The following is a 72,089-nucleotide window of genomic DNA, read 5'->3' as shown; positions in this document are numbered from 1 at the left end:
GTGAAGTACACTGAGATGCACAGACAGATGGTGCTGTGGAACTGCACATTATTATTATTGATTGATTGCCCGTTGCCTCATTAGGTGACATGTTGTGAGTGGGCAACTTCGGGATGTGATGACAGGAAGTGGGGATCACAATTATTTTGTGACCCCTGGCAGCTCTGTTCAGTTACACGATGGTTCCCCCTCTTCTGAGCGCACATGGAAACCAGATGGTGAGAGCCAGGTGTTAGTTAGTGTCTCTTGCTGCGAAGGGTTTTGGGTGCTTTAAAATAAGCCAGAGAAAACTCCCAAATCTCTAGAGCATTCCTTCTGCCCCAGGAGTGAGAGAACTGGGGAATTTTCTGCAGAAGGGGAATTCACATGTTGTTTCAATGGTGTCGCACTTGTTGTATCCCATCTTATGATGTAGCTAATCAGCTAAGACGATGAAGTTCAGACCCAGGTGTTGTGAGTTTTACTTCCATATTGTAGTGGTTACTTTGGGCTGATAAATTGTGCAGTTCCAAGGTGGATTTGGACTGGATTCCCCGAAAGAGGGCAGAGACAGTAATGTCCTGCAAAGATCCCAGCTACATTCCTGGCCAGGCCATTGGAACAACCAAAAAAAATGTTGGCCCCCCAGTGAATCCTACCCAGGTTTTATAGAGAATCAGGTGCATGCTGGAAAGTACTTTAGTCTCTGCAGTGTGACTGCCCAAGCAATGCCAACATGATCAATAAGGCTTCTACTAACATACCTCACAATCAAGCCACAGTGCTTTGTTTTAAGGCACTCCCAGGGGACAGAAAGGAGTGGAGATTCTCCACTAAATATATGTGTGTATGAGCTCTGTTTAGAATCAGCCCAAAGTCAGCCCTGGCTTCTATACAGTACCTTATTAGGCCTCCTCAGTATAACATGTATGAAAAAGGACCAGTGCTGTCTGGTAGCTATAGCTGTGACCTGTGACGAGAGAATTCTGACCTACCCACCCTCAAGTCCCAGGGACAAGGTAAATTGGAGCTTGTATATTTGAAGGCTGAAGGTTCCAGTGCACCCCAAGTTGCTGTCCCTGTATCAACCACTTCCTTAATTCCACTGCAGTTTTTCCTTTCAGGGCTCTCCTGCGCTATTTTAGTTGAAGTACTTTGGCTCACAGCTGAAAAGCACTAAGATGCTGTTATTTATGCACTGATATTATGACTGTTAATGATATTCCTGCAGCTTGACAGCTGTAGTTTTATTAAATCATTTCTTCCATGGCCACGTCCGTGGCATCCTTCCCTCTGTTGGTCTGTCCTCGGTCTCCTGTCCTCTTGTCCGTCTCTACAGTTCTTTGGGATGTATTGTTGATAAGGTCACCACAGCACTGGTTCACATGGGAAAGACCCAATATTTAAGGCTTGTAGGGCTGCCAAAGTGTCATGAGATATTTTCCAAGCCAGCCCAATGTGACACCATTGTAACATTTATTCCCCTGTGCATACAGATGGCAGGATCACCAGTTGCAACACAAACAGATAGAACCCAGGACTGTCAGCTCTATCATTTGAGCAAAATTAGATTTTCTGTCAACTCACTAGTGGTAGTAGGGCTTTTCTATTCTGTATGGCCACTCATTAGACGGTAGTGGTGCACAAACAAATTGGAGTGTGGGCTACACTCTAAAGCAGTGGTTCTCAACCTAGCTACCATTGTGAGCTGCATATGCGGCCCAGAATGTGTTATGTGGGTTGCATCCAATATTACTTATATGGCCCCGAGGATGTCACATGGGCCGCAGCTCTGTACTGACGGGCCGCAGGTTGAGAACCACTGCTCTACAGGGCTGATCAAAGACTAGGCACTAAGACAAGTCATGAGTTCTCAGCCCATCTCTTCTGCTGAGTCCCTCTGTGGCTTTGGGTGAGTCACTTATCCTGCCTGGATCTCATTTCCTTTCCCATTTGTAAAATGAGGATAGTAGTACGTATTTCCCTATCTCACAAGGGTGTTGTGAGGGTTAATTAGTTAATGTCAGGAGATGCAAAGTGCTGTCAGTAGTCTGTACATTACTGGATCACTACATGATGATGATGCACCTTAATGTTACGACACCAAATGTCACAATGCCATCCTGGAACCAGGATGTCCTACTGGATAAAACCCGTTAAAAGCGCTAATCCTAAATTGTGCAGATGAAGAAAGGTGGTGGGAGAAGGCTTTTTACACAGTTTTGAAGCTCTGCTGTCATATCATACAAGAAAACGTCTGCCACTTTAATGAGCAATTAAGAGCTCCTGGCTGGAGAGCAATGAATATAGGGAATGTAACTAGGGACTTGGTCCTGCATCCATTGGAATTAATGGGAGTTCTGACACTGACTTCAGTAAATTCAGGATCAGATCCTTTGAATAATCAGTAAGGCCCAATCCAATTTCCACTGAATTCAACAGACTCCCATTGACTTCAATGGTAATTAAACTGGACCCATTTACGTTAGGATAGCTTTTTTAACTGCTGTGAGGCGTGTATGACTGGCAGCTTTGAAGCTGTTGAATCTGCAGCATATTCTCAGTGATATTTTGTGTGTTCCAAAGTGTATGACTGTTCTTAAACAGGATTGTGGGGTATTTTTTTCCATTTGTAGAAGTCAGAAAGGACAAAAATAATCAGTGGCAAAATGTACAGTGTGTGTCTTGTGGTGTCGCTGTTTGAGTTGGTTATTAATTTTTCAAATCACTGTGGACAACTAATCACTTAAGTTATTAATTTATTCATGGGTTTTTTTCTAAAAAAAGAATAACTTGAAACACTTATTTATCCTGTAAATTGCTCTTGAGCTTACCCTAGATAATATGTTTTTGCTGTTAATAAACATGGTACATGCCTGAAGCAAAGTTGATCTTGTTTTTAACTATTGTATCACAGCAGAGAAGCAGCAGGAAAATAAAAAAATAAAAAAATTGACAACCACAATTCCTGAGTTGCAATGTTATTTGAATCTGAGGGTAAAGACATCAGTTCGTGAACAAATGGACTCAGGCACCATCTTTGACCTTTCATAAAATCATTTGTGTTGGAAGAAGCCTCTTATGGGTTAGCCATAATTATGGATCGTTATGGGTTGTTTGCCAGAAGCTGGGAATGGGCGACAGGGGGTGGATCACTTGATGATTAGCTGTTCTGTATATTCTCTCTGGGGCACCTGGCATTGGCCACTGTCAGAAGACAGGCTACTGGGCTAGATGGACCTTTGGTCTGACCCAGTAGGGCCGTTCTTATGTATCCTGCACCATGGCAGGAATGAGACAGCATTGGCCTCTGGTGAGACACAACCAGCCAGTTCTCCAGCTGGAGTAAATTGGCATTGTCCTGTTTTAGTTCATGGCGATATGCTGATTTACACCAGCTCAAGAGCTGACCCAGGACTGGGTATAAAATGAGGCTCACACTTATCTCATGGTATGAGGTAAAGTGCATCACACTGGGAGCACAGGTTATTGTACAAAAGGATTCTCAACAGGGGAAAGGTGCAATGGGTCCCAACCTACCCTGCTTCCCAGCATGCCAAAACCCTGCCTGGTGCCGGCCACTGCATCCCATCTGGAAGGCTTAGCCTCAGTGTAATAAATAACATGGGACTGGCCATTGGCCTATGGGTTAATGTGCCTTTTCTTCACTCTCCTTCATGCTGCATTTTTAGAAGAGCTTGTCAGCATGTTAATCAGTTTCTCTCTCTGCCACAATCAGTTTTTCACACTTATTTACTCCTGTGGAGATTTTTCTCCTTCTCAGTTTGTTTGTGCTTTTCCCTGTCTCACTCTTACTAAACTGAGCTCAGCCCATGTCTCAACTATGGGGAGGGATATTTTGGCCCAACGCACCAGGGCAAACCCCTGTTCTTAGAAACAGAATAAAAGGGGAAATGGGGAGGCAGGCGCGGAGGTATTCTCCAAACCTCTGACTGCTTTTCATACCAAAATGAAACAGTGTTGCCAACTCTCATGATATTGTCATGAGTCTCATGATAATTAATGTTTTCCTTAAAGCCCCAGCTCCTGGAGTCAAGTGGCTATGTTATGGTTTCAGCTTTCATTCTTAAAGAAAAAGTAAGTTTCTAGCCCTAGTGGCTGTGGATAAAACTTCAAAATGAGACCCCCAGTGCATTCTAAAGGCTCAAAAAGCAGAAGGCAAATAAAAAGAACACCAAATCTATTATTTTTACATAATCTCATGATTTTAAAACCAATCTTGTGATTTTTGGCAAGCCTGATTCATGATTTTTGAACAGTTGGGGTTGGCACTATTGATGAAATGCCACTCACCGCAGACTAGTGCAGATCTTCATATTACAGTTGAGTTTAGTCTTTGGGGCAAGCTACCATGACTGCCAAATACCATTTGGATTGGGTAATATTTTATATTGACTTGGTACAAAGGTAAATAGAAACACAAGGTGCCAGGCAGTGCAGCGTCAAGGCCTACAGGTCCCACTGACTTCAATTGGAGTTGGGGTACTTGACACTTCTGAAAGTCAGGCCCTTTTATCTTTTTGTGGGAATGATCCTCTAAGCAGAATGGGACAGTGCAGAGAGAGAGAGAGAGAGCGAGATGCTATGTAAGAAACCCTTCCCATCACAAGCCTTGTCTTCACAACTAAAAAGGTGTGTTTTTTATGTGGTGGGTAGCTAACACAGGGGTAAAAACACAGTGAAGACAAGGCAGCCCTAGCCCCCTATTTGTGATTGACATCACCTAGTTACCTCACAGTAAAGCTGAAGTGTCTGGTCTTCTCTGTATTTTTACTTCAGAATAGCTCGGGCATGTTAGTTAGCTTGAGGTAAAAACGCAACTTTTTTAGTAGTGAAGACAAGGCCAGAGGGAGCTGGAACGAGGGTTGCCAGGCGTCCAGGTTTCGAATGGAATGCCTGGTTGAAAAGGGACACTGGCGACTCCGGTCAGTACCGCCAACCGGGCTGTTAAAAGTCTGGTTGGCAGCACAGCGGGGGTTTGGGGCTAAGGCAGGCTCCCTGCCTGCCTTGGCTCCGCACGGCTCCTGGAAGCGGCCGCCAGCTTCCTGCGGCCCCTAGGAGAATGGGCAGCCAGGGAGACTCCGCGCGCTGCCCGCGCCCTGAGTGCTGGCTCTGCAGCTCCCATTGGCTGGGAACCGCGACCACTAGAAGCTGCGGGGGGGGGGGCACCTGCAGATGCGAGGGCAGCACGCAGAGCATCCCTGGCCACCCATGCGCTTAGGGGCTGCAGGGACCTGGAGGCCGCTTCCTGGGAGCTGCGGTAAGTGCCACCGGGACCCCATATCCCAAATCCACTCCCATACCCCAACCTCCTGCCCCAGCCTGGAGTCCCATCCTTCACCCAAACTCCCTCCAGGAGCCTCCCACACACACCCCAACCCTCTGCCTCAGCCCGGACCCCCCTCCTGCAACCCAAACCCCTCATCCCCAGCCACACCCCAGAGCCCGCACCTCCAGCTGGAGCCCTCACCCTCCCCCCCCGCACCCCAGCCCCCTGCCCCAGCCCTGATTCCCCTCCCGCCTTCCGAATCCCTCGGTCCCAGCCTGGAGCCCCCTCCTGCAACCCAAACCTCTTATCCCCAGCCCCAACCCAGAGCCTGCACCCCCAGCCAGAGCCCTCACACACCTCCGCACCCCAACCCCCTGAGCCAGCCTGGTGAAAATGAGTGAGTGAGGGTGGGGAGAGCGAGGGACGGGGGGGGGTGGAGTGAGCAGGGGCAGGACCTTGGAGGAGGGGCAGGGCGGGTGGAGCAAGGGTGTTCGGATTTGTGCGAGTATAAAGTTGACAACCCTATCTCGTGCTACTACACCTATATATAAGGAATACTAAAGTTCCTTTAGGTTTACAATCACACGTGGAATGATTAAATCAAATATGAATAATTTCTTCTTTAGTCAGACACAAACAAGTGAAATGCAAGAACTTAGCAGATGCCTTGCAAATATTTAAACACACTACGCATACATCCTTGAGATACCTGTTTCAAATGGAGAGAGGTACATAGTGTGTCCCCCAGGGGTCTGTACTGGGCCCAGTCCTATTTAACATATTCATAAATGATCTGGAAAAAGGGGGAAATTGTGAGGTGGCAAAATGTGCACAGGATACAAAACTACTCAAGATAGTTAAGTTCCAGGCAGACTGCGAAGAGCTACAAAAGGATCTCTCAAAACTGGGTGACTGGGCAACAAAATGGCAGATGAAATTCAATGTTGATAAATGCAAAGTAAGGCACATTGGAAAACATAATCCCAACTATACATATAAAATGATGGGGGTTTAAATTAGCTGTTACCATCAAGAAAGAGATCTTGGAGTCATTGTGGATAGGTCGCTGAAAACATCCACTCAATGTGCAGCGACATTCAAAAAAGCGAACAGAATGTTGGGAATCATTAACAGAAAGATAGATAATAAGATAGAAAAGATCATCTCGCCTCAATATAAATCCATGGTATGCCCACATCTTGAATACTGTGTGCAGATGTGGTCGCCCCATCTCAAAAAAGATATATTGGAATTGGAAAGGGTTCAGAACAGGGCAACAAAAATGGTTAGGGCTGCCATATGAGGTGAGATTTATAAGACTGGGACTTTTCAGCTTGGAAGAGATGACTAAGGGGGGGTATGATAGAGGTCTATAAAATCATGACTGGTGTGGAGAAAGTAAATAAAGAAGTGTTATTTACTCCTCATAACACAAGAACTAGGGGCCACCAAATGAAATTAATAGGCAGCAGGTTTAAAACAAACAAAAGGAAGTATTTTTTCACATACAGCACAGCCAACCTGTGGAACTCTTTGCCAGAGGATGTTGTGAAGGCCAAGACTATAACAGGGTTCAAAAAAGAACTAGATAAGTTCATGGAGGATAGGTCCACCAATGGCTGTTAGCCAGGATGGGCAGGGATGGTGTCCTGAGCCTCTGTTTGCTAGAAGCTGGGACTGGGCGCCAGGAGATGGATCACTTGATGATTACCTGTTTTGTTCATTCCCTCTGGGGCATTGGTCACTGTCGGAAGACAGGTTGCTGGGTTAGATGGACCTTTGGTCTGACTCAGTGTGGCCGTTCTCATGTTCTTAAATAAAGGTGTAGGACTGTAGGGGTGCATAGGGTAGGTGGGGCTATGCCTCTGTGTATCAGAGGACAGAATCAAGACCAGGCGTCTTTCTCTTGTTAAAGTGAACTTAGTACTGGTGAAATATGTCCTGGAGATAAGCTGCAGAAAGCTTAACACATGGCCAGAGCCAGTGCAAAGTTCCTCGTGCTCTCCCACTGTGCATCAGCTTTTACCTTCAGGAACCACCTCTGGGGTAGCTCAGTCGCCATCCCAGACAGTCACTGACCCATCTCTTGAGACTGAAAACAAGGTGGTCATGGACAACTGGATTGAACCCAGCACGTTAGCAATAAATACAATGTATAAGGGCATCTTTTTTCCAAGATTGAAACCTCCTTTTCTATAGTAAGGGACATTTTAGAAGTTACTTCTCACCCACCTTTAGAGAGGCAGGATGACCTTATGGTTAAGGCTCTGTAGCAGGACTGCAGAGATCTGTGTTTAATTGCGAGGTGTGCCACAGATTTCCTTTTTGACCCTGGACAAGTCACTTAGGCTTGGTCTACACTAAAAAAATTAGGTTCGTTTGACTACATTGATCGGGGGGTGGGTGTGTGAGAAAAATCTGCACCCCTGAGCAGCATAGTTAAACTGATCTAAGTTTAACTATGTGTAGTCCATCAACCTAGCTACTGGCTCTCGGGGAGGTGGCGTATCTATATGTAACACCGACAGACCCCAGTCGTGGGCAGGCAGGCTCGAACCTAGGGCCTACGGAGCTTAGTGCATGAGCCTCTACTGCATGAGCTAAAAGCCAACTGGCTGTTAGCTAAGGCTGTAGAGCAGATGCAATCTCCCTCTCTAAGTGGTCTCAGTGCCACTAGATGGGACAGAACAGCGCACCCAGGAGGTGTGTGGGTTACATATACAGTGTGTCAGCACAGGTACTGTCTACACTGAAGCACTACAGAGGCGCAGCCGTGCCACAATAGCAGTTTTAAGTGTAAACAAGCCCTTAAACTCTGTCTCTGTTTCCCATCTGTTAATGGGGGTGATAATACTTCATTTCTTCCACCCTGTTGTCCCTCTTGTCTACTTAAATTGTAAGCTCTTCAAGGCAGAGACGGTCTCTTACAATGCGTATGTACAGCACCCAGCACAATGGAGGCCTGGATCTCTGATGACACCTCTAGTACCACTGTAAGACAAATAATAAAGCGAAGTTTCGTAGAAGTCAAACATTTGGAATCCCCCATGGACACAGGGTTACACAATATACTGGTAATAGTGGGTATCTCTGTATTTTTTAATTGTGTTACTTTTAAACTATATAATTACAGAGCTTGGGCCATATTCTGATCTCATTTGTAGTGGTGTAAATCTGGAGTAACTCCACTAAAATGACAGGTTTCAGAGTGGTAGCCGTGTTAGTCTGTATCAGCAAAAAGAACGAGGAGTACTTGTGGCACCTTAGAGACTAACAAATTTATTTGGGCATAAGCTACTGTACTTTCCTCTGCATGCATCCGATGAAGTGGGATTTAGCCCACGAAAGCTTATGTCCAAATAAATTTGTTAGTTTCTAAGGTGCCACAAGTATTCCTCGTTCTTTCCACTAAAATGGTTGTTCTTAGCTAGTGGCCTTAATGTGGCTATATGGTAGATTTACAACAGTGTAATTCAGAGCAGAATTTTTCTACTGGATTTAACATGGCGCAGCTAATAACTTAGTATGAATACAATTCTTATTTTTGCAAGTCCTTTATTTCTGTTATGATATATATAAAAGCAGGGGAACAGAGATCCTTTTTTCAACTTGTGTATCATTTAGTGCTGTTTATTTAAACCTCTTCCCCCGGAGCCCTATTCTTGCTATAAATAACCGTGAAGAGCAGGGGAAATTGTTAATTCCTTAAAATCACTCAATAGACATAGCTGTCTACATAATGATTTGAAAGAAATAGATGACACAGTCAAATAGCAGCAATAATCCCATCGAAATGATCTAGTGAGGCTGTAGCAGAATTGGGGAGATAGTGGTCACAGTCCTGCATTCTTTGTCATTTTTTGTTTTTTATCTATATTGATATAGATATACATAACAAGAAAAAAACTGACTGTAGATGCTCAGTATTTTACAGTACAGCCTGGGTTTAATAATGGTCTTTCCTTTGTGCCCTGGAGTTTCAAAGGATGAGACACATCTGTCCTCTGAAAACTGCCTTGAGTCATGTGCCATCTCTGTTTCTGCCCGCCCACCCGCCCGCCTTGTTGCTAATTGATCAAATGAGTGCCCAGAGCTGTTTTGGGAGTACAGCCCTCATTCATGGCTCCGATGCTATTGTAGCACAGCGTACGAGCAGGCCAGGGCAGGCTGATGAAGCGTTACTGGCAGGGAATTAAAAGCAGATTCAGATGAACTCTTAGGGCAGTGTAATCAGCTTGTTCTGCCCTGAGGTGCAGAATGCTAGTGTAGTGCAAGCCCTCAGACTCCCCCACTTCCTGTCCCTGCCCCAACAAAATGACACCTCCATAGACCCCCAACTGCCGTAAGTAGGCCCTGCTTCAGTGGGCAGAAACCACACTCCCAGCCCACAATACCCATCTCACACAGCCACTTATTGCACTGGCCTAATCAGTGATGATTATTCCCAGACTCTGGCCTGACACGGGTGTGAGGAGAATCAGGGGCCTTGTGTAGCCCCTGTGCAGAGTAGCTATGCCAACAGGAGGAGGTCTCCCATTGGCGTAGATAATCCATCTCCCCGAGAAGCGGTCGCTAAGTTGACGGAAGAAGTCTTCACTACAAAGTTAGGTCAACCCAGCTACATCACTCAGAGGTTTGAAAAACCACACCCCTGAGTGTTGTAGTTAAACCAATTTAACCACGGTGTAGACAGCGGTAGGTCAATGGAAGAATTATTCCGTCGACCCAGCTATCACCTCTTGGAAAGGTGGATTATCTATGCCAAGAGGAGAACCCCTCCTGTCAGCGTAGGTAGGATCTACACTGAAGCGCTCCAGTGGCTCAGTTGCAGCACTAAAAACACAAAATGATATAGTCATTTAGGAGCCTCATAACAGCGGCCATACTGGGTCAGACCAGAGGTTCCTCTAGCCCAGTATCCTGTCTTCTGACAGTGTCCAGTGCCAGGTGCTTCAGAGGGAATCAACAGAACAGGATAGTTATTGAGTGATCCACTCCCTGTCACCCGCTCCCAGATTCTGGCAGTCAGAGGCTAGGGACGCCCAGAGCATGGGGTTTGAACCCAAAACATAGGGTTTGAACTCTTTTTTGAACCCAGTTATAGTTTTGGCCTTCACAACATCCCCTGGTAATGAGTGCCACAGGCTGACTGTGTGTTGTGTAACGAAGCCTCATTGAAAGTCAACAGCTTAAATGGGACATGGGCTCCTAAGTCACCTACCGCTAGATTTACAAAGGGATTTAGGCATATAAAGATGCAGGCAGGCCCTAGAGTTAGTTCCACAAAGGGATTTAGGTGCATAACTGCCATTTAAGCATCTAAATCCAAAACTGAGATCCTCACAAGCCCTGCTCAGCTGCTGCCTAACTCTCTAGGCACCTACAATCTCTCTAGGTGCCTACAGTTCCGCTGGAAGGCACCCAAATGCCTAAAAAATCCACCTCTGGGCATGCAGCAATCTACCTGCCCGGGCACCAAGCTCACATCTAAGCTCCAACAGGGTTATTAAACTAGGCATGCCCCTGCCTAGCTCACCTTTGGGATGTGATCAGGTGGGCATGCTCAGAAGCCACCTGACTGGGCCCTATACAAAACAGTGCTAGAGCCCAGAGGTGGTGGGGTAGTCTGGGGGAAATCTCTCTCAATCTCTTCTGTTGAAGCTGCTCCACTGTGTATAACTAAACATCCATTGGAGCAGGGGTTTGGAATACAGGCCTCCCACAGGCGGGGTGAGTACTCAACAGTGGGCTGCACAGAGGGGCGGGGACCGCTACCACCACCTCCCGCTCCTCATATGAGGAAGGGCTTAGGAGCCTAGGCTGGTGGTTGGCTTTGTGGATTCCAGTCCTAGGTGCCTAACTCTCCCCACACATTGTATAGGGAGTCTGGGCTCCTAACAAAGGGCCACAGACTCCACTAGATGGCAGGGTTCTGTGATGGGGTGTGTAGCCCACACAAGCCTTGAGTGGGTTAACATGGGCCAGGAAGGGCCAGTTATCCTTAGATGCTGCACCTGGAGGGAAACCAGCCTAAGAAAGGCAGGGTAGGAAGAAGCCCAGGGAAACAGCAGCAAAGACCTTGGCTGCTGGTCACAGGGCCCCTGGGCTGGAACAAAGCATAGAGGGAGAACTGGCAAAGTGGCACAGGACCCGGAGATGTGGAACAGAGACCATCTGAGACAGCATCCAGGCAGCTTGCCCAGTGGGACTTTGTTACCCAGGAAGGGGAGGAACCATATAGTGATCTGGCTGAGTCACAAAGAGAGAGAGCACCTTGAGATGTGAAGAGAGAGATGAGCCACAGCGTGAGTAACCAACAGCAGGAGGAGCCAGATGGGGAGAGCGCTAATTTCCAGACCTTCCTCCAAGGAGGTGGACTCATGGCGAGTGGAACCCCCTTTAAAGGTACCTACAGGTTAGGTGTTGCGATGCTCAGTTTAAGTCCCTTTGTGGATCTAGCCCCTACTGGGAAATTCAAACCTGCCTGAACAAGTCAGCTAACTCCCAGTGATTGCAGACGCCACTTTTGAAAACTTTACCCCAAATCTAAGAGTTTCACGAGTCAAGCCTGATGATCTTCCCATTATTTCCTGCCATTACCTCCCAATACCATGAACTCTGATATAGTTAAATGGTGTAAAAGTCCTGAATGGTTTCTAAGAAGCTTGAGAGTTTCCTTCCATTTATCAGCCCATTTCACTGCTTCTCAAATATTTTCAAAAGTGGCGACTGGTTTTGGGTGTCTCCGTTTATTTAGGTGCCCATCTTAAAACCTGGTTATTTTTTAGAAGTGCTGAGCGCCTGCAGCTCCCATGGATTTCAGCTGGAGTTGTGCATACTCAGCACCTCTGAAAAGCAGGCCCACAGTTGGGCACCCAAAATGAAAATGGTGACCCTAGTTTTACTCAACTATAAGTTCCTTTCACTGAGGTCAAACACTCACTGAATGCGGCCTTCAGTGAGAGTTACCATCTCCACTCTTCCTCTCTTCAAGATGAACAAAGAAGTTGCCGCTAGGCCACTGAGGAAAGACGAAGGAGGAATTCTGGGTTCTCACTCTTCCAGACTGCGTAAAGAGGAGCCAGCTAAATCTTGCTACAGTTGCTCCCAGCTGGAAGTGAAGAGGAGCTGATCTTACTACAGCTTTCTCTTCCTGGGAATTAGCATATATAAAATATGGGGAGGGATTTCAGAGGCATCCTGCAGTTCCCAGAGCCCCCTTGCAACTGCAGAGCATGGAGCGGTCCTGCCACCGCTACACGAGGTGAAAGGGAGGAGAGACGTTGCCAGACAGACCCTCTTCTCGTGTAGTGCAATTCCCTCATGGTGGAACAAAGATGCGCACACTTCACTACAGAAAAGGTGCGACGCCCTAATTTTAATGGGAGTTTTGCCTGAATAAGAGCCCTGGAGTGGGACTCTGCATCTGCTGATCCTTCAGAAAAAACCTAACGGGGGCTAGAATGATTAGAAGTGAGAGGAAATTGTGCTAGTGCTGGGCAAACCTCAAAAGGGTTGGATAGTACTAATTAGAACTGAACAAATAACTCTCATTCCACAATTGATCTGTTGCATTTAGCCTCTCTAATAGACTTCCTGTTTTTGTCATTTGAATTTAATTCAGGATTTGGGGGGTTTTTTGTTCTATGGATACACAATATTCACACACGCACCACAGTCAGCAGTAGGAATTGAACCCAGCCCCTCTGGCATAAACAGCACAACTCCATCCTACTCACACCAGAGGAGTCAGCCCTGCAGGAAGTGAGTAAGCAGCAGACTATAAGAGTTGTTGGGGACCAGCCACTAGAGAGAGTCGTGATCACAGACACTAGGCCAGTGTATTATACTGGCATCCCATGCTCCATCTTGAATCAAGGAGCCTGGCTTCTAGGATTAAGATGGAGCTGTGGCTGCTGCACCCAGTGATCTCAACAAGGCGAGATTTCCAGAAGTGACTAGCAATTTTAAGGTGTCTCAGGTTTTGGGTGCCCAATATGGGATGCCTTAAAGGGGGCCTGATTTTCTGAGGGCAGATACTCAGCACTTTCTGAAAATCAGGCTCCTTTAAGGGGTATGGCAAGTTGGGCACCCAAAACCTGAGGCATCTGAAAATCACTAGGCCCTTCTGGAAGACGTTGGCCATAAATCCCATTTCCGTGTGGAAGATTTCGGCTGTGCATTTGGGTCACTGGCGCTGCACTTGGTCTCTTCCAAAAGAGTCCTGTTTCCCTGCCCCTCTCCCTGCCCCAGTCTTGATCGACGGTGTACCCAGCAGGCAAGATGATGCTACAGTTAAGAAAGTGGCACTTCCCTTAGTTATCAGTCGGTAGCTCGTCACCGCAGAGCTCAGCAGCTAGTAATATTATTTTAAGGCGTTCAGACCAAGTGCATAGAAAGCAACGGGAATCTCCATGTGCTAGTGATTTAACTCCAGCCAGCAATGTGTTCCCTGAATCGGCAGCGAGTCCTTCTACTTAGACAGGATTCAAACTCCTCTCCTTGGTAACGCTGACTTCAAAGGAGGTGAGAGGAGACTCTGGCCTCCGTGGGCCCCGCGGCTTGGTTAGAAGTGAAGTTGAAGCGGGGCTTCTTGCTTGTTGGTTATAGTTCGGGTTCGGGTTCAGTGGCGCCTTTAGAAGACTAGTCCATGAAACGAGCCCGAGCCTCCGCCTCCAGCAGCTGGACCGCAGCCCCCGGAGGAGCCTTCGTCATCCTTGTCCCTGTCAAAATCTCTCCACCACAGAGGGGATTTGGGCAAGGTGGAAATGTAGGCAGCTCTGTTCCTTGCTTCCTTTTCTTGCTCCTGGGAGAAAGGGGAAAAAAAACAAAACAAGCCAGGCCTGTTTATCTGAAGTCTAGTGATCCAGGCACATCAGAGGAAGGCATGTGAGAAAGCTGCTCCCAGATTCTCTCGAGGTAGAGAGGCTGGCTCCTGAGACTCAGCTGCTGGCCCTAAACCAAAAAGAACGTGTGGTCTAGTGGATAAGGCATGAAACATGGAAGTGGGACTCCTAGGTTCTGCGTGACGGGGGAAGCGACAGCTGATATTTCTAGTAGAAGCTCTGATTGAGGTGGCAAGGTGGTCCCGGCCACCATCAATGCCCATTACTGAATTCACGGTAGGCTGAAGAGAAACAAACACACACCCTCCCTGATCATGCAAGGCGCCAAGGTCCTCAAACACTTGTTTAAAGTCAGCAGGAGCTGAGGATGCTCGGTGTCTGGCAGGCGTGGGCCCTAGAAACCTGACTCTGCTTTAGAAGGCTGTAAAAGGTGTGAAGACCTTGGGGACATACCCCAACCAAGACCTCCTGTGGGTGAGTCTGCACCTCCGAGATACATAAGAAAGTTATGTCCTTTCTTCTGACTGTTCTAGGGATCACAGCTCAGCTATCTCGGTGCGTGAAGCACAGACAGCAGCGAGAGAGGGAAGAACCCAGACAGAGGAGCATAAATGAAAAGCAGTGACTATTTCATACCACAATAGCAGACAGAGAACAAGTAACAAGAGGGACAATTGCTAGCCAATGCCAACTGTCTAAGTGAGTAAAGGGAGGAATTCCCTTCCCATTGGGTTCTTCTCTTTGGAACAGGTCCTGTTACTTCTGATGGGATACCCCTGCTGCTTATGAAAGTTTAAACTCAAACTGTTAAGGAAGATTGTCCTGTTTCTATTCCGAGTTCACACATCTTCTTCCTGCTTTCCAGACTTCTTGGAGAACATGAGGGTCAGACCCTCAGTTGCTGTAAGTTGGCGCAGCTGATTTCAATTAAACTAACTGATCTGACACCAGCTGAGGAACTGGCCCTAACCGCATAAGCCCACTCTCCTGTTACATATTCTCAGTAAAGTGGCCACAGTTCCCTCGATAGGGCTAAATTTCTCTCTTTATGTCACACTACAAAGCAATCATGAAAAGCTGTTGCTGACCCTGGAGGAAGGATCATGCTCTGTACAGACCTGCCATTACACAGGAGTGGGCATGAATGACACATGGACATAGGGGATCAAACCTCACCCGGTCCTGGGTGGGTCATACCCACCTCTGACAGGCGACCCCCTTCTTTTGCCCTGTGGCAACCCTTGTCTGGCTTGCCCTGGCAGTAAAGTCTCATTGAATTGGTCTCTATAGACAAGGGCTCACCCGCCCCGCCCCCAACCACCATCACACTGCCTTTGTACAGGCAGTCACAGCAGAGAGCCCCTTGGAAGGAGGGTGACTGACCCCACCATAGTGCGGAGAGGTCCAGCATGCATCCCTGCCTACCTTTCAACCTTCCATAGGACCATTCCATCCGAGTGAGCCTGGAGACTGAGCTGCCCTCCCATCCTTAGCCTTGATCTGGAGGGATCGGCCCTGAGGCATTATTATTCTGGCAGGATGGGAGGAAGCTTTATGCTGCCGCTACTCTTGCTGTAGCCATTGCGTGTACGAGGGAGGCCTTCTGGCTCAAGGGCTGGCAGTGCAGCACCTCGTCTGAGGACTAAAGTCACTCAAACACCTAAACGAAGCCATGCCAAAACCTTCTGTACAATTCAGGCCAGGTCAATAGCACTCTAGGCAGTGCAGTGTTAGTCCCAGAAACCAGCTGAAGTCTGGCTACAAATGCACAGACCATGCTCACAGCAAGGCGGGCATGAGAGGGAGAAATGTACATGTTGCTGGTTGAGATGATTCTCCCCAAATAGCCATAGGGCTGTGGCCACACTAAGCCAATGCCCTTATGCCTATGGTCTGTCTGGTATAAAAAACACGACACACCCAACAGCAATGGGTGGAATGTACTTAAGGAATAAGACTAGGAGGCAGGAAATGGATGTTCTCTGCCACAGACATCTTGTGTGTGACCTTGGGCAAGTCACTTCGCCTCCCCGTGCCTCAGTTTCCCTATCTTTAAATGAGAATAATCCTTACGTTACTGGTGTGTTAAGGGGATTATTTCGCCGCTGTTGGCAATGCACTCAGATTTGATGGTAGTGAATGAAAATGCCTGTCAGCATACATGTATATAGCATCCTTCACAGCAGTCCCAGGTGCTTACTGTACCAAGACCAGTTGAAAGCAACACATAAGCTAGGACCCTAGGTTAGGATTTAGGAGATCTGGGTTCTAATCCTATCTCTGCCACCAACCTGCTGTGTGACCTTGGGCAAGTCGCTTCCCCCTCTGGGCCTATTTTCCCCCTCCCACCCTTTGACCTGTCTATTTAGACTGTACGCTCTTCAGGACAGGGAGTGTCTCCCTCTGTGTTTGTGCATTGCCTGGCGCAATGGGGCCCTGATCTCAGTTGGAGCTACTCTTAAACAAATCATAATGAAACTCTTTACATTTGGATTTAAAAGGGAGGTAAGATTCAGCTTTTGGGAGCCACGTGTGTAACCTACAGGCCTGCTCCCACTGAAGCCAAGAGAAAAGCTGACACTGATTTCGATGGAAGCAGAATCATTCCCCTAACCCATGGTGCTGAAGGTAAATGGAGTTACCTGCAAATACAGGATGTTATCTTTGGAAATGGCTTCCATCAAGTCTTTATTGGGAGAAGGTTCCCCGTGCAGCTGGACGGCATCTGAAACGGCCTCGTGCACAGCCCAGCTCTGCTTCCATGGCCGCTGCCTGTAGAAGAGCACGTAGGCCGTGTCTTTGGGGAAGAAAGAGGTCACGTTGCTGACCGATTCGAAGGAGGAAAAGGACACCCTGGTGTCGTTGAAGAGGTACCACTGGATTTCAAAGTCCAACTGCTTGTCTGACGTGCTTTTCTGCGCTCCGTCCCTTGGCTGACTGCTGGCACTAGTACTGGTACACTCTCTGGCATAACAATAGTAATGACCACTCTCTGAGGAGACTCCGGAATGGACCACCACGCTACAGAGATCATACACCACGGACACAAATCCATTGCATGAGGCAGCCCTATCATTCCTGTTCTGGCCTACTTCACCGGAGTCCTCCGAGGCAACCAGGACCGGCAGCTTCAGCACCAATGGAATTGAGACGTTATCCAGGATCTTCTTCCTCTTCATGGTCCTCAGGTCAAAGGAGAACCTCAGCAGGGTGAGGACGAGGTAGTGTGGCCCCTCCGTCAGCTCGGCCACTTTCTCCGCATCTTGCAGGGAAGCGCACTTCTCACAGTGATATTTATTCTCGGATGTCAGCACCTCTGGTGATAAGAAATAGTTGATCAAGTCCGGGACAGATCTGGAGTCCTCGGAGCCACAGGTCTGCTCTCCAAAAGCCAACAGTGGATCTTTCACTTTCTCCAAGCTGACGTGATCTCTGTCGGATCTCAAGATGAAAGGAGTCTCTTGTCCCTCTGCTTCCTGGAACCCTACTGTTTCTATTGGCAAGAGCTGGATGGGAGGTTCTCCAGACACGGGGTGCTTCCTTTGCCTCCTTGGAGATTCCGTTAGCTGACTCTGTGGTTTTATGGGTGGCTCAATAATCTGTGGGCCGATTTCTTCCACTGGTAAAACCGCTGTGTGGCTCTGCCGACGCACGTGTCTGTTGGACGGTGGGAAAGCCAAGGACAGGTCTGTGAAGGCTTCTTCTCGGGAGGAGACATTTAGACACTTGAGACAGCGGATTTTTGTCATCATCTTACCCCCGAACATTTTCTCAATTAATGTCTTGTTTAAGTAGTGGCGCTCCTCAGCCTGAGGCATCAAGTTGGACTCTTTAAGCTTTTGGTAAATTCTTTTCCCAGTTTTCTCTTCTTCATGTAGCCTTTGGCAGAGGAAAAAAACCTGCATTAGAAATAACACAACACACCAGTAACCTCCAACGTGTGGTCCCTCATCCATAGACCGCCTCTCACTACTTATTTTTTTCACACCCAACCCTCTAGGAGGTTGATGTACTTTCAGCTTCTCAACACTTTCGGCCAAAGACTTTCACTCTATGGAGTTTCGTCTCGTTAGGGCTCAGCACAGCCGGTGGCTCCCCACACTGTAAAGATTGGCAGCTCCATTCCGTGTGCGCATGGAGGAGCCTGCCTGCTGTGGTCTTTCTGCCTGAGTGGCGCTGAGGGGATGGGATTTGGGGTGTATACACTTTTCATGTGCCACACACCCCATTTCTGCCAGAGCTCCTTTGCCTGCCCACCTGCAGCTGGGAGGGATTTGAAGGGGATCTGTGGCTTTTGAGCTACAGAGAGAGAGAGAGAGAAATTTTAGACAAAAGTCAAAATTTCAAACAAGGGTGTTTTTTTTATGTAAATGTTTGTCATTCAAAAATAGTCAGATTTTCCCACACACTTGGCCGAGACAATCCCCTTTGCCTTCAAGGTGAATGTGGCAGTTTTCAGGCCAAACTGATTTTTCCAAGCCAAAGTTATACACAGGAGAGCCTAAAGTAGGGCTTTATAATTGAACCTGCGACTAGAACCCTTGTCCTTCAGCTCCAAACACACAGTGCTCCATCCTGTGAACTAAAGAACCCCCTTGGGCCCTAGCTGACATTACTAGCTTCCTTATCCCCTCAGTAGCCCAGCCATTTTAGGGTATCCTCACTCACTCAGACCCCCAGCACCAGTACATTACTCACCTGTGAGTCAATACAATGTTTAGAAAGCCTTGGAAATGATCACCGATATTAGTTGTCCAAAATCATTCATGAAAACCTTCCAACTTTCTCTCTAGGGAACAATCCCACATTGGCAGGGGATGAGCACGATGACCCAGACGAACAGCTGTTTGCATCTCTGTTATAATTTATCATGTTGTGTTTAGGAGGTCCTGCCTTGTACAAACCCAGAACAAAGAGACCTGCCTCTTGCCCCAAAGAGTTTACACTCTAAATGTGTACAAAGGCTGCCACTTACCGATCCAGCAGGTACTTCAGGTATTCGGAACAGTCCTGCTGAGCTCCGGGGCTAAACCAAGGAGGCCAGGAGGCCGAGAGGAAGCCTTCAGGTGAGATAGCAGGTCGCTGGCAGCAACAAAACGAGAGGAAGAGAAGCATTTAAGGCCAGATCCCACTCCCATTGGGCATCACTTTGCATTCACATCAATGAGAGTTGGGTCAGGCCCTTGCAGACAGTCAGTCAGTGAAACCTGTTGGGAGGCAGTGTAGCACTCATCAGCGAATGTCAGGGATAGAGGTACCTGTGCCTTGTCCCTTTAAGGATTGAAGGTCTGCCGCGGGGGCGAAAGGGGACAGCTCTGGTTACAGCAGAGTGGTGTGTGCTCTGAAAGGACTGAGCAGGGCTTGTGCAAACTGCGTTTGTTTTGCGGGAGGTGATACTAAGTTTAACAAAAACTCCAGTTTTAAAACTGTCCCTGGAGTGTAACATTAGCAGGACAATAAAAAGATTTCTTTAGAATGCCGGTACACTGCAAACTCCGGGAGTAGGGTGGCCGCTGACACATCCCCAGAATATAGGGCATCCCCACTCCCGCCGGCGTGACCCCACATGTGGAAATGTTAGCAAATAAAACCTGTACCAAAACATTGCCACATTCCGGTGTATTATCGTAAAAGACTAATTCTGATTTTTTTGGCAAGCTCGACAATGCAACAGCCTGCAAACCCTGCATTCAACTCTGTGTATGATTACACCAAACGGCATGAAAAATTACAATGTCACTCAAAACTTTCTCAATAAAAGACGGTGTTCGTTTGTGTGTAGGGAACAATGTGACAATGTAAAGACAGTTAGGCTTGCTAGCGAGAAGCAGATTGTGTGATGTGCCTAATTCACAGAATACCATAGCCCTTTATCGGTGCCCATCCCAGGCCTTCAGAAGTTCTTTGTTCTTGTTCAGCGTACATATTCTTGCATTCCTCTGTTGAATTGACACATATATGGCGCTCTGCTTTTATGACCTCTGCATCCTTTCATTTGTCCAACCTGTAGGGTGACCAGATGTCCCGGGATTTTATAGGGACAGTCCCGATTTTGGGGTCTTTTTCTTATATAGGCTCCTATTACTCCCCACCCCCATCCCGATTTTTCACACTTGCTGTCTGGTCACCCTACCAAGCTGTGATCATCAGAAAGAAAACCCTCTCCGTGTGAGCATTGCCACCTGGTACCGAAGAGATGTAACTGCTGATTTTCTTCAAGTTCTTGAAGTTGCCCTGTGCTTTGGTGAAATTTTCCGGGTACCTCTCTTCACGAGGCAGGCAATCCTTTCATGCAAGAGAAGAGATTACGCTTTCTATCGTGCCAAATTCTTCATTCTTTCACACTACAAGCGCAAACAGCTTCAGAAAAATTCTTCAAAGCTGATGGGTTTTTCAAGAGCTAACTTGGACACTTTGCTGTGAAGGCAAAATGAAGTCAAACCTGTCATGCAGATACTTCTTTGTTCTTTCATAAAGGTCGTGAAGCCCTTTTTACACCTTCCAAGGATATCTTGAGTAAGTCCCTGGAGCACAGAATTCACATGTATCCAAAGAACTTGTCCCTAATCCTTCCCTCCAGTTTCATATTCAGTCCCTTCGTAAGCTCATGCACCACTCTGAAAGAACACTAAAGCACTTGGCTTCTAAAGCCTCAATACAGCCCATGAATAGCTTCAGGGCATGGCTCACAAAGAGAAAATATAATTCAGCCACCTCACTGGTAGCCCCCTTGTTACCAAAGTATTTCCAGATTACTTTGGGACACTCCTCCTCTCCTAAACACTAGAAATCGCTAGGTAGTGGGTTTCAGCACTTCAGTAAACTATTGACTGCCAGCAAAAGAGACAGCCACCTGGTAACGTGTCTCAATAGATTGCACTCTTCCACCTAACGGTCACAAATCGCCTTTTATTGTTCTGTTCCAGTAGCAGAAACGCTGAAGTGGGAATAAACCTTTAGAATTAAATGTTCGACATGGACAACGTTTTTCTGCAGCGTACTCTGTTGTGCTATGAAGAATGTGTGCTAAGCAACTGGCTGCTATAGTATCCCGGTTGGCATTTTTCAGTTTCTGGTATGGGTGTCAAATGATTAAAAAAATTAAATCACAATTAATCGCAGTTTTAATCCCACTGTTAAACAATAATAGAATACCAATTTAAATTTATTGTAAATAGTTTTGGATGTTTTTCTACACTTTCAAATATATTGATTTCAGTTACAACACAGAATACAAAATGTAGAGTGCTCACTTTATATTATTATTTTTTATTACAAATAGTTTATACTTTATACTATTTATATTATTTTTATTACAAATATATTATTTGTATATTATATATACATACTTATATTATGTACATATGTATATTATATATACTATATATATTATTTTTATTACAAATATTTTATACTTTATACTATTTATCTTATTATTTTTTATTATAAATATTTGCACTGTAAAAAAAAGATAAGACTTGGAATCTACAAGTCAAAGCATGAAGGGGTATATGAATGTTCAGCCTATCTGGCACGTAAATACCTTGGAACGCTGACGACAACAGTGCCATACGAATGCCTGTTCTCACTTTCAGGTGACATTGTAAATAAGAAGCAGGCAGCATTATCTCCTGTAAATGTAAACAAACTTGTTTGTCTGAACGATTGGCTGCACAAGAAGTAGGACTGAGTGGACTTGTAGGCGCTAAAGTTTTACATTGTTTTGTTTTTGAATGCAGCTATGTAAAAAAAAAAATTCTACATTTGTTAGTTGCACTTTCATGATAAAGAGATTGCACTACAGTATTTGTCTGAGGTGAACTGACAAATACTAATTTTAGTTTATCTTTTTTACAGCGTAAATATTTGTAATAAAAAATAATAATATAAAGTGAGCACTCTACACTTTGTATTCGGTGTGGTAATTGAAATCAATACAGACCAGTTAGTTTAACTTCTGTGCCAGGGAAGATAATGGAGCAAGTAATTAAGGAAATCATCTGCAAACACTTGGAAGGTGGTAAGGTGATAGGGAACAGCCAGCATGGATTTGTAAAGAACAAATCATGTCAAACCAATCTGATAGCTTTCTTCGATAGGATAACGAGTCTTGTGGATAAGGGAGAAGCTGTGGATGTGGTATACCTAGACTTTAGTAAGGCATTTGATACGGTCTCGCATGATATTCTGATCGATAAACTAGGCAAATACAATTTAGATGGGGCTACTATAAGGTGGGTGCATAACTGGCTGGATAACCGTACTCAGAGAGTTGTTATTAATGGTTCCCAATCCTGCTGGAAAGGCATAACGAGTGGGGTTCCACAGGGGTCTGTTTTGGGACCGGCTCTGTTCAATATCTTCATTAACGACTTAGATATTGGCATAGAAAGTACGCTTATTAAGTTTGCGGATGATACCAAACTGGGAGGGATTGCAACTGCTTTGGAGGACAGGGTCATAATTCAAAATGATCTGGACAAATTGGAGAAATGGTCTGAGTTAAACAGGATGAAGTTTAACAAAGACAAATGCAAAGTGCTCCACTTAGGAAGAAAAAATCAGTTTCACACATACAGAATGGGAAGAGACTGTCTAGGAAAGAGTACGGCAGAAAGGGATCTAGGGGTTATAGTGGACCACAAGCTAAATATGAGTCAACAGTGTGATGCTGTTGCAAAAAAAGCAAACATGATTCTGGGATGTATTAACAGGTGTGTTGTGAGCAAGACACGAGAAGTCATTCTTCCGCTCTACTCAGGCCTCAGCTGGAGTATTGTGTCCAGTTCTGGGCACCGCATTTCAAGAAAGATGCGGAGAAATTGGAGAGGGTCCAGAGAAGAGTAACAAGAATGATTAAAGGTCTTGAGAACATGACCTATGAAGGAAGGCTGAAAGAATTGGGTTTGTTTAGTTTGGAAAAGAGAAGACTGAGAGGGGACATAATAGCAGTTTTCAGGTATCTAAAAGGGTGTCATAAGGAGGAGGGAGAAAACTTGTTCACCTTAGCCTCTAAGGATAGAACAAGAAGCAATGGGCTTAAACTGCAGCAAGGGAGGTCTAGGTTGGACATTAGGAAAAAGTTCCTAACTGTCAGGGTGGTTAAACACTGGAATAAATTGCCTAGGGAGGTTGTGGAATCTCCATCTCTGGAGATATTTAAGAGTAGGTTAGATAAATGTCTATCAGGGATGGTCTAGACAGTATTTGGTCCTGCCATGCGGGCAGGGGACTGGACTCGATGACCTCTCGAGGTCCCTTCCAGTCCTAGAATCTATGAATCTATGAATATATTTGAAAATGTAGAAAAACATCCAAAAATATTTATAATAAATGTAAATTGGTATTCTATTGTTGTTTAACAGTGCGATTAAAACTGCAATTAATCACAATTAATTTTTGTAATCAAGTTAATTTGTTTTGAGTTAATCGCTTGCGTTAACTGCGATTAATAGACAGCCCTAGTTTCGGGTAAACATTGTTATTATCTGCTGCATAGGCTGACAGCTTCTGCAAACTGAGGTCAAAAGCCTTGAGTTTTCCAAATGTTTCTGTGGCAAAGGCTTGCACAGTTTCCTGACTGTCACTGTTAAATCCAGGAGAATCCCTTTTTCAAAGCTGAAATACCTTAAGACTAAAGAAAAACACTTTGCTGCTCCCTTATTTAAAGAATCAGTGGTCAAATAGAAACATAGATCATTACTCTTAATATTTTCTAAATGCTTCTGAACTGAATATGGGGCTAAAATGTTCTTGCTCAATGCTTTTTGCCTTGCTTTTTCATCAAGTCAAGTCTTTAGCCACAGACAAGTCATGGTAAATAGTTTTATTAACTTTTACGCTACCGTTGATGCTTCATTAAAAATGGTGATGCATAACAGCATGGACCACTTTGCAAAGTTCAGCAGCAGTCACATTATCGGCATGAGGCGACACGCTTGCTTTGAAGAAGTTCTGCATATCAGCTGAAGTAGCTGCACTGCACGAGTTCTTCTGAAAAGTACAAACAGAAATGTGTTGATTCAAATCTGCTTTTCCACGATTGCTGACAGCTACATCACTCCTACGCAGGCTGCAAGATGCGCGACGCTCTCCGTTCCTGCTTTCAGCAATGAACTCATATTCTTTCGGCCATTCGGGATTAAAAGACGTCTTGCGTTTCAGCGCGGTGACTATAAACAAACTCCAAGACGATGTTGCCTTTATCGACTACAGCGGAGAACTGATTGAGAATCAGTGTTTGAGGGAACACGCTATCTGTATGAGCAGTGGTGTAGTCACCCTGATCATGGAGATTATTAATTTTCCAGCAGGGACCAGGATTTTTTAAAAGATTCAGAGATTTCCCGTGGTTCAGATAGACTGACATGTGTTCCCCTACTACGGTGATGGGACAAGCACAATATAAGAACCTAAAGAGCCTGATACCAAAAGGCCCAGCAGGGTACACTAAAGAAGCTTCTTTTTGACTCTTGTATGCAAAATACTGGCTTCAGTGAAGTTCACACCTGCTTACCCCAGACCTGAATCTGACCCTCTGCTCTAAGTGAAGGAGCAGGTGTTAGCAAACCTAGAATCCCCCAGTCCTTTGGTTATGTTGCTACTTGCTACCCTTTTCTGCAAGGAATAGCTACATGTGGGGCCCACTGAGGTGATCCTAACACGAGCCAGACATTCCAGCTGCTTTTGAATGGCCTCAGTAATATGCATTTAAGGTAAGCGAGTTATTCTGAGATACATCTATGTGCTGCTTCCACCACTGCTCCGTCTAGGTGCAGAGACAGTGGTGCCACACAAGGGCTGATAGCAGGTGCAGCAGTTCTGCTAGAAAGTCTCCCACTGTTTTCAGACGAGCCCCCAGGGCACCGTTAGAGAGAGACTGTTTCGTTGTTGGCTGCTCATCCAGAACAGAAGTTGGCTGTAAACCATATACGTTTCTCCTCTGTTTGGCGCATGAGCATCACCGACGTCTTCGATAAACCCAAGGCAGCAACGTGACCATGATGGAGTCACATGTTCTGCTTGGGAGAGTCAAGTGTGGCAGGCTCTGGAGTCTGGGTTTAAGAGCCTTTTAAGCACACTGTCTGTCACAGTTTTGTTCACACAGTTTACTGGTACACCACGAGGGAACAGACATGAGTTCCTGCTAGACCTGAGATTACTGGTGCAGTACCAGGGAACAGACATGAGTTCCTGCTAAACCTGAGGTTACTGGTGCACCACCAGGGAACAGACATGAGTTCCTGCTAGACCTGAGGGTATGTCTACACTACGGGATTAATCCGAATTTAGATAATTCGAATTTGGGAAACAGGTTGTATAAATTCGATTGTGCGCGGCCACACTAAGTACATTAATTCGGTTTTTAACCACATTAATTCGGTGGTGTGCGGCCACACTACCCCATTAATTTAACCACATTAATTCGGTGGTGTGCGGCCACACTAACCCTAATTCGAATTAACAAAATCGATTTTGGTGCTACTCCGCTCGTCGAGGTGGAGTACAGAAATCGATTTTAAGTGCCCTTTAATTCGAATTAACTGGCTCTGTAGTGTGAACGGGTGAAGGGTTAATTCGGATTAACGCAGCTAAATCCGAATTAAAGTCGTAGTGTAGACCACTGGTGCAGTACCAGGGAACAGACATGGGTTCCTGCTAGAGCCTGAGGTTACTTTTAATATCAAGCCCTCCGTTCTAACAGTCTATCAACCTCCCCTCAGCCACCAGGCCCCAGTCCTTGGCCTTGATGCACAAAAGTTACTGGGGGTTGGACTAGATGACCTCCTGAGGCCCCTTCCAACCCTGATATTTTATGATATTCTATGATTCTTTCTAATTCATTCAGTTTCAATCCTGTACTTCAGCCTTGCCCTCTCGATCTCTCTCTGACATCCCCCCTCGCTATCTTCTTTTCATCTTAAATTTAACACAATCAAAAAAATGGAACTCCTTCCTGCATTTTCCTTCACTGTTGAGATATCACCATCTTCCCTATCTGCCACTCAGACCATTAACTTGTGAGTCCTCTTTGATTCTTCCTTCTCCCGTGCCCCCACATCCAGCTGTGTTTTCCTCTCTGCTGTTTCTAAAATCTGACCTTTTTCATCCTGTGCACCCTGCACAAACACTGGTCCCTCCTCATAATCTCAAAATGTTGACTACTGTAACCGCCTTTTTGCTGGCTTCCCAAAGCCTGACAGGGGACAGCACAGAGGCCAGTTTGGCCCCCTGCCTGCAGAGTCTAACCAGCTGTTAGCCCCGTCAAAGTATTGGCTGGCTGCCTGGTGTGCAGCCTCTAGCAGCCAAGGAGAGGGAAGGGCAGCTGGCACCGCCCCCACTAGCCTCCTCCGGCGGAGACAGATTTTCACCGGACAAAGCCACGTCTGGTTTTAATCACTACCAGACAGGGACAGAACTTTACAAAACTAGGTCGGTCCCACTTTAAACCAGACAAATAGCCTTTCTACTCAGGAACCAGGGCAAACTTCATTGGTGCATTGCAATTAGGGAGCATTCAGGGGTTAGAGTAAGGGAATAGGCCTCACAAAACATGTTTTCTAGTCCCACCTCTGCCACTGTCTTGCTGTGTGACCTCAGGCAAGTCGCTTAACCTCTCCGTGCCTCAATTTTCCCATCTGTAAAGCAGGGTCATTGAAATGGGCCTACATTTGTAAAGTGCTTTGAGATTCTGAAGGGAAAGGTGTTGTATAAGTGCATGCTTTATTTGTGTTATTTACTCTTTCAAATGAGACTTGAAATGAAGGTGTCAGCCACATACATGCCTTAAAATCTCATGGTGCATTTTCCATGAGCAGGAGCGTTTTAACCGCAGAGTCCTGGCTACATTTCATCATGGATAATGTTATTCTGTCTCTCTGAGGGCTCATGTGGAAGTGGAAATTCTTCACATTTCAACTCAGCCTCCTCTTCATTCTCCTCCTCCTCTACCTGCCAAATGGGGCCACAACAGTGGTACCCCTAACTCACCTAGCAATATCGTCAATTTATCCAGCTACACACTCAACCCAGCAGAAGAATCTGTCCTATCTCGGGGACTCTCTTTTTGACCCAGTACCCCCACGAACATGATACAGTTCTGCGGTGATCTGCAAGCCTACTTTTGCCGCCTCCGACTCAAAGAATACTTTCAAGATAATACTGAACAGTGCACTGATACACAGATACCCTCCCACCAACAACACAGAAAGAAGAACTCTACATGGACTCCTCCTGAGGGTCAAAATGACAGTCTAGACCTATACATAGAATGCTTCCACCGACGTGCACAGGCAGAAATTGTGGAAAAACAACATCGCTTGCCTCATAACCTAAGTCATGCAGAACGCAATGCCATCCACAGCCTCAGAAACAACCCTGACATAATAATCAAAGAGGCTGATAAAGGAGGTGCTGTTGTCATCATGAACAGGTCTGACTACCAGAAGGAGGCTGCCAGACAACTCTCCAATTCCAAATTCTACAGGCCACTTTCCTCAGATCCCACTGAGGAATATACTAAGAAACTGCACCATCTACTCAGGACACTCCCTACACTAACACAGGAACAAATCAACATACCCTTAGAGCCCCGACCAGGGTTATTCTATCTTCTACCCAAGATCCACAAACCTGGAAATCCTGGACGCCCCATCATCTCTGGAATTGGCACACTCGCTGAAGGACTATCCGGATATGTGGACTCTCTGCTTAGACCCTATGCCACCAGCACTTCCAGCTATCTCCGTGACACCACTGATTTCCTGAGAAAACTACAATGCATTGGTGATCTCCCAGAAAACACCATCCTCGCCACCATGGATGTAGAGGCTCTCTACACAAACATCCCACACACAGATGGAATACAAGCTGTCAGGAACCGTATCCCTGATGATGACACAGCACAACTTGTTGCTGAGCTCTGTGACTTTATCCTCATGCACAATTATTTCAAATTTGGTGACAATATATACCTCCAGACCAGTGGCACCGCCATGGGCACCCGCATGGCCCCACAATATGCCAACATTTTTATGGCTGACCTGGAACAACGCTTCCTCAGCTCTCGTCCACTCACGCCCCTTCTCTACCTACGCTACATTGATGACATCTTCATCATCTGGACCCATGGGAAGGAGACTCTGGAAGAATTCCATCACGATTTCAACAGCTTCCACCCCACCATCAACCTCAGCCTGGACCAATCTACATGGGAGGTCCACTTCCTAGACACCACAGTACAAATAAGTGATGGTCACGTTAACACCACCCTATACCGAAAACCCACCGACCGCTAAGGATTAAATAAAGACTTCATGCCTCCAGATTCCACCCCGGACACACCACACAATCCATCATCTACAGCCAAGCGCTGAGGTACAACCGCATCTGCTCCAACCCCTCAGACAGAGACCAACACCTACAAGATCTTCACCAAGCATTCTCAAAACTACAATATCCGCACAAGGAAATAAAGAAACAAATCAACAGAGCCAGACGTGTACCCAGAAGCCTCCTGCTACAAGACAAGCCCAAGAAAGAAACCAACAGAACTCCACTGGCCATCACCTACAGTCCTCAGCTTAAACCTCTCCAACGCATCATCAGTGATCTACAACCCATCCTGGACAATGATCCCTCACTTTCACAGACCTTGGGAGGCAGGCCAGTCCTCGCCCACAGACAGCCCACCAACCTTAAGCATATTCTCACCAACAACCACACACCGCACCATAACAACTCTAACTCAGGAACCAATCCATGCAACAAACCTCGATGCCAACTCTGCCCACATATCTACACCAGCAACACCATCACAGGACCTAACCAGATCAGCTACAACATCACCGGTTCATTCACCTGCACATCCACCAATGTTATATATGCCATCATGTGCCAGCAATGCCCCTCTGCTATGTACATTGGCCAAACTGGACAGTCACTACGTAAAAGGATCAATGGACACAAGTCAGATATCAGGCATGGCAATATACAAAAACCTGTAGGAGAACACTTCAACCTCCCTGGCCACACAATAGCAGATGTAAAGGTAGCCATCTTACAGCAAAAAAACTTCAGGACCAGACTCCAAAGAGAAACTGCTGAGCTTCAGTTCATTTGCAAATTTGACACAATCAGCTCAGGATTAAACAAAGACTGTGAATGGCTAGCCAACTACAAAAGCAGTTTCTCCTCCCTTGGTGTTCACACCTCAACTGCTAGCAAAGGACCTCACCCTCCGTGATTGAACTAACCTCGTTATCTCCAGACTGATTCTTGCCTGCATATTTATACCTGCCTCTGGAAATTTCCATTACATGCATCTGACGAAGTGGATATTCACCCACGAAAGCTTATGCTCCAATACATCTGTTAGTCTTAAAGGTGCCACAGGACTCTGTTGCTTTTTACAGATCCAGACTAACACGGCTAGGAATTGTAATGGATCAGGCCAGTGGGTCCATCTAGTCCTGTATCTCATCTCCCACTGTGGTCAGTACCCACTGCTTCAGAGGAAGAAACCCTGCTGGAGGAGATTACCGGATAACCTGGCCGGAGGGAAGTTTACTTCTAATCCCCAACATCTAATTGTTTATACTATGATGTACGAGGGTAACTTTGTATATTCCTGTTGTCCATAGAAATGCCTAAACAAACCCCTTGCTCAATCCTTCTACACTCTTGCCCTTGTGGTAATGAGTTCCACAGACTAACTGCACATTATGTGGAAAAGTATTTTCTTTTATCAGTTTTGAACTGGCTACCTCTCAATTTCCTTGAATGTCTCCTTGCTCTTGGGAGCATCAATTCAATTGATCTACCTTCTCTAGCCCACTCATTATTTTATATATTTTCTTCGTGTCACCTTTTATTCATCTCTTCTTTCCATGTTTAAACTATTTATATACTAGTACAGAGACTTCCATTTAATTCATTCACCAGTTCATTTGATCCTTCATTAAATTTGATCCAAATCCTTTTATAAAAATAAAACAACTTCACCCGTTATTCTGATCACTGTAGGCAGTATTATATTACTGAACAATGTAACTCATGCCTTGAGGAAGCTGCTATCTAATTAATATGGATGGGGACACAGCTCCGCATGAGAAGAGATTTTAAGAGCTGAAAGAAGATCAACATGAGAAGAGACAATAGCTAGAAGCTATTAGGGAGACAGTGTGATTGACCATATAAGCACTGCCACATGTTATGCCCCCCCGGCCCCAGGGTCAGATGGATAATAAGAGTAACCACGTATTTTAGCCAGTAGGAATGCAGCTGATTGAATGAGAAGGAAGACAGTATGAAGCAGCAAGCTCTTAGGCAAAGTGTGACAACATTCGTTCTTATCCAGCATTGACAGTACATCCGGGGTTATCCCCAGTGCTGGACGTTCTCAAGTGTTTTCAAAGCATGACCACATCTTTGTGCCCATTGGTTTGTGGACACCAACCTTCCCATGCAATTGTGTGGAGCACATGCCCTTCTATTCATAACTGTGAAGACCACCTCCTCTCCCACTAGCCGGTGAGTAACACCCTTGTGGCAACCACAGCAGTTGCTAGCATGGAAAAGCAACAGCAGAAAAGTACTGATGCATTCTCATCTTCTTTCAGTGCATCTGGAAATGAGGAAGAGCCAGCTCTCTGATGACCATGGCTTGGGAATTAGTACCCATCACCTTTCAGTGGCCTCTCTAAGAGGCTTCAAATTGGCCATCCAAAATGGAAGCACCCAAAATCACTCGTCAGTCGCTTTTGAAAATCTTGGCCTTGAGCTTTTAAGGTTGTGAAGATAATCTTCAAACTATGAGCCATGTATCACCACTATTGTGATGTCTGCCTGAGTCTGCAGGCAGCCTGAAACAAGAGCTCTAAAAGCTGCGAACTCATTCATCTCTAAAACCCACTGAATTGAATGAATATTTAAATTTTAATATTAACTATTACACCAACCAAACCAAGAGAGATTATAATCTGAAGACTGCCCATTCTCATGAGTGAGAGAGTTTGGGAGAGACCACCTCATATATTTTTCCAAATCTGAACCCATAATTACTCCTGGGAAAATTCTGCGCCAAAATATTAAAAATTCTATGCACAATATTTTAAACTTCTGCAAAATTCTGCATATTTTATTTGTCAAAATAACACAATATAATCACTCCAGTTTCAATTATTTGGGTAATTTATTTCAAAATACCGGTCAACAAGTATGTCAACAATACAGACCCCAAGAAAAAAGATTCCCCCAGGAGTAGAGAGTTAAAGAAACCCCTATGTCAACCCAGTTCCAGTTGCAGGGTACTGGAGAGGGATGCATGGAGCCCCCCAGAGCCCAACACCTGCACCTCCCTCCCCCCAGAGTCCAGCCATAGGGCACCCCTGGCCGAGACACCTGCACCCCCTCCCTCCCAGAGCCTTTACTCCCCACAACTTCTTTAATGTCCTGCTGGGGGAAACAGTGTGGTGCGGCCCTGCCCTTCCTCACCCTTTACCAGAGCTAGGTCTCCCATGCCTTCTCCCATCCCTGGGCAGATGAGGATCAAGCCAGGCAGCCTGAGCATGCAGAGTCTAGATCCCCACCAGGCTGGGCACGCCACTCACTGCGAGCTGGAGAGTCGGGCTCTGCAGAGTACAGCAGCCCCTACTGGCAGCCAGCAATTCTGCAGTCCCAGGTCTGCAGGGGAAACATGAAATTCTGCACAGAACATTAATTCTGCATTGTGCAGTGGCACAGAATTCCTCCAGGAGTACAAAACAGAAACAAAATTGGGCACTTTATAAACTGCACCAAGACACATAGGCCTCTTATCAGCAATTGTACCAGGCAGGGTGTAGCTCCCAGATGAGCCATTCTATCATGAACAGTACAAACAAGAACGTGCAATAATTACCTGACTGTGCTCCAGAAATGCAAAGAGCCACTGGAGCTTTGTCATCAAGGGCTGAGAATTGCTTTCGGTTAAATTCAGCACCGAGTGCCTAAAGCTTTAAAAGCAAATCAAAAACACAGACAGAGAAAATTAGCCATTGGGAAAACCCAATTTCTGTAACAGACAAACTCACAGCACTGTTGATAGAGAAGAGGGAAAGGAAACCTACTCGGAGGCCATGAAAAGAGCCTGAATGATGCTGTTCATGTAGCAGGTGTTCCCCAGGTTAATTAACCCAATCTTCCCTGTGTCAGATTTGGAAGCTAGACGTGGGTAGAAACAGGCCAGCTCATTCTTCTGGGAGGTCCAAGCATTTTGTCCCAGTAAATGTTTAATTCGGTCTTCATTTGGAATTGGAAGAGCCTTAGAAACAACCAGAGATTTTTGTCAAAATCCATTTTACTTCCTGTGATGTAATAAAGAATCACTAACAGGTACCAGTGGAACTCGTCGGCAAAGCTTCAGTGGGAAATTCAGGTCACTGGAAACTCATAGGGGGCAGTATTGACTCCCCACTGTGACTTGCTTAAGCATAGTATAACTTACTCTATTTTATTTGGATTAGAGAGGTGGCTAGAAGCAACACTTGTGATCAGGACCCCACAGTGCTAGGCACTGCACAGACACACAGGAAGAGATGGTTCTTCCCCCAAAGACAGGGCCATGCTACCCAAATTAGATCCAGATTCAGAATCTGAAGCATCCCCTTCCCCCCAGAGTGAGGAGAGCTCAGATATGTTTCAGGCCCATCTCTAATGATGAGAAAGTTGCTCTGTACTGAACAGCAAACTAAAGCTAGTTTACATGCGGTTCAGAGAACTAGACTAGAACTGCATGCCTTACTTTGACTGCTTCCATGACCGGCTCATAGAGATCTGGAAATCCTGAAAACCGGAAGAACATAGAGTGGATCAGCTCGGCCAGCTGTTCCAGGCAGCTTGTTGCGGAGTTGGAGTCTTCCTTGTTCAGAGAGGCCACCAGTCTGGGAATGTGGGGAAGAAGCTAAAAATAGCAAAGTTAAGTCATTGACATAAGGCTCAGACTAGTTATGCATCTACACCACACACAGCGCGCTGGATTAAGGTATCTGTGTGAAATTCACCCCTTCCAGAGGGCCAGCACACAAGGCCTGTGCACCACTTAAATCCCACTTAGGGCTTGACCTTGAATCTATTGAAGTCAACAGCAAAGCCCCCTGGTCTTCAGTGGTGCAGGATCAGGATCTTAAACCTTATTTTGAGGGCTTAATTGGGGCTTAAGTGTGTTACCTAGGCCCTGTGTTAGGCCTTTGCACAAGGGTGAATTTCACCCTCTCTCTTAGTCTGTGCTATCTGTCCATACACACACTTACTAGGGAATGGAATGTTGTGTGCTGGAATGGAGCACTAAGGAGCTTAACCTTAAACTATGAGCTACATCTATTGCTAATTGAATCTATCTTGATTAATCTGTGATTTGTACCATTTTATTGCAATCTCTATAAACTACACTACAGTTGTTATAGCCGGATGGGTGGGAAGAGATGTCCAAATAGCCAAATTGATTATTTTGTTTTAAATCCACTCTTTATAGAGGAAATTAAAGCAAAAACGCAGCTCTTATTTTACAGACTCCAAACCCAAAAGAATTGTACACAAGTGCCCCCTGCTGGGTCTGTAGCAGTATGGAACTAATATATTGTTCCCAAATGTACAAATGTGCTAGACCCTGGTTTAAAAATTCCCATGAAAATTCATGCAACATTTCTCACTAATTTGTTTCCTGTGATTTCACCTCATCTGTCCTGAATTACTATTTTTGAATGAAATTATCTCTAACACCGCCTCTGCCTTGTAAAACAGTTGCATGCTTCTTTCATTTCAAGCATGGATCTTTTTTTGCTAATCTGTGGCGATTTCATTGAAAAAAATGGGAAATTTTGTTGGGGAGGGAAACAAACACCTTTTTGCGATCAATATTTTCCTAAGCTCTTGTATGAACATTTCTCAGACCTCATCAAACACATACATGCCAATATAAACAGATAGGAAGCCAGACAGGTTTGCCTCCTGTGTTTGCTAAGCAAAAGAAGGGAGGAGTTGTCAGGGAGAAGGTAGGAACCCGCTTCCAGTCTTCATCCCTGGTCTCCTGCAATATACGGAGATATACCTATCTCATAGAGCTGGAAGGGACTCCGAAAGGTCATGGAGTCCAGCCCCCTGCCTTCACTAGCAGGACCAAGAACTGATTTTGCCCCAGATTCCCCAGTGGCCCTCTCAAGGATTAAACTCACAACCCTGGATTTAGCAGGCTCAAACCACTGAGCTATCCCTCCTCTTGCTGTAGAATGTTTGCTTGGTCCCTGGCAATCAACTCCTTAGGCTCAGAGCACCCCAAATACACCAACTCTGGTTCCCCTAGTGCCACCATCAATCTGCTGTAGAGATGGATACAAAAGATTCTGAGGAGCAGCTGAGGAAGGACTGGATTCAGATTTGTGGCATGCCATGAAAATAATCTTGAGAACCTCTGGCCATGGAAGATGATTCTCTAGTGTCTTTGCTTCCAGGCTCTTTTTTAGCTACCTTAGCTATTACATTCATCATACTGAACTGAGGTATGATATGTTCCGTATGACACACTTGTTAAAGTCTGGATTTAGCCTTACCAAGTGAAATGCTTCATGCGAGTGCTGGAAACTCAGCAGCATGTACAGTAGAACGGACAGCGCTCCATCCCTCACAATGGGGTACAGCAACTTGGAAAAGACCTATGGAGGGAAAAGCACAGAAATGCAAAGTGCACACACTACCAAGGCACCACATAAACATGGTGGCCTCAGGTCTTATTAAGATTGGTGGAGTCACCTCTGCATGACTCGGGAAACTCTCTGATCTGCTCTTATAAGCCAAGTAGGGTGAGGCCTGGTTGGTGCACGGATGGGGAGAGTGCCATGGAATACAACTTTAGACTGTACAGGGTCTAATAACAGCAGAGGTAGAGGGATGTTCTTGAGGCGCAGGCCTGGAAGATTAGGGATAATTCTAGTTCTGGGATGATGAAAGACTATAACCCAGACTCCTTGGGCTAGTTGAGGCTGAGAGACAATCCCTGCCCTGAAGAGCTTACATTCTAAACAGACACGATATGTACACACCATCCCAGCTCTGCAAGCCTAATCCCAGCTAATCCCAGCGTGGAGGAGAATTGGGGGAGGGGGACTGAAGTCTTGGAAAGTGAGCCCGCCCTGCACTCACCCTGCAGCATCCCATCTTACAGAGCCGGTCCTAGTCTCCCTGCGACCTGGTGCATGATGGGATCGCAGAGCCACTCAGGTTTGGCCTGGCCAACCCTCCAAACTGACAGGAGGGAGGCAGGGCCAAATTTGAGTGAGTGGTATTGCGACCAGACTCCAACCTCTGGCTGGGCCAAACCTGTGTGATACTGCGACCCTGAGCACCAGGCAACGGTGTCTGAAGAGGAGAGTAGGGGTCAGCCCCCATCGCTGTCCAAACCCCACCTTCCACCCCGCAGCCTCCCCTGTGTACAGGACAAGAACTGTACGTTTGCCTAGGCCACTGCCCAGTGATGGGTTAATCCAGCCCTGGACGTGGCAACCTTCCTGTGACCCAATGGTGGGTCTGTGGCAGAGCCATGAACACAACCCAGACGCCAGGGGAGTGATAAAAACAGAGACAAGGCCCAGGAGGGAGACTGGAGAGTTTTAAAAATCAAGAAAGCCGTCCTGACATGGAGACCTCTCTGCATGGAGACGGGGAGTGGCAGCAGCATGGAGACCCGAGCACCGGGGAGACCGTGAGAGGAGACGAAGGCACAAATGGTGACTGCAGCCCAGGTGGAATAAAAGGGATCTCATTAACGTCAGCTCCCTGGGCACAGTAATTAAGAGCTGCTCCCAGGGGAAACAGCTTCTGTTCCCTGCACCCTCCAGATTCCTACTTCTGCGGGAGCAATTCTTGAAGTCAAGTTCAAGTGTATTTATAGCAGAAGCAGCCTTGCCAGCACACCCGGCTTAGTCCCAAGTGCTGCGATTCCAGGTGCGTCGGCTGACAGCGGCGGGGTGAGACGAGACGGAGGCTGCTCTCTCCCCACTGGGCCTTCAGGGGCTCACTCCGCTCAACGGCAGCAAAGCAAGGAGCACAGAGCAGCGGGGAGAGGTCTGTCTCTTTATCCTCCTCTCCATGAGACAGATGCTGAATCCCACATCCCCACGCTTCAGTGCGTGCCCTGGCTTCCTTTCCTGGCTGCCCTGCCAGCCCAGAAGCGGCGGCTGCTGAGCCAACACATCTCCAGAGCACCCCGTCTCTCTCCAGTACCAAACAGGGAATGGCTCACTTGGCAGGCAGGCGAAGCGGGGAAGGAAAGAAGGTGGAGCACTGGCACTGGGCATGGCAAGGAGAGACACCCTGCAATGCTGAAGATCACGGAGAGGAGAGAGGTACAGGGCAAGAGAAAGGGAAGGTCTGGGTGGCGGGGCTTCCTGTCATCAGGACCTAGACTGCATAGACTTAGTGGGAAGGGATGCTCCTGAGACAAGAAGCCCCATCCCCTGTTCCTGGGATTGCCATGTGGGAGGCTGCACAACAATAGATTTGATGGACGGGTCAGGGCAGGGGCACAGAAAGATCTCCGAGAGGTTTTCGTGCTGTGGTAAGGAGTCCCCCGCAAAAAGAGACCGTAATGAGCCTGTGGTTACAGCACATGTGTGAGAGTGAGCAGATCCACCTTCTATTCCTGGCTCTGCCATGGACTCGAAGCTTGAACTCTGGCAAGTCATCGGACCTCTCTGGGCCAGGAATTTCCCTCTGTCTAAGGGGAGGATAACAGCTTCCCAGCTCACAGGAGCATTTGGAGGCTCACCACTCAACAAGGTGCTGGCACTGCTACTCGGGATGCCAAACATAACTGTGTCACTTGTGCATTGCCCTGCCCCCAGTAGCCAGTTGTGGGCACCCGCTGTGTCTCTCCACCCACCACGACCATGAGCTCTTTGGGGCAGAGACTCTCTATTGCACATGTGTAGTGTGCCTCGCCCAATCCCTCATCAGGGCTGCCACAATGCCAAGATGAGTTGAGCTCCTCAGATGGGAGGCACTAAACAAGTGCAAAGCAATGTTACATTTTCTAAATTAATCCTCACTTTCTTTGCCATGATGTTTCAAATGTCTTCAGCCCCTCAGACAAATCACTGGAGGCTGTGCGTTGAAAGCAGAGGGCTAGTAACCATATCCTCCTCTTTCAAGATCGGCATCTCACAAGATAACAGGCAAAAAATGCCAACACTCCCGAAGCTGATCTATAACCCATTGCTTCCACAATCCCAGCAGCTAAACGCATCACAAGCCAATTTTAAATGGCTGTCGGGTCAGTTTCTAATGGATTAACATCGGAAGGAAAGAAGAACAAAAGCAGCACCAGGAGAAATAATATGCCCCTGCCATTCTCAGTTTGGTTCATTCAAGAGGTACTTGCAGTTAACAGTAACACTTTACACTTTAATAGTGCCTTCCATGGCTGATTCTCTAAGGTAGGTAAGTATTGTCCCTGTGATGTTGCACTCCATATGTTTATGGAAATATGCTTCTGAGTATGAATATAATGTAACTGGAATATGCTTTATGCATAAGGTCTCTTGTAAGGTATCATTACAAAGCTTATAATCTACTGAGTGTGTTCATCCTATTTGTATGTATGTATCATTCTTGTATCTAAAACTAGAAATATGAAGTATTACTCTGAAGTCCTATTGTAATTATGCAAAGTGTGGGTCATTAATGGTGGCTTGGAATCTTGATGGCTCCCATTAACTAGGACAATTGGTTGTGAATGGCTCTGTTTACTTGCAAAACTTCCTGGGTATGTGCTGGCCAGCCTTGGAAGAATGGAGACTAGGGGTCTCACAGGACATGTGACCATGTCACATGATACTGGAATCCATCTTAAACCTGGTGCTTTTCCATTTAGAAGGAGGGGTGGGAACCCAGAAAGAAACAAAGGATTCCCGCCTTGTGCCAAAGCTATAAAAGGGGATGGAACAGAACAAAGGGGTCCCAGTCATGTGGAATCCCCTGCTTTTCACCTAAGATGCCTGCTGGAACTAACAAGGTCTGTACCGGAAAAAAGATTGGGCCCAAACTAGGAAGGAGTCTAATCTGTGAAAGAAGCTTATTGGAACATCTCTGAGGGTGAGATTTACTTGTACTCAGTTTCTTAATGTGTTAGGCTTTAGACTTGCGTGTATTGTTTTATTTTGCTTGGTAACTTACTTTGTTCTGTCTGTTATTACTTGAAACCACTTAAATCCTACTTTTTATACTTAATAAAATCACTTTTGTTTATTAATAAACCCAGAATAAGTGATTAATACCTGGGGGAGCAAACAGCTGTGCATATCTCTCTATCAGTGTTATAGAGGGCGGACAATTTATGAGCTTACCCTGTATAAGCTTTATACAGAGTAAAACGGATTTATTTTGGGTTTGGATCCCATTGGGAGCTGGGTGTCTGGGTGCTGAAGACAGGAGCACTCGCTAAGTCGTTTTCAGTTAAGTCAGCAGCTTTGGGGATGTGGTTCAGACCTTGGGTCTGTGTTGTAGCAGGTTAGTGTATTTGGCTCAATAAGACAGGGTTCTGAAGTCCCAAGCTGGCAGGGAAAACGGGCTCAGAGGTAGTCTCAGCACATCAGGTGACAGTCCCAAGGGGGTCTCTGTGACCAAACCCGTCACAGTCCCCCATCGTACAAATGGGGAGACTGAGGCAGAGAGATGCAGGGGTAATATTTTCTAAAGTGGCCATTGATTTTGGGTACCCAACTTGAGACACCCAGGGCCTGATTTTCATACTGCGCTGAGCATTCACCACAGCAGTTAAAGTCAATGGGAGCTACGGATGCTTGGCACTTCTGAAAATCAGGTCCTAAGTGTCTCAAGTTGGGCCCTCCAACAATGAGGTATCCAAAATCCACAGTCATTTTAGAGCTGGCTGTAATTGACTTGTCTGAGGAAACACGTTGAGCCAATGAGAATCAGGCAACGAACTCCTGACTCTCAGTCTCCTGCTCTAACGACTAGGCAGCTCTGCCTCCCACTTCTACTTATCCATTGTATGTGGGGGCAAGAACTGCTAGCTAGAAAGCCATACAAGGCAGATTCCAGGCTACCAGTTCTGTAGATAGTACGGTAAGGTGGTTACAAACTCCAGTGGGTACAAGCCACTAGCACAGCTCCAATGCACCGAATATCCAATTCTACGGTGACCCCTTTAATCACCTGGTTGCAGCACTAATGTCAATATACGTCTCAGTCGAATTTGATCAAAAGGCAGGACAGAGAGGCTCCAGTTCTAAGAGGGAAGGAGGGACTCTGGCTGCAGCCATGTCTGAAGGGCACACTGACCTTTTCAATTTTCAGAAGAGTGACTTCAATCAAGATGCTGAACTTTTTCACTGCAGCCAAACCCTTCAGTAGAGCGATGATCCATTTGTCGATGTTCTTCCCTAGGGGCCAAGAGACCCAGTCAATCATCCTACAATGGAAAACAAATATGTGGAATAATGACTTAACATATGCATTATAAAATCCATGATGTCCCGGACAACCCCGTCACCTCCAAAATCCTATCCAGGAGCTTGGGAAAACCCCAAAAGAAACTGCCCCCAAATAAACCATCCCATGTTTTACACTAAGCCCAGTGACTGCTGGATTAGGATTTTGGTAATTCAGGCCTCGTCTACACTGGGCGGGGAGGGGTCGATCTAAGATACACAACTTCAGCTACGAGAATAGCATAGCTGAAGTCGACGTATCTTAGATTGACTTAGAATCACTTACTTCGCATCCTCGCAGCATGGGATCGACAGCCGCCGCTCCCCCGTCAACTTTGCTTCCGCCTCTCGCCGAGCTGGAGTTCAGCAGTCGACGGGAGAGCGATCGGGGATCGATTTATCGCGTCTACACTACACGCGATAAATCGATCCCTGATAGATCGATTGCTACCCGCAGATCCAGCGGGTAGTGTAGACATACCCTCAGTCAGCACTACATAGCCGTTAAGAAGGCCTGATACAAAACCTATTAAAGTGGATGGGGAGTCTTTCCACTGGTGATTGCATAGAATCATAGAGTTAGAAGGGACTGCCAGGGTCATCTAGTCTAACCCCTGCCAAGATGCCGGATTTGTTGTGTCTAAACCATCCAGACAGATGGCTTCAGCCTCCTTTTGAAAACCTCTAGTGAAGGAGCTTCCACAACCTCCTTAGGCATCTGTTCCAGTGTCCTACTGTTCTTACGGTTAGGAAGTTTTTCCTGAGCTGGGTTTCAATGGATTTAGGATCAGCTTATAGTTAGGCTTGGCAGAATTTCAATATTTTTTATTATAACGTCAACAGATAATATCAATGTTTATCTTGAAGCATTTTTTTCTATTTTTAGCTATTTAATTTTGTATAGTTGCCGGAAATTATGTGGGGGCTCAGACTCTAATTATTTAATGACAGTATCTGTTGAAATTCAAAAAGTTAAAGCTTTACAATTGTTAGTGTTAAAACATCAATGGTCAATATCACATGTCAAAGTATACAGTGTAAATATCCTTAAATCAAACTCTAATAATTCTCAGGCAGCATTTTTCTTGCTTTGCCTATTTGTAAATTTAGATTATTATCAAAGGAAATATTTTATCATCATTTGTGTGTGTTCATGAAACCATCTCGGGTTCAATGAGCTTTCATCCAATCACAGGCAGGTTTCCGATGGAACCCTGCATAGGTTCCTGGCAGGTGATGGGGAGTCCTGGTTTCCAGGTTCCACAGCTCTGGGGCAGCCCCATCATGGCAGAGTTTCCTGCCTTCCTGCCGTGGAGCTGAGGAGCGCAGAAGCCCCAGCTCTAACTGGGCTCTGTCCCCATATTCACAACCTGGAGCCAAAAAAAACCCTGAGAGACCCTGCTTGAGCAGCGGTGGAAGGGAGCAGAATCATGTACATTTCAGTCAGCTGCCGCAGGTCCTGGGAACACATTTTGTTTCAGAAATACCACATGTCTGTGGTTCTGAAATGAAATTTTTTGAAATTTCCCACCAACCGGAAATTCTAAGTTTCAGCCAGCTCTACATAGAAACTCCACCTAGCTCTTAGACAGCGCTTTTCATCAGTAGACCTCAAAGCACTTTACCGAGGAGGTTAGTATCGTGATCCTCATTTTACAGATGGAATAAATATAATGCCACTGAAAGGTAGCCACACAAATACTTATGTGGACAGAGATAGAAACAATCCACTGAACTGCACTGTATAACCAGAGGAGCAAAAGTCCTTAGAGGTACTGAAGATCCAAGGACAATTTTTGCAAGAGGCATTTTTCTCCAATGTTCTTGGCCAAAATATCCCATTCCTCACTCCCCCCATAGCTGTTGTACTGTGTGCTGATTATCCCCTAGCTAGAACCTTCCCACCCCAAAGGTGGCTGCCTTCACCCATCACTGAAAGATATTTTTCTATGTATGTAGTTTCTAAAGCGTTCTGAGATGAAAGGGGCTGTATATACATGTAAACTATTACTATATTTGCTATGTGTTGAGCTAGATGGTTCCATGCACAAAAATAAAACCCCTTTATGTGACTTTCAAAGTAATTCCACTTTGAAGAAAGAATGATGTTAATGTAGCTCTCTGGAGCGCCATCAGTTTATAAACAGTCCACCAAAACTTCCGCCTGGCTCCTAAGTGAGCCTAATTACATTTCATGAGCTCTGCTTAATGTTTCGGTAGCAATGAGTAATCATTCATTGTAACAGAGGATTTTACAGGAAAGAGGCAATTGATTTTGCGATGGCTATTTTTGGAATCCGGAGCTCTTAGTGGAATTATCGATTAGAGTCCACAGCGGGATTAGCTCCCCATGAAAAGAAAGAAAAGACCATGGGGGTTGGAAACAGCACTGAAATACAGACGCGCTTTGACTCGGATCACTTTAGACTTTATGAAAACAAACCCCACCCCAGCAAGTCAAAGAGAATTTTGTGCAGGTGAAAGGGACGTATATGCAGAAGCCTCTTATTTATCCACAGTCCAGGTATAACAGCTATGCCAGTGAACAGTGCTAGCTCCCCACATGTAACCTGGGATGGGATGGACGCACCCGGCACTAAAACAGGCAGGGAAGGGGTTAATGCTGTGCATAGGGAGCCAGGGAGAAGACCAGCTCCACTTGAGGGAACCTGCTCAGCCTGCCCTTTATGGAGGAGTGTTTGTACTTGGGCTCATGAGAGCACACACTTAACCTGGAGGACAAGGTGGATGTGGGTATCAAAGGAAAGCAGGAAGTGGCCTCTCTGAGGAGCCCCCAGGATGAAGACTCTCCTAGGCCAAGCCTGCTCAAGGAACCTGGGAGAGGGAGGAGTTCTGGGACTTGGACACAGGCCTGCAGAGGAGGCTGGTGACCCCAGAGAGGAGACTCTATCCCAAGCCTGACCTTGAAGGACCACCTCTAGAATGCCAGATGTTCATTCAGCCCTGTTCTCTAGCTCCTCTGGTCACTTAGGAGCTGGCTCTGTAAACCCTCATTCTTCCTGAGTAGCCCCGCCCCCTGGTTAATGGGTGCTAAAGCGATTAGGGATCAAAGCCTCCACAGCTCATTCACTCCTTGGCATCTCCATTGAGTCTGCTAACAAGGGGGCTACCTCTTGTGTGACTCCAAGATCTGCGCCGAGGCTACCACCAATCACCATTAGACGGCAGCCAAGCACCATTAGATGGCAGCTAATTTCCATTTCACCAAGTTAGGGCACATTTGAACCACTGTCCTGCAGGAGAAAAAGGTCCTCTGGCTTTTTACCCATCCAGCCCCCCTTCATTCCACTACTGGAGCAACCAAAAGAGATAGTTCTGCCATTCTAGGATAAAAGATGTACTTGGCTGTGCATTGAGTGGCTAAACCCTACCATGTAATCTGCAAACTAGAGGTTAAAACCATGTCTAGGCAACATACAGGGAAGTTCTACCCTTTGTTATTTTGAACCTTGGCTGCTGTAAGCCTTATGCTACATACAGACTTTGGCTGAAGGGAGCCTGGAATCTATTTCAGGAATAAACACAGCTAGGAAGATTGATTTTTTTTCCCCCTTGTGCAACTGCTATTTAGCCGACCGGACCAGATATAGGCAGATACCATAAGTGCTAATGCAAAGCTGGGACACTGGGTGAACACTGGACATCAATTAGAGAGAGAATCTGACAGACCAGACAAGCACCCTTGCATGCAGGCCAGGGTCAGCAGGGGCTCAACTGCAGGCAGGAAATGGGAGACAGTACAACATTGGTTTCCCTTTATAACCTCTCTCAAGCTAGATGGTTCTAATGCATCCATCGGGGTGGGATCTGGGTGCTACACAGTATCTGAGCTATGTCACCAACCGATTACTAAACAGCCCACCACCTTCTGTAGTTCCTCCGTGCTCCAGGCTTTCCAAGCATGTGGAGCTCCCCGTTCTATAGCTGTGACTTCACAGGAGCTAAGGTAGAAGGGAGCTGCTGCTCCACAAGCCAGTCAGTTGTGCCTTACTAGCCACCAACACCAGCATCTGTGATGCCCAGACCCCCCGTAGGGAAAACAGCAGCTCTGAGTTCAGGCTGAAGCCGTTTTCACAGCCAGGGTGCGAGCCAGGGATACGTCACCCAGTTAAATAAAGATCCAGTGAAAAAGCACCAGCAGTTGCACTCACCTTGGGCAAGATTTTCAGAAGTGCCTAGTGATTTTGAGTGCCTGCACTTCAGGTGCCCAGCTTGAGACACCTTAAAGGGACTTGATTTTCAGAGGGCAGGTTCTCAGCACTTTCTGAAAATCAGGCCCTTTTAAGGTGTCTCAAGTGGGGAACCTAGAAATCACAAGTCCCTGTTGAAAATCTTGGTCCTTATTTCCAGAGTCCTGCATGCTTGGAGGGTAGTGAGGAGGGATAGCAAAATTTTCCTGTCCCCCCTACACCTCAAACCTTCACACTAGGATACCAGCAAAGAGCATTCTGCTCCTAAGCCTGAGCCCTGGGATGAAATTGCTAGGAAGGGTTGAATGTAGCTATTGGGCAGGTCTTTCTCTGGCCTGAGGATGCACAGCAAGAATCTTCCAGGACGTTCAGTCACCGGTACCGCCTCACATCTCCTACCTACTGATCGCGGTCATCATCTGCACATCCGTTATGCTGTCATCGTTGGTTAGGTTTCTTATGACACCATCCATGAGCTCTAGTGGAACGTACTGGACCACGCTGGCTAAGGCATTCGATGGAGCTTCCTGCTCCTCTGTAAGACATTAGTAAGAACAGACAGCATTAAAGCGGGAAATCCGGTTTACATTATCCTGTCTCTACTGCAAAGGTCGAATCCTTTCTAGCTACACAAAGGGCCGGCTCATCTGCTAGTGTAAATCAGCATAGCTCCATCGACTCAACACTGATCTTTTCTGGGATGGCAGTTCCTATGTTCTTAACGGCACACAAGGCATGCGGTCGTGGCATATACCCTGGGTGTTTCGTGAGGCACACAGCTGAAAGGGGCAGGGATCACATGCAAATGAATGCTAGCCCCTGGAGTGTGCTATTGCTTTTCTAACAGCTGGCCAATTGGTCCCGACCCCTAGATCCCTATGCAAGCAAATTCCCTCTTTATGTTCGCTTTATACTACTCGTTCTCTACAACCTCCAATGGGACATGTGACACTCCACACCTCATATTCACCATAGTGATATGATTATGATGCATCTTGTACAAAATATGCCATGTGAGGTGTCTATGGAAAAGTTATGGTTTGCTGAATATGATTATCCTATTTGTATCAATGTATCATTTCTGTATCTGGAGTTATGAATATTAACTATGTATTTGTATTTCAAATGTGCTTGCACCTGGGTAACACTCATCACACTTTACATACAGTCTGCGAGCACATTGTGAATGGCCTATTCAAGTTGCATGGCCCATCAACAAAGACAATGGGCCATGGGGAAAGCTTATCTTCATCTGATGAACTGTCCTGGGGACGCTTCAGTCATCCCGTGAACAATGGCTGCCGCAACTCATCGGGAGCACGCAAGGGCTTGTGACCAGATCACATGACACTGAACTCCATTTTCCTACCTGTATTTTTCCACAAACTGGGCTGGGAACTTGGCTTGGAACAAAGGGGTTCCCGCCATATGGAAGAAACTATAAAAGGGGGAAGTGACATCACCATGGGGCCTCACGCTCCATACCAGAGAACACCTGGAAACACTTGAGGAACAAAGACTGAACAGGGGAAGGGGGGTCCCAGGCAGGGAAGAAGGAAGCCTGCCTGTGCATGGAAGCTTGATGGCCTGTTTATACTATCTAACAAGATGAGACACTGCTTGATTCAAACCCTATCTAGTGTATAAGACTTAGATTGCGATTTTGTTTATTTCTTAGGTAACCATTTTTGATCTGTTTGCTATCACTTATAAGCACCTGAAATCTATCTTTCTGTAGTAAATAAATCTATTTTATATTTTTTACCCAAAACAGTGTGGTTTGCCTGAAGTGCAGGGAAAACCTCAGCTCAGTTAACAAAGGCTTGTGCATGGTCCTCTTCACATCAAGGGAGGGGTGGACTGGGTAATAAATTCATGCTGGTCAGGCTTTTGATCAGGGCAGGACGGTATAGCTCTGGGTCTTAGGCTGGGGAGCTGGAGATATTTTGGCTGGAGACTCTCTGTTGTTGGTTCATGCAGTGGCTGGCAGAGCATTCATGAACACAGCCGGATGTGACCCCTGCCTCTGAATGTTTGTGTGAGGACAAGCTTGGAGGGCTTTGTAGCTTGTCACAACGTCACAATGTGAGAGGGCTCAGCAGTACCCCAATTCCAGGTTGCACCCCAGGGTGGCCCGTCCCAGGATGATCCCTGGATATTTACACCCTGGGGCATGCTTCAAGGCACAAGGCCAAGGGTGAGAGGTGCCCAGCTCGCACTGGAGTTTGTGGGAGTGGAGAATGGGCATTTACTGCTCACAGGGAATCAGGAGCCCCACTATGGGAATCTTTCCACTGGCTTTGCCTGTAGTTGAGTTGGGCACTATATCACTGGTTTACACCAGCACCCTGGTCAAATTTCAGCTTGCGTAATTAAAATTCTGCCTAAGTTTCTTCTGCAATCTCAACTGGATAATATATTCATCACTTCCTGGCCTAAACGATTGGGTAGGGTTGCTGTGGACTTACTGTTGCATGTCAGTAGCAGATGATGCCATTCCTATTTTATAGCCTATGCAACTCTGTATCTGTTTTATTAAGTTCCTGAAATGCCAGATCTTTTAGGACAATGTAAAATGTAAGATGGGGTCGGCAACCTGCGACACACAGCCCATCAGGGTAATCCGCTGGCCGGCTGCGAGACATTGACTGTCCACAGGCATGGCCCCCCCGCAGCTCCCAGTGGCCGCAGTTCGCCATTCCCAGCCAATGGGAGCTACGGGAAGCATGCTGAAGGTTGCCAGCCCCTGACGTAAGACATTCTATTTCATTATTAGCACACGGCTGAAAACACACTGTACTGTTTTTACCTGTTGAAGAAATGATAGTAAAAAGCTCCTTCAAGGATGGCAGAATGGAGGAAGTCTGAGCTCTCCAGATCTTCTGCAACAGTCCGCTCACTTTGTTCACATGGTCTAGAAACTCCATGATGTCATCTTCTCCTTCTGAGATGCACTGGAATTGCCCGATGCACCGTATCAGCTGCTGGCAAAACAAAATCTGGTGTTTGCCTGTGGGAACACATTGAGGATGCAGGGATAAGAGCTTACTGATCTTAGCGCACTGCTTGGGCCCAGGCCGCTCGCAGACTTTGCGGAGCACTTCAATCCTCAGCAGGCTGAAAATGTCACTAGCTGACGGGCTTTCCAAGACGAACTGCAGTCCCAGGTGGATATAATCTAATACGTAAGGGCTCCTTTTCCCCGCAGGCCCGTAACCTTCCTGGAGGAGACTCAGGAGGAATCGGACGTTGAAGAACTCCTCAAACTCCTCCGGGTGGTAGTGGCCATAAACTTCCAAAACTTCTTTGCCGATCTCTCTCTTAAACTTGGTGTCACCCATGAGGTAGAGCTTGGTGGAGAGTTCTAGCATGGACCAGCACTGCTCGCTGTCCATGGGCTGCTTTATTGCCTCGATGACGCGTCTCACGAGCCCTTGTTTCACGTTGTTGGGGTAGGAAGACATCATCACAGCTTCTAGTATCTTGTCCATTTCCGCTTTCAGACTCTGAAACAGTGTGAAACAGCAGCACGTTAGTCCAGTTTTACTTTACCACCCAAAGCTACTGAGCACCCATGGCTCCCGCCGGCTTCCGCAGGGATGGGGTTGGGCGCTCAGCACTTCTGAAAATCCAGCCACTTTTATTTAGGCGCCTAATTCTCGATTTCGGAGCAGCGTTGTCAGATTGTAAAATTTTAGCCTGTGTGCCTTCCCCGGCTCCCACTCCTCACCCTCCCATGTTATATAATATTACATTGAGAGAGTCCTATTAGAGGAGGAAACACCTTGATTGGTCCCTCTCCTAATATGCAGGGTGACAATCAAGCAATAAAGACACAACTTGGAGCTGATTCTGAGATACGGGGATGATCCTCAGATTAGACAGGGCCAAATTGTATCACTAGAGCAGGGCCATACAGCTGTCTTAATCAATTCCCTGGGGATTCCTCTGGCAGAGTGTAAAACTGGCTCTACGCTAAACCCTCCCCTGCTCCTGGTGTAAGGGGGTGTGGCTTGGGGGAAGGGGCGTGGTCGGAGCACCACTGCACTTCAGCAATCCCTGGGTGCTGTAACAGCCCCTTTGGGCTGTGGACAGTCAGCTGCAACTAAGAGCAGCCTTGAGGTGTTTCTTACCAGGAGCCAAGTTGGCCCCAAGATCAGGCAGCTGCAAAAGTGACCTGGGTCCTGCAGCAACCACAGCTCGACCAGATCCAAGAATTGGAGAGCTCTGCAAAGCTACCCTGCTGTCATCTGCATGACTATCGACATCTACTTCCTGGACAACACTGACGATCTCGTGTCATTTCTACCCCCTAGAGGTGCCCGGCTCTGGTCACTGTGCTGAAGTGTCTTTACTGTGGCTAAAGATATCCGTCGGTCTTTTTGTGTGTGTCAGATGATTAAATTGCCAGATATGTATTTTAAAGAGCAGCCTGGGATGACACAGGTGAAAACACTCCCAATTTTGGAGACACCCTTATACTCTTTTTTGAGTTCACACAGCCTCCCAGTCCCCGTAATTGGAGGCCATTTTCTATTCATGCCTGCAGACCTACTGTTCCAGATCATCATCGCAACCAACTTCCCTGCACAGCTTGCAGTGACTCACTCCCCATCTCCAGCTGTCAGCCTGGGAAAATCTCAGCACGAGACTGAGTGAGGGCCTGTTAGCTGCAGATCTGTCCCACGTGATTCTGCACCTGGCTCGGACTCTGCAATCTCATTTCCTCCCATTTGTTTTGTTAGGAGTAAAACCATAACAAATCCATGGCTACTTGTTGTCTCTGTGCCAGGCATTATGGTCACTCGGAACGTCACAGCAGGGAAAGAACCCAGATCTCCCTGCTCCGGAAGTATGGGCCTCTACCACCTGAACTAAGAGGAATCTTCTTTAGCTCTTTGCAGTACAGGGTCCGTGAGACACTGATAAACAGTTCCAATGGTAGCCAGTCCTGGGGCTTTGGTAGAGGCTGATGCACTGGGATGACTAGGGTTGCCAACTTTCTAATCGCACAAAACAGAACACCCTTACCCCGCCCCTGCCCTGCCCCTTCTCCAAAGCCCCACCCCTTCTCCAAGGCCCCACCCCTGCTTATTCCATCCCCCCTCCCTCTGTCGCTCACTCTCCCCTGACCCTCACTCACTCATTTTTACCAGGCTGGGGCAGAGGGTTGAGGTGCAGGGGGGATGAGGGCTCCAGCTGGGGGTGTGGGCTCTGGGGTGGGGCTAGAAATGAGGGATTCAGGGTGCAAGAGGGAAATCCGGGCTGGGGCAGAGGTGCAAGAGGGGGTACAGGCTGTGGGAGGGAGTTTGGGTGCGGGAGGGGACTCCAGGCTGGGGCAAGGGGTTGGGACGCAGGTGGAGATGAGGGGTGTGGGCTCAGGGTGGCGCTTCCCTCGGGGGGCTCCCCGGAAGTGGCAACATGTCCCTTGGCTCCTAGGCGTAGGGGTGGCCAGGCAGCTCTGCAAGGTGTGCACTGCTTCCGTGCACAGGCCCCACCCCCTAGCTCCCATTGGCTGTGGTTCCCAGCCAATGGGAGCTGCGGAGCCAGCGCATGGGGCAGGGGCAGCACATAGAGCCCCCTTGGCCGCCCCTGTGCCTAGGAGCTGCAGGGACATGTCGCCGCTTCTGGGAGCTGCCCAAAGCCAGGTAGGGAGTCTGCCAGCCCCACCAACTGGACTTTTAATGGCCTGGTCAGTGGTGCTGACCGGAGTTGCCAGGGTCCCTTTTCGACCGGGTGTGCCAGTCGATAACCGGACACCTGGCAACCCTAGGTATGACCCTCAGAAGAAATAGCACAGTGGCATCCATGCTGAGGATGTTAACCTGTCCCACGTGAGCTCAAGCATTTCAGGCACTGTTGGGGTACCCTGACGGGGGATACGGATGTTCAAGCCCTGCACTCTCACAACCACCCTCCTCCCATTGCGGGATATGTGCCACCCCCTACCAGCCATCTCCCGTGCCACCCACTGTTCTCCTGATCCTGTGGGGGAACGCAGCTATGGGTAATGCCTTCCATGGATCTCCAGCCCGGCCTCTTCCTCAGCACTCTGACCACGTGAGGAGCCTCCTCATTTGTGTCTCCTAGCTGGTACACCAGAGAGAGGTCACCAGCCCGGAGGAGCTACCAGGAGAGAGAGGCTGGTACCTCTGCTCCCAGGAGAGACTCCCTCCCTGCCCCCATCTAACAGATCAGCAGTTAATGATTTAGGAGGGTTAGTAAGTTCTTGCAGAGGGATGTGTGAAAACACTGACTTGCTGGGGTGGAGTGGCATGGAAGGAGACCTGCTCTGAAGCCTATGCTGGGCCTGCATTGATGTAGGGCCTGGAAAGTGAGGCCAAGATATTAGACTCTGATGTGCAGTGCAATGAGGAGAGAGTGACTCTGATGTTCTGGGTCTTGAACCCAGGTCCAGGAGTCGCCAGGCAGCTGCCACATCCAATGGCTACTGAAACTGAGTGGGCTAAGAAGCTACTAGAGCTATAACCTCAGCCATGGCACCACCCATGGGAGCTCTGACGGGAGGATCACCTGACTCCACTGATTGGTCCAACCTCGCTACTTAAGCCAGGAGGAGGAACCGGCCGTTTGTCTGAGCAACAAGGTGTTTGCCTGCTGTAGCTGCCTTGGACTCTGCTTGTGCCTGCCTCCTGCTCTGCTCCTGGCTCCTGTTCCCACCGGGCTCCTGCTCTGTGCTTGATCCTTGCCTCTCCTCCTGCCCTTACACCTCGCCTCCAATCCTCAATGATCAGTCCTGGCTCTCTGACCCCAGCCTCTGACTTCTGACCCTGACTCCAGCTTGGCCCTGGGCTCTGGCATTTGTCATCGGACCTAGGCTCTGATTCTCAGCTTCGATTCCTGGTTCTGACTCTGGCTTGACACCTGGCTCTGGTAATTGGCAGTTGACTCTGGGGCTGACCCTTGGCTTCATTCCCCAACCTGGCTGCCTGCTCTGCCCACTAGACCCAGGGCTGGCTTTACCATGAGGTGAACTGAGGCGGCCGCTTCAGGTGACAGACTGTGTGTGTGGGGGGGGGCGCACTAGGACCCAGAGTGTAGAAAATTGTGTCTGCTGCTGGTGCATATGTATTCTCTCTGCTCTAGATGCACAGAGATGGTGGAGTGCTGTGCTGGAGGAAGGAGGGGACAAGAGACATAACAGGCAGGCAGAAGAAAAGGGGAGAGGGAATAACAGAAAGCAGCAGGAGCTGCAGGGAGAGAGAGGAGGAGGAGCCTCTTATGTACCTCTCTAGCACTCCCAGGAGCCTGCACTGATTAACACCAGCTTCTCAGGGAGCTCCCTGTTTCCTGCTGCTTCCCTGAACCCACTTGAGGAGAACAGGCAGTCAACTGAAGTAGTAGGAGCCAGTTAGGCCTGTAAGATGCTGATATCTTCCCTCACTCAGGCCCTACTACCAGCCTGCTTATTTGTCCCCTTCAACTGAGTGTTGGGAGCCACTATAGCTGGCACAGAACAGCAGTCATGAGTGAAAGAAGAAAACGCCCCTCTGGGGCAGCATTCAGAAAAAGAAAGAAAGCAAAGGAAGCTTTTCTATCTAAGCAGGAAGGAGCTCTCCTGAGATACTTAGACACAAATGTTCACGGTGAGCCCTCCGGCCCCAGCGAGGATGTGAGTGGTGAGGAGATGCCTGATCTTCCAGTTAGTCAGAGTGCAGGTGACCTGGCAGCTACTGCAGCATCCATATCTCCATCTCAGATGGATGTAACCATGCACATTCCTGAAGAAAAGTGTAGATCAGAGAAGAGTGTGGTGGAGACGCAAGAAACAGCTGCTGCTGAGTTTAGTTCCTTAAGTCTAGATGATCCAGGATTGTGGACCCACTTGAGCAGTAGCCTGAGGGACTTCCTTGTACTGCATGGGCCACAGCAAGTGAAAAATTTCATGTTCCCCAAAGACAATGAAAATAGAAGTTTCCATCCAACACATTACTGACGTGAAATCCCCAATGGTGACAAAGTGGAGAGGCCATGGCTTATGTACTCAAAAACCCAGAATGCCGCATACTGTTTTTATTGCAAACTCTTCCAGTCGAATGTTCCAGCCACACTGGGTTCTACAGGAACAAAGGACTGGAAAAATCTGACTAGAAATCTGGCATGCCATGAGAAGGCAGCAAATCACCAGAGAGCATTCCATAGGTGGAAAGAGCTTGAGATGAGACTAAGGTTAAAGGCCACCATAGATGATCAGCGTCAAGAGAAGATTGCATCAGAGTCATGTATTTGTCCTTTGAATAAATGCAAGATAAAATACTTAGAGCCTGATCCTAAGAGGGGCTGAGTGCCATCAACTCCGGCTGGCTTCAATAGACCTTGAGAGTGCTTAACACTTTGCAAGAGGCACCGAGAGACCAACAGATGCATACACACCAAGACACTCCATGGTGGATTATGGGGTGGAGAGACTGGGCCAGATCCACTACTGGTGTAAACTGGCATAGCTGCATGGACGTTATACTGCTCCGTTTGATGCTCATTTTGTAAGTCCAAAAAAAGGGAGACGAGCAGTGAGGAGAGAGATGGATTTTAGTTGAATCCTCTATGTCTCTGCACACATGCAGGGAAACTCAGTTTGAAGAGCCCAGAGACATCCAGAGGAGGGGTGTGGTAGTTTCTGGACGTGCTCTGTAGCTGTCTCTGAAGCTAGGCAGAGGATTTCCATGGAGGGCAAGCAGTCTTGCAGTTTCTGCACATTTGATCAGAACTCGGGGGGGAGGGGCAGTTATAAATATGCGATTTGGAAACAACTCTGTGGATTCAGCCTCTAATCAACACAGGACCAACAGATGTCTCTGCTCAGATACTATGGTGGGGTGTCAGAGAGTGACCGGTCCCTTTAAAGGGAGGTGGGGCCAGCTCCACCCCTGGCATAATTAATTAGCTGCTTCCCAGCCTGAAAGGGCAGGACTATGGGGGCTCTGGTGATATATTAATAGCCAGCTGCACCTCATAAAAGGGCATCAGTCTGGTGTGGAAAATCCTGAATTGGGGCTGCAGGAGAATGGTGCTCCAGGGGGAACCAGTACTCTATACCTGAGTAGGGGAAAGCCCAGAAAGGGGCTGGGAACAGGGTGCAGAGGGTGGGTTGAACTTAAAGAAGCCCTGGAAGGGCAGAAGAACCCTTTTGTTTGTTGGGATTTTTAGTTGGACTTTTGCTATGCTAGAAAGGGTTAAATTGGACCAGAGGACTAAGCCATGGCACCATCTCCAACCTGTGTGGGGAGGGAAAATGGAGACAGGGAGTGCCTGCAGCACCATGGTTGGCCAGCAGGGGGTGCTACATGGCAGGTGTGCCCTATGACAGAGGGGCTAGATAGATATGGAGATATCCTATCTCCTAGAACTGGCTGGGAGGGACCTTGAAAGGTCATTGAGTCCAGCCCCCTGCCTTCACTAGCAGGACCGAGTACTGTTTTTGCCCCAGATCCCTCAGTGGCCCCCTCAAGGATTGAACTCACAACCCTGGGTTTAGTAGGCCAATGCTCAAACCACTGAGCTATCCCTCCCCCCTCTCTCATATAGATTAGATGGCTGCAACTTGGTACCTGGATAGAGAGGATTTCAGTCTCCTGGGCTGTCAGGGCAGCACCTGCCATGAACAAACTTACTTAGAAACACCCCCCTCCCCATCAATAATTTACCAGCCCCCTAACTGCAGAACAAGGTGTCTGAGGTTTTTGAGTTCAGCTCTGTTTACGTTTAGCTTCTTTGGCTTCCTCTCTCTCTACCTTCAATGTTTAGAGCCCTCTCTAGCTCTCGCTGGATTTACTCCCACTGACGTACAGCAGCCTATGATGGGATTCTGCCCAGCTCGTGTGGGTTCTCTGTTTTCCATAGTGCTGCCAGCCTGCCCAGCCTTTACTGGAAGAGAATAATGCAAATCCTGGCTGCTCATCAGGGAAACGCTGGGTTTTTGTGTTATACAGTCAAAGTGATAAGGGAGCCAGAGAGCCAGAGATGGAGACTGCCGAGTCAGGTGGAGTTTGCCGTTTGTCACTGCCTGAACTCACCATATATGGGATTAGAAGGGAGACCTGCTGAAAGAACAAGGATTTCACTGGAACAGTTCAGAACGTTAAAGTCAGATTTGTAGCCAGGCACTGGATGAAAACACGGAGCAGGAAAACCCATGAAAAATATTATTTAATCAAACAGATAGAAATAATTGTGTCTTTTAAGACAAATCTATTATAGTGCCTTGCTGCTACCTGTACAAACACAGTAAGAGCCAGTCCTCGACCTGCAGAGATAAGTCTAGACCAGTGGTTCCCAAACTTGTTCTGCCGCTTGTGCAGGGAAAGCCCCGGCGAGCCAGGCCGGTTTGTTTACCTGCCGCGTCCGCAGGTTCTGCTGATCATGGCTCCCAGTGGCCGCAGTTCGCTGCTCCAGGAACAAGTTTGGGAACCACTGGTCTAGACAGACAAGAAAGACACTGGGTGGGAGAAAGGAAGAATTATCCTCATTTCACAAATGAGGAACTGAGGCGTAGGGTAGATAAACTGACTTGCCCAAGGTTACAAAGCAAATCTGTAGCAGAGCTGGGAACAGAATCTAGATTGTTTGCATCCCAGCCCAGCCCACCCCTAACTGGAAGATCACTCCTCCTTTCAACTTTTACCCAGCACTGCAGATCTACATGACTAGATTACACAGCCGAGTTAAACCATTTTCTACTGGTCAAAGCACAGGTCTGGGAGTGAGGAGTGGAGGAGTCTGTTCCTGGTGCGGCCACAGCCTTCCTGTGTGACCCTGAGGAAGACACTTAACCTCTCTGTGCCTCAGTTTCCTCACTTGTAAAATGGGGATAATAATACCTACCTACCTCACAGGGCTATTGCAAGACTTAATTCATTAATGTTTGTAAAGCATTTAAGCTCCTAAAATGTATGATGCTATAACAGTGCAAAACATTAGTGGGAATGGCATAGAAATATACCAGAGAACAAAGGTTATCAAGAGAGGGGTCACGGCAAATTTTCTCAGAGGGTACGGTGAGCCTTCGAGTGAGTGGTGTTGCAACCTGGCACAGATATTTGCAGTGTCCTTCTCACTATTGGGGGGGGGGGGAAAGAGTGGGGTTCTCCAAGTTAAAAAAAAATCCTAAAGTGGTGTGTGATTCAAAAAAAGGTTGAGCACCTCTGCCATCGAAGACTAGAAGGCAGCACTGCAATGGCAGGGTTAGATGACGTAATAGGTCTTTTCCATCTCTAACTTTTATATATTGTACAGAAAAGGTGTCAGACTGTTTGAGCCAAGTGATCTTTTCTGGCCATATTATAGAATCAGATTAGAACTGCGGATTTTTTCTGGGCTACCCCGGTTTTTTCATAGATTTTTTCCAGTCAGAAGGGACCATTATGATCACCTAGTCTGACCTGCTGTATAACACAGTCCAGAGAATTCCACTCAGTAATTCCTGCATCAGCCTATATCTTGTGGTCGAGCTAGAGAATGTTTTCTCCTAAGAATAGAGCGACTGTTTACTAGTGGAAAAATTCCAAGCCAAAACACAAAGACACACACACACACAAAACCCTGTCTCCAGAATTCTTAACCAGCAAACTAACAACTAAACCATTCCACTTATCCAAATTATGACCTACCCCCATGACTGCACACACGCCAGGAAACATCTCCATGCTCATTCTGTTCCCTTCTGCTGGAAGCTGGCTGTTTTGCTCTGTGAAATCATACAAGGCGGTCCCAGCACGTACATGACTGCATCATTCCCAAATGTGCTTGGCCCTACAATGTGGCCACTGAGCCGTGATCCTGGCCTTTCTGTTTTGTGCTAGTTGCTTTTTATTGTCCTCTGCAAATTCACTGGATTATTTTCCCCTAGTGCACCAGTCCTGCTCTGCCACTAAGTCCATACTGTAAACAAGAGACAGTTAGCTGTTGCTCCTAGTTTAAATGCCTTCAGTGACTGAATCATGTCCATGGATCAAGCACACATTTGGTTTGTAGGAAATGGGGACAGGGTAGCAGTAAAAAATAAGAAACCCACAAGTGATGGTGTTTCAGCAGAAAGTATTACAATGAGAGGAAGAGGTGTAGAGACCAAGGGCTGGCTCTGATGACAGAACTGACCATCTCGTGGTAAGAGAGACTAAAAGCAGGGAGGAAGGATCATCCTGCTGCTAAACAGCCTATTTTAATTACACCGTCCTTCCTGTCCCCTGACTGTTTGTTTCATCCACCTGTCTACTCTTTAGACTATAAGCGCCCTGGAGTATTTCAGGAATGTACTCAAGGGCAAACTGAGTTTACGCACGTTTCAGCTGGGGAACATGGAGTTTAGTTAAGGTTAGTTTACTCACTTTTGTTTATCATTATCACCACTGGAGCATTTACTATATATTTGTATGGAGCCCAGCACAATGGGGCCCCAAATGGGTTGAAACCTCTATTGCAATATAAATTCTTATAAGCAATGAAGACAGCAACACTTGTCGTTAAGGTTGTCCAACACTTTCCATTCTAAGTCCCTGTTTTCAGTTGCTTATAAAACTTTGCCAAACTTTAACCATCTGGGCTGAAATTTTCCATGCCAGGAGTCTGCCTCACACTGAACAGTTCTGGAAAATTTCAGCTAAAACAGTTCTGCCATTCCTCAGAACAAGCTTAGTGGGAAATACTATAAGGAGTTTCCCTCCCCCCACCTAGGTTGCTGGTAGTGTGGTTGGAGAGATTGGCTGGTGGGAGCAGAGGATGGGGGGGAAGGGAGTAATGGATTGAAACAAAGTGTTCCTGTGGTAGGTGATGCTGCCGTTGGCCAGCTCTAGAAGAAGCTCTGGATGCATTAAAGTTTGTTTGATTTATCACTCACTGGAACCTGTGACAGCCAAAATAGTGGGCAACAGCAGAGGCTCCCAATTAGGTGCCTTCTGCCTCAATTTGTTGGCAAGAGGAGCTTAAAAATGCCCTTGAATAGTTTATATCTATCCGTGTATTACACCCAAAAAAAGCCTATGTTAAAAGTACATCCAGGCAGAAATGTCAAGCATTCAAAAGTTAGGAAATGCCAGAATTAAGGCTGCTTGTGCTACCTTAATTCGCCCCCCTCATGCATCTACTTTATGATAGTCTTTAATTACATGATCAGGCACTATTTGTCCCACAGGACCCCTGCTCCATTCAGTGCACAGAACGGACTTGCTCTGGGGAAGAATCAGGGTTATGTAGTGAAGGAGGCTGTTGTCTGCAAGGCCTCTGCCTCATTTGTTGCAGAATTTGGAAGGTGTGCAATGCAGTGAATGAGGGACAGGGCCTACAGGAACAGAAAGGGATGATCTCATAATTCAGGCCTGGTCTACACTACGAGTTTAGGTCGACTTTAGCAGCGTTAAATCGACTTAAGCCTGGACACGTTTACACTACGAAGCCCTTTCTGTCGACTTAAAGGGCCCTTTAAACCGGTTTCCTAACACCACCTCGACAAGGGGATTAGCGATAAAATCGACCTTAGGGGGTCGGAATTGGGCTAGTGTGGACGGAATTCGACATTACTGGCCTCCGGGAGCTATCCCACAGTGCTTCATTGTGACCGCTCTGGACAGCACTCTCATCTCAGATGCACTGGCCAGGTAGACAGGAAAAGCCCCGCGAACGTTTGAATTTCATTTCCTGTTTGCTCAGCGTGGAGAGCACAGGTGACCATGCAGAGCCCATCAGCACAGGTAACCGTGATGGAGTCCCAGTCCCAGTCCCAGGATCGCAGAAGAGCTCCAGCCTGGACCGAACGGGAGGTACAGGATCTGATCGCCATCTGGGGAGATGAAGCAGTGCTCGCCGAACTCCGAAACAGTAAAAGAAACGGCAAAACATTAGAAAAGATCTCCAAGGCCATGAAGGACAGAGGCCATAACAGGGACGCGCGGCAGTGCCGCGTGAAAATTAAGGAGCTAAGGCAAGCCTACCACAAAGTCAGAGACGCAAACGGAAGGTCCGGGGCAGAGCCGCAAACATGCCGCTACTACGCGGAGCTGCATGCCATTCTAGGGGGTGCAGCCACCACTAGCCCAAGCGTGTTCTATGAGTCCCTCTCTGCAAACGGGGAAGCGGGTTCGGCGGACGAGGAAGATGAGGATGGAGAGAACATAGATAGCTCACAGCAGCAAGGAAGCGGAGAAACCAGTTACCCCAACAGCCAGGATATGTTTGTCACCCTGGACCTGGAAACAGTAACCCCCGAACTGACCCAAGACCCTGAGGGCACACAGGGGACCTCTGGTGAGTGTACCTTTGTAAATATTACACATGGCTTAAAAACAAGCGTGTTTAATGATTAATGATTAATTTGCCCTGGCAATCGCGGCCAGTACAGCTACTGGAAAAGTCTGTTAACGTGTATGGGGATGGAGCGGAAATCCTCCAGGGACATCTCTAGAAAGCTCTCCTTCATGTAATCCCAAAGCCTTTGCAAAAGGTTTCTGGGGAGGGCTGCCTTATCCCGTCCGCCATGGTAGGACACTTTACCACGCCAGGCCAGTAGCACGTAGTCTGGAATCATTGCATAACAAAGCATGGCAGCGTATGGTCCCGGTGTTTGCTGGCATGCAGACAACATCCATTCCTTATCACTCTTTGTTATCCTCAGGAGAGTGATATCATTCACGGTCACCTGGTTAAAATGGGGCAATTTTATTAAGGGGACATTCAGAGGTGCCCCTTCCTGGTCTGCTGAACAGAAATATTCCCCGCTGTTAACCACGCGGTGGGGGGGAGGGTTGAAGTGACCATCCCAGAGAATTGGGTGTGAGGGGGAGGGGAGTTAGTTGGGTTTGTGCTGCATGTTAAACCTGAAATCGCAGCCCCTCCTTTTACATTGCAAACCCATTTTAAATGGCACGGGTGCTTGGTATGGGAAATGAGGGCAGAACTGTTTGAAACCATCCCCACATGTTAAGAAGGTTAAAAAAGCCCAAAGACTATATGTCTTACCATGGCTGCCTGCAAGCTGAAATCTGTGTCCTGGCACTGCGTGAGTGATCTCTCACACCAAACCAGGAGACTCTCAATATAAGAGGAAAAATGCGACCTTGTAACGAAAGCACATGTGCTGTGTGATGTTGTGAACAGCAAAATCTAACGTGAAAGAGTCTACCCATTGTTCTCTAAAATGTATCTTTTTTAACAACCTCTCCCTTCTCCACCAGCTGCAAATCTTACTCCTTCGCAGAGGCTAGTGAATATTCGAAGAAGGAAGCGAAGGACGCGTGACGAAATGTTTACTGAACTTCAGACTGCCTCCCACGCTGACAGAGCACAGCTGAATGCGTGGAGGCAGTCAATGACTGATTTTAAAAAAGCCCAATATGAGCGAGAGGAGAGGTGGCGTGCTGAATCGCGGGCTGAAGAGGAGAAGTTGCGTGCTGAAACGCGGGCTGAAGAGGAGAGGTGGCGTCAACTTGTAATCAGAAAGCAAGAGTCGATGCTCCGGCTGCTGGAGCATCAAAGTGATATGCTCCTGCGTATGGTTGAGCTGCAGGAAAGGCAGCAGGAGCAGAGACCGCCGCTACAGCCCCTCTGTAACCAGCAGCCATCCTCCCCAAGTCCCATTGCCTCCTCACCCAGACGCCCAAGAACACGGTGGGGGGGCCTTCGGCCACCCACTCACTCCACCCTAGATGATTTCCATAGCAATAAGTTTTAAAGTTTTAAATTGGAGTGTGTCCTTTTCCTTCCCTCCTCCCCCACCCATCCCGGGCTACCTTTCCAATTATCCCCCTAGTTGTGTGCTGAATTAATAAAGAATGCATGAATGTGAAGCAACAATGACTTTATTGCCTCTGCAAGTGGTGCTCGAAGGGGGGAGGGTAGTGGGGGAGGGTGGGGTGGTTGGTTTGCAGGGAAGTAGAGTTAACAGGGTGGTGGGGGAGGGGCAGAGGGTTCATCAAGGAGCAACAAACAGAAGTTTCACTCCGTAGCCTGGCCAGTCACAAAACTGGTTTTCAACGCTTCTCTGATGCGCACCGCGCCCTGCTGTGCTCCTCTAACCGCCCTGGTGTCTGGCTGCGCGTAATCAGCGGCCAGGCGATTTGCCTCAACCTCCCACCCCGCCATAAATGTCTCCCCCTTACTTTCACATATATTGTGGAGCGCACAGCAAGTAGCAATAACAATGGGGAGATTCTTTTCGTTAAGGTCTGAGCGAGTCAGTAAGCTGCGCCAGCGCGCTTTTAAACGGCCAAATGCACATTCCACCACCATTCGGCACTTGCTCAGCCTGTAGTTGAACAGGTCCTGACTGCTGTCCAGGCTGCCTGTGTATGGCTTCATGAGCCATGGCATTAAGGGGTAGGCTGGGTCCCCAAGGATCACGATAGGCATTTCAACATCCCCAACTGTTATTTTCTGGTCTGGGAAGAAAGTCCCTTCCTCCAGCTTTCGAAACAGAAGAGACTGCCTGAAGACGCGAGCATCATGTACTCTTCCCGGCCAGCCCACGTTGATGTCGGTGAAACGTCCCTTGTGATCCACCAGGGCTTGCAGCAGCATTGAAAAGTACCCCTTGCGGTTTATGTAGTCGGTGGCTTGGTGCGCCGGTGCCAAGATAGGGATATGGGTTCCGTCTATCGCCCCACCACAGTTTGGGAATCCCATTGCAGCAAAGCCATCCACTATGGTCTGCACGTTTCCCAGAGTCACTACCCTTGATATCACCAGGTCTCTCATTGCCCTGGCAACTTGGATCACAGCAGCCCCCACAGTAGATTTGCCCACTCCAAATTGATTCCCGACTGACCGGTAGCTGTCTGGCGTTGCAAGCTTCCACAGGGCTATCGCCACTCGCTTCTCCACTGTGAGGGCTGCTCTCATCCTGGTATTCTGGCGCTTCAGGGCAGGGGAAAGCAAGTCACAAAGTTCCATGAAAGTGCCCTTACGCATGCGAAAGTTTCGCAGCCACTGGGCATCGTCCCAGACCTGCAACACGATGCGGTCCCACCACTCTGTGCTTGTTTCCCGGGCCCAGAATCGGCGGTCCACGGCATGAACCTGCCCCAGTAACACCAAGATTTCCACATTGCTGGGGCCTGTGCCTTGTGAGAGGTCCATGTCAATTTCCTCATCACTATCGTCGCCGCGCTGCAATCGCCTCCTCCTCAGCTGGTCCTGGTTTGGCTTTGGCATGTCCAGGAGGCTCTGCATGTTTTCCAGGACAATGCGCGTGGTGTTCATAGTGCTCAGAATTGCCGCGGTGATCTGAGCGGGCTCCATGATCCCAGTGCTGGCTATGGCGTCTGGTCTGAAATGCTGTTGAATGCTGCCCTGAAGAACTGAATTATCTCCCTGCCTCTGCCACTGAGCACCTGTGTGATATTGGGCAAGTCACTTACACCAAACTTTTCCCAGGTGGTCACTAATAGTCTGTTCCTCATTTTCTGGGTGCCCAATTTGAGACCCCGGGTCTGATCTGTTGAAGCGCTGAGCCCTCACAGCTGCAACTGAAGTCAGTGGGAGCCATGCTTTGCACTTATAAAGGGCTGTATAATGCAATGTACTCAATGCCCCATGTGTACAGTGGGAATAACACTACACCAGGGGTTCTCAAGCTGGGAGTCAGGACCCCTCAGGGGGTCGCGAGGTTATTACATGGGGGGTAGCGAGCTGTCAGCCTCCAGCCCAAACCCCGCTTTGCCTCCAGCATTTATAATGGTGTTAAATAGATAAACAAGTATTTTTAATGTAAAAGGGGGGGGATCGCACTCAGAGACTTGCTGTGTGAAAGGAGTCACCAGTACAAAAGTTTGAGAACCACTGTGCGACACTCTGACCTCACTGGGGTTTTGTGAAGATAAAATTGTTAATGTGTGTGAAGCACTCAGATGCGACACTGATTAGTGCCACAGACAAGCCCATGAGAACATTAATAATTCTGTACTCAGTACAGAGTTTGGATGGTGTACAGCAAACAATGCCGGGGGCTACAAATTGGAGATTAAAATAAATAATAAACAGCTACTCATTCAGTGAGGACCATCCTTCTTGCGCAGTGAAAGAGGCCAGGTGATCATGTAATTAAAGCCTGTATCATAATGCATATGCTCAAGAGGTTGAAATAATATTGCACAGGCAACCTGAACTATGGCATTTCCTAACTTTTGAGTGCTTGACTTTGCAACCTCAACATTCTTTTAATGTAGATTTTTGATGTGATAAATGATAACGGTGGTTTTGATGGCCTGGAGTCCTGGGTTTCAGGCCCAGCTCTGCCACCAATTCACTGTATGAACTTAGGCAAGTCATTTTGGGAAAAACTAGTCACTGATTTTGAGTGTCTCAATTTTAGGATGTCCTGCTTCTGATACTTAGGGCCTGATTTTTCAGAGCACCATAAGGGTGCTCAGCGCCTCTGAAATGCAGGCTCAAGGGGTCTCAAGCTGAGTACTCAAAAAACAAGGTGCCCAAAGTCAGTGGCTAGACTTGAAAATGTGGCTCTCGAATTCTCTATACTCCCATTCCTGCTCAGTAATCTGGGAGTGGTAACAGAAGTATTGTGAGGATTAGTTTACTCATGCCCACAGAGAGCGTGGAGTTCCTGGGGTGGAAGGAAGATGCTACAGAGGTACAAAGTATTAATGATGATTAGAATAGGGGCCAGAGGTTCCCTTCCACTAGGTGGATCCAACATCAGGGAGAAAGGGCATGATGCAAGCTCTGCAGCAAAAGTCACATAAAAGTCACATGAAAGAGGAACTGCCGGTCTGCTCCCCAGGCGAGCGGCAATGTTCAAAGAGCAGAACAGGAGTGATGTGCATAGAGAATGTTCCATGGACAAGGTAGGCATGGTCTGCACAACATTTTCTGTGCCTCCTGCTCTCCCCAGAACTCACTGTACTAAAGCATGAAATACAGATTTATAGGATGTCTGCCCCACGTGGTTCTAAATTATGCCTCTGGCCATGCACACTATTTATGGTGGCATGATCAAAAGCCAAGAACGTCCATGAGTGCAGCCAAGCAGCAAGCAAGAATCAAAGAACCTCCCTTAGGCACCTTTGAAAATTCCAGACCTTGTATCTCTCCAGGCAACATGCTCCTGAAATGTTATTTAACTACGTATCTCCAAATCCAGATGATCGCAAGCCAAATTCTGCATATTATATGCAGCCCTTACTCAGGCACTCCTGGGAGGTGCCGAACACTGGACTCTCTCTGACATCAGTAGGAGTTGAGGGCACTCAGCACTATACAGCTTGGAGCCCTATGTTCCCATTTAGCCACACTGGGGTCTGTTGTACTCCCACATCTGCCCCCTTAAAAAAAAGATTGTTAAGGGGCATAGTTTAGGACCTAAGCATAGGGTTTATAGGAAACCTAATATGAATAGACATGTTTTCACCAACATTTAAAATATGTACTTTGTTTACCTTAAAATGTGTCTCTGCAGTGCTGGACACATACAAATACCTCTGCACTTTAATAATATGCCAGAACTAGAAAGTTAAATTGACTGTAAACAAAATAATGTAACTAACCAGCATCAACGGTGAATAGGAAGCTTGGATTCTGTGCCCACCCTCACCACCTCCTCCCCCCCGCAGCCCGGCTTTATTTTTAATAATCGAAGGTGATCTTTTTAACATAGGTAAGGGATTCTTTTCATATAGGATTTTTCACAATGGCAGTGTTTCTTTAACTGGGATTAATTTCAATTGAAGTCCCTCCGGCTGTTTTTAAATATATTCATCCCATCCCACACTTTCTAGCAGTAGATTTTCAATAAAGTTTCCTTAGACCATTTTGCAGTGTTTCAGTGTCAGCTCTCCTATTTCAAATCTAACAAGGCTATGACTAGGGTTGCCAGGTGTCTGCTCCCCCAGCCGGAGCCCTCACACCCTCCTGCACACCAATCCCCTGCCTGGCGACTGCGACCAATGGGAGCTGCAGGGGCGGCGCCTGCGGGCATGGGCAGTGCACAGAGCCTCCTGGCCACCCCTCTGCCTTGGAGCCGCAGGGACATGTCGTCGCTTCCCGGGAGCCACTTCAGGTCAGCGCTGCCCAGAGCCTGCACCCCGAACCCTCTCCCATGTTCCAACCCTCTGCCCCAGCTCGGAACCCCTTCCCGCATCCAAAGTCCCTCCAGGAGCTTGCACTTGCACCCTCTCCCACACCGCAACCCCCTACCCCATCACGGAGCCCCCTCCTGAACCCCAAACCCCTCATCCCCATCCCAGAGGCCACACCCCCAGCCGGAGCCCTCCCACACACCAACCCCCTGCCCCAACCCTGAACCCCCTCCCACACCCTGAACCCCTAATTTCTGGCCCCAGCCCAGAGCCTGTACCCCCTCCCACACCCGAACCCCCTGCCTCAGCCCGGACCCCCCTCCCACACTCCGAACCCCTTGGCCAAGCCCCCAGCCTGGAGCCCCCTCCTGCACCCCAAACCTCTCATCCCCAGCCCCACCCCAGAGCCCGCACCCCCAGCTGGAGCCCTCACCCCCTCCCGCACACCAACTCCCTGCTCCAGTCCGGTGAAAATGAATGAATGAGCGAGTGACGGAGGGAGGGGGGATGGAGTGAACGGGGTGGGGCTTTTGAGAAGGGGCGGAGCAGGGGGCAGGGCAAGGGTGTTCGGTTTTCTGCAATTAGAAAGTTGGCAACCCTAGTTATGACAAGTAGATCTTAGATGTTCCTCAAGTTTAAAAAAAATTGTATTGTAGTTAGCACATTTTCTAGGAAGGAATCCAGAATAACTTTAGACTGTGTGATCTGTCTGACAAACTACACCAGGCCCTCGCTAGAACGTGGGGTTTTGGATCCATGCGCAGTCCCACGTTAACACGGGGACCGCGTTACCATGGATTCCAATCAAAGTAGTTAAATTTGGGATCCATGCGCGGTCCCGCACTATAAGCGAATTTGCGCTATATAGACGCGCGTTCTAGCGAGGGTCCGCTGTATACCAAAAAGACAAAAAAAACCAAAACACTAAAACCCCACATATCCTGATGATCAAAGTGTTTTCCTGCTTACATATGTCACATATAAAAAAAAAGTCCTGCCGTTACAGACGTCAGGGATTTTAGAGAAGTAGATCAGAAGCCAAGAATCACCCAACTACCTTGTCTTGTCCTTAACTTCAAACTGTCTCTGCTATGTCAACCTAGATGTTACTGTTATTCTTGCTGCATACTCAATATAACTGGGCAATTACACCTTAATCCTGCAAGCTGCTGAAATGCTCCTGTGAGGTGCTAAGTTCCCTCAACACCCATTGAGGTCAGGGGGAATTGAGAGAGTATAGTACCTCAATGGAGTACTCAGCACTTTGCAGGATTGAGCCCTCACTGCTCACACTCTGACGTTCCAGGAGCATCCGAGTAATCAAGTTTGTGCTGATGAATGTTGGCAGGAGGTGTATTTCAAAGTCACATGCAAAGGGAATTTTAAATTTCGACCAGGATGCTTACATGCTCATCCAATCAGGGAAGAGAAACAGTAGCATGTGATTTACCTCACCGATCACATCTAACCAATCCAGCTTGACTAGTGTGTATCAGATAGTCACAGAGAACTGTTCCTATCAAGTCGCAGAATTGAAAAAGAAAATTCACAGAATCTGCAATAGATTTGAGGAAGTCTCAGTTTGCCTACAGAGGCTAAATACCATCACCATGGTTTCATCCCTCACCAATATGTCCACATCTCCTCCTATTTTAAGTTTACCTGTCTTTTATCTCTTGTATTTTACAGACCCATCTATCATCTTAGGTTAAGAGGGGCTTGGTTATTCCATTAAAATCACAATAGTTATGGCACACATGTAAAATAATTCCAGGTCAGCAATCTGCATATGCCCCAAAGCATAATTGATACAATTGCTCTTTATCCTTCTATTCTTTTATTTTTATTTTTACATTCAATTTCTTATAACAGCCTAAGGTGTTAAACCAGGGATCCGCAACCTTTGGCACGCAGTCCGCCAGGGTAAGCACCCTGGTGGGCCAGGCCAGTTTGTTTACCTGCCGCATTCGCAAGTTCAGCCGATCGCGGCTCCCACTGGCCACGGTTCGCCACTCCAGGCCAATGGGGGTGGCAGGAAGCGACGGCCAGCACATCCCTCAGCCCGCGCCGCTTCCTGCAGCCCCCATTGGCCTGGAGCAGCGAACCGCGGCCAGTGGGAGCCGCGATCGGCCGAACCTGTGGAAGCGGCAGGTAAACAAACCGGCCCAGCCCGCTAGGGGCTTTCCCTGGCGGGCCGCATGCCAAAGGTTGCCGATCCCTGTGTTAAACCATATTATTTACGTTGCAGGAGCACCTGGAAGCCCTAATTGAGATCATGGCCCCATTGTGCTAGGAACTGTTTACACACATAGGAAAAGAAAGTCTCTGCCCCGAAGAACTTGTACTCTAAATGGACAAAACAGACAACAGAAATATCATTATCCCTATTATACAAATAGGAAACAGCAAGATGAAACAGCCTAGGGAGGTTGTGGAATCTCCATCTCTGGAGATATTTAAGAGTAGGTTAGATAAATGTCTATCAGGGATGGTCTAGACAGTATTTGGTCCTGCCATGCGGGCAGGGGACTGGACTCGATGACCTCTCGAGGTCCCTTCCAGTCCTAGAATCTATGAATCTATGAATCTATGAAGTGATTGGCCCTGGTCACACAGAGAGTCTGCAGCAGAATCAGAACTGACTCCAGATCTTTTGAGTTTCAAGCCAGTGCCTTTAACCTAAGACCCATCAGAATGGATTGATTTTAATCAAAGTGATTTAAATCAGCAAGCAGGAAACCTTGATTTAAATCATGAATTTTAATTATATGTTGCAGGTGTACTTTAGCCTAGCAAAACGAAGGCTGACTGGGGGTATGAATGCTCTCTATATCAGGGAATAAACATCAAGGAGGTTGATTCTCTCTAGCTTATAACCATTAAAACATGTTGAATTGCAACTAAATGTAGCCTTTACACTAAATTTGGTGCTTCTTTTTTGCTAGCCAGGAGGATACACTATATCGGTACATTTATTTAAGCAATTTTTTAATATTTACATTTTTATTATGTTAGGAAATGGTGAATGATGCATTTCTTATTTACTAAATGATTCATTTTTTACTTTCAGTCTGTCAAGTGCTACTTGGATAGAAATTCAAATTCAATTAAAAATGCACAAAAACAGCTGTAACGCTGTATGGACTATGCGTCACCATTTATAATGTTATGGATAACCATATTACAAAATTGCAATGAGTCACACAAGATATGCCATGTAAGGTATCAATGGAAAAGTTATGATTTGCTAAATATGATAAGCTTATTTAAATGTATGTATCATCTTTTTATTGTGAGTTATAAATATGTGTGATATATTGATATCTCAAACTTGTGCTGTGAATCTGGGTGACACCCCCAGACAGACTGGCATCAGCACTATCCAGCCTGCTTCATGGCCCATCAATAGGGTCTTACCAAATTCACGGTCCATTTTGGTAAATTTCACCATCATAAGATTTTAAAATCTTAAATTTCATGATGTTGTAACCGTGCGGGTCCCTATCCAAAAGTGGGTTGTCGGGGGTGGTCGCAAGGCTACTGTAGAGGGGATGCAGTATTGCCACCCTTCTGCGCTGCTGTTACCGGTGGCACTGCCTTCAGAGCTGGGCTCCCAACCAGCAGCTGCAGAGCTTCCTGCAGCCGGGGGAGGTTCCCAGAGGTGGGTCTGACCTGGCCCTGGGAGTGGCCCTTGCAGAAAAAGAGGAAATCCCATCCCTCCCCAGCCCAGCCGGAACTAGCAGCTGGAGCCCGGCGCCAGTTAGGAGCCCTTGGCTGGGGTGTCCCAGCTCTGCCCCTCCCCAGCTCTGGGCCCAGCACTTGGAGGTTAAAGGGGCCTTGGGCTGGCTGGGGGGGCGGGGGTGTGACCACAGTGCCCTGAGTGGTTGCCCACATCACCCACCATTAAGGCCGGCCCTTCTCCCTGCAAAATGTGACGACACGCCCCCATGCCATGCCACCCTCACTTCTGTGCTGCTGCTGGCGGTGACACTGGGTGCCCAGCCAGCAGCCGCAGCTTTCCACTCTCTGCCCATCCAGCTCTGAAGGTAGCACAGATGTAAGGATGGCAATACCTTGACCCCCCCATTACAATAGCCAGTTTTCATGGGGGAGAGCAGATTTCACAGGGGAGACTAGAGTTCACAGTCCGTGATGCGTTTTTCACAGCCATTAATTTGGTAGGGTCCTACCCATCAAGGGCAATCAGCTGTACAATGAAAGGATTGAGAGAAGCCACAGGCCAGGGTGGATAAAAATCAATGATTTTTTTTTTTAAATCAGATTTTTTTGATAAAATGCTTTTTGAGGAAAAAACCTATCTAAAGATAGTTTTAATTAAGATACATTATAGCTCAAAGATATCTCATCATGGAATAGGGATTATAAATTCTAATTCAATAGTATGAGACAATATATTCATGTAATGTTTAAGAAAAGTTTTGTAAATAAGTTCCAATAGTTCATGGATTAGGGACCCAATTTTATGGGATTTCCGGGGCTTCTGTATAGATTATTTAGGTTAATCTTTCTATCTACCCAATGGGACTCAGTGCTCAGTCTAGAAGATACTATCAGAGATGCTTAGTTTTGCAGTTCTCAAACTGTGGATTTGTGTCTCCAGAGATAACATGCTTGTTAACAGCAAAAATGTTTTTAAAAAAATAAATAATATATAGAGGTGAGAAATAACAGACCTCAACCCTATTGTCCCTCTGCAAATTTGTGTACACAGAGTCAATCCCTTACCTCTCTCTAAAGTGCAAAGTTTCTAAAAGTTCAATGAATAAAAGATTGTTGGGGATGGAATAGATCTGGACAAGGAAAAGAAGTCTGGAGATAAATGTGAGAAGGGAGGGACAGGCAGTAGAAACAAAAGTGAAACTGTTTGAGCAGCATTAGGGCTACCATACGTCTGGATTTCCCCGGACATGTCCGGCTTTTTGCTCTTTAAATAGCCGTCCGGGGGGATTTCTAAAAATCTAAAAATGTTCGGGATTTCCCCCCGGTCGGCTATTTATCGACCGAAAAGCGGCTGACAGGGCGGCCGAGCGCCGCTCGCATTGGGGCCTCGGCAGCCAAAGCCCCTTTCCGGCTCCCCCCATCCCCTCCAGCCTTAGCACGCCGCCCAGCAGCGCTGGGGGGCGGGGCTGTGCGCCTGTGAGGGAACGCGGCAGCGGGGCTGGCAGCGGCGGCCAGAGCCCCTCCCCCACTTCCCCCCTCCTCCACAGCCTCAGCACGCTGCTCGGCAGCGCTCGGGCAGGGCGGGGCGCTCCTTGGGGCGCGGAGCCAGAGACACCTGCCGAGCGGCACGGTAAGGGGGCCAGGGAGCTGGAGAAGGGGGGCAGTCAGGGGACAGGGAGCGGGGGGTTGGATGGGTTGGGAGTTCGGGCAGGGGCTGTCAGGGGGGCAGAGGTGTGGAGAGGGGTTGGGACAGTCAGGGACAGGGAGCAGGGGGGGTTAGATGGGTCGGGGGTCCTGGGGGGGCTGTCAGGGAGGCAGAGGTGTGGAGAGGGGTTGGGACAATCAGGGACGGAGCAGGGGGGGTTAGATGGGTCGGGGGTTCTGGGGGGGCTGTCAGGGGGGCAGAGGTGTGGAGAGGGGTTGGGACAATCAGGGAGGAGCAGGGGGGGTTAGATGGGTTGGGGGTTCTGGGGGGGCTGTCAGGGGGCGGGAAGTGGGAGGGAGTGCTTAGGGGGCGGGGCTACCCCCCAATGGAGTGTCCTCTTTTTTGAAAGTTCAGATATGGTAACCCTAAGCAGCATATTCCAGAAGTCTTTCTGAGTGTAGCCTTCATTGATTTGAGATCTATCATACCATTCTCTCACTAGAAGGGAAAACCTATAATGGCAGCAGGCCATAAAAGAGACCCAGTTTGGGAATATTTTAATGAAGTTCCTCTACCTGTGGGTAAGACAGGCATGCGTGCAAAATGCAAACAGTGCAACAAAGAAATACAAGGCCTGGTTGCCTGAATGAAACAACATCGGGAGAAGTGTTCCTTCTCAGGAGGAAGCTGCATTGAAGATTATGAAAGGAACATGTCTGAACATGCAGGATCTTCCGGTTGGTAAACTTTTTTATTTCATACTTCTTTCTTAAGGACTGCCTGTCTTCCTTCTGGACTATTCTTGAATTCTCATGTTTGAGCAAAAAATATAGTTGTTACTCTATGGTACTATCATTTTAGATGCAGTTGTGATCAAAAATAAATAGCTGAAATAGGCAGATCTTCCTTCTACAATTTCACCTTTAAAGTAGTACTGAGTGTCAGCAAATGCAATGAGTAAATGAGCAGTATGGTAATAATAATTAAATAACTGCATCGACTTATTTTGTTTAGGAGAATCTGTCCTCAACATACAGGATTCTGAAGACTATCCACCTTCAAGATCACCATCATTTTCTGTAGTTTCAGAGTTATGTGCCAATGATAGTGTTTCAGTCACATCATGTATGTCACATAGCCACAGTATATCACCTGTAGCAAAAAGGGGGGGAAAATCTCCATCATCCAGAAACAACTATAGATAAGTTTGTTATAAGAACCAGCAGATTACAAAGAGAGGCAATTGATGAAAAAATTGCCCAGTATGTTTATGCAACAAACTCTCCTTTCTGTATGATTGAGAACCCACACTTCATTAACATGGTTTAGTCATTAAGACCAGGATACAGTCTACCCAACAGAGCAGATATCCTAGGCAAATTGCTGGATAAAGTGTATGTAAGAGAAATTGAACAGTGTGCAAAAGGTCTAGAGAGTGAAATTGTTAACCTGAGTCTTGGTGGGTGGAGCAATGTCCACAATGATCTTGTTGTATGTGCTTTTGTGACAACAGAAGAAAGGAATGTCTTCCTTACAGAAACAACTGATACATCAGGAAATACACACACAGCAGAATACTTACAAGAAGTAGCAGTAAAAGCTATAACAAACTGTGAAAAAAAATTCAAATGGCTAGTACGCAGCTTGGTCACAGACAATGCTGCAAATGCATCCAAGGTGGGAAGAAATTATTTAGAAGAGAGCAAAGAGAGTCCCAAGCTAATAACATACGGTTGCAGTGCTCATTTGATGCACCTCCTAGACAAAGACTTCAGTGTTCCAGAAATAACGGCTAATGTGCTTGTGTAGCGGGGTGGACACCCGCTCCTGCCTGGAAGAGCTTGAAAGCAGCCCTGGAGAGGGCTGCAGCTCTAAAAGCTGGGCTGATTGGGGAAACAGCCGCAGCTGGGCCACACCCCAATCAAGCCACAACTGGCCTATATAAAAAGGCTGGGAGCCAGGAGCTCAGTCTCCCTCTGCCTGTAGAGGGAGAAGGGCCTGGCTGCAGGGAGCTAGAGACAGGGTACCTGAGTGGAGCAGGGCTGGGGAAAGGCAGAGGAGCTGGGGAGCTCCAGCCTGGAAAGCCCCAGGCTGCAGCCTAGCATAAGGCCAACAGGTACTGGGGGTTGCAGAGGGCAGCCCAGGGGTAGGCCAAGGCAGCAGGTCCAAACCCAACCTTGCCAGTGATGAGTAGGCTGATACTGCAGTCTGCCCCAGGGCGTGGGGCTAGACTATGACTGGCAGTAGCCTTATACTGAAGCGAGGTGGGGATAGTGGATGGGGGTTCCCCGGGAAGGGGAGATCCTGAGAGAAAGAGGTTACTGCCAGGGGGCAGCACCCGCAGCTAACAGGGCATTGGAGTCCAGGGAGGGACACGGGGACCAATTGGAAGTGGGACACCAGCCTGCAGAGGGCGCTCCGGCCTGGAAATCGAGCTAATTCCCTGAGAGACCAGCAGGAGGTGCCGCAGTGGTGAGTCCCGCGCCTTTACAGGTTGACTAACTTAATTGCCTTCTATGACGAGATAACTGGCTCTATGGATGAGGGGAAAGCAGTGGATGTGTTATTCCTTGACTTTAGCAAAGCTTTTGATTCGGTCTCCCACAGTATTCTTGCCGGCAAGTTAAAAAAGTATGGGCTGGATAAATGGACTATAAGGTGGATAGAAAGCTGGCTAGATCATCGGGCTCAACGGCTAGTGATCAATGGCTCGATGTCTAGTTGGCAGCTGGTATCAAGCGGAGTGCCCTGGGGTCGGTCCTGGGGCCGGTTTTGTTCAATATCTTCATTAATGATCTAGAGGATGGTGTGGACTGCACTCTCAGCAAGTTTGCAGATGACACTAAACTGGGAGGAGTGGTAGATACGCTGGAGGGTAGGGATAGGATACAGAGGAACCTAGACAAATTAGAGGATTGGG

The 72,089-nt window shown here is 47.4% G+C and overlaps 1 protein-coding gene across 1 annotated transcript; it reads right to left on the bottom strand.

Annotated features, from left to right (window-relative positions):
- Positions 1 to 13,904: 13,904 nt before the first annotated feature.
- On the bottom strand, positions 13,905 to 47,298 carry USP35 (ubiquitin specific peptidase 35). The gene is made up of 10 exons (XM_024200640.2): positions 46,617 to 47,298; positions 44,207 to 44,342; positions 39,448 to 39,577; positions 34,701 to 34,802; positions 32,897 to 33,055; positions 32,223 to 32,416; positions 32,015 to 32,108; positions 19,091 to 19,197; positions 16,758 to 17,994; positions 13,905 to 14,075 (listed from the first exon to the last, which is right to left on the bottom strand). The coding sequence occupies exons 1-10, from the start codon at positions 47,296 to 47,298 to the stop codon at positions 13,905 to 13,907; spliced, it is 3,012 nt and encodes a 1,003-aa protein (XP_024056408.2).
- Positions 47,299 to 72,089: the final 24,791 nt, after the last annotated feature.

The sequence above is a fragment of the Terrapene carolina genome, unplaced genomic scaffold, assembly GCF_002925995.2.
Source record: "Terrapene carolina triunguis isolate 2854851 unplaced genomic scaffold, T_m_triunguis-2.0 Scaffold97, whole genome shotgun sequence".
In the NCBI taxonomy this organism is placed as follows: Eukaryota; Metazoa; Chordata; order Testudines; family Emydidae; genus Terrapene; species Terrapene triunguis.
Note: the sequence above shows the minus strand (reverse complement) of the source record. Positions and strands in the feature narration are given on the sequence as shown.

Excerpts from the sequence above, each read along its gene's own strand:
- USP35 (XM_024200640.2), bottom strand. The coding sequence starts at position 47,298 with ATGGACAAGATACTAGAAGCTGTGATGATGTCTTCCTACCCCAACAAC. Across the intron at positions 33,056-34,700 it reads CGCATGAAGCATTTCACTTG|CTTCTTCCCCACATTCCCAG; the intron begins GTAAGGCTAAAT and ends TGCTATTTTTAG. Across the intron at positions 14,076-16,757 it reads ATAACATCCTGTATTTGCAG|GAGCAAGAAAAGGAAGCAAG; the intron begins GTAACTCCATTT and ends CCTTTCTCCCAG.